Source organism: Curcuma longa, chromosome 1 (genome assembly GCF_044706935.1).
Source record: "Curcuma longa cultivar G26 ecotype Majalengka, Jawa Barat chromosome 1, ITB_CL_G26_1.1, whole genome shotgun sequence".
NCBI lineage: Eukaryota > Viridiplantae > Streptophyta > Magnoliopsida > Zingiberales > Zingiberaceae > Curcuma > Curcuma longa.
In genome coordinates, this window is record NC_133861.1 from 27,050,160 (window position 1) to 27,120,751 (window position 70,592).

The 70,592-nt window shown below is 39.2% G+C and overlaps 7 protein-coding genes, 1 long non-coding RNA gene, 1 other non-coding gene and 2 pseudogenes across 11 annotated transcripts in view; 3 read left to right on the forward strand and 8 right to left on the reverse strand.

Moving 5' to 3' along the window:
* The window catches only part of LOC141831996 (uncharacterized), a 3,299-nt gene extending 619 nt beyond the window's left edge, over positions 1–2,680 (reverse strand). The window contains exons 1-2 of the mRNA XM_074719453.1: positions 2,004–2,680; positions 819–1,107 (exon numbers count right to left, since the gene is read on the reverse strand). Coding sequence (XP_074575554.1) covers positions 819–1,107; positions 2,004–2,597 — 883 coding nt within the window. The 5' untranslated portion in view covers positions 2,598–2,680. The remainder of the gene's footprint in view (positions 1–818; positions 1,108–2,003) is intronic.
* A 9,244-nt stretch (positions 2,681–11,924) lies between these two features.
* TRNAH-GUG (transfer RNA histidin (anticodon GUG)) lies at positions 11,925–11,996 on the reverse strand. The gene has a single exon. It is a non-coding gene; the product is annotated as a tRNA-His (tRNA).
* A 1,061-nt stretch (positions 11,997–13,057) lies between these two features.
* LOC141846065 (pentatricopeptide repeat-containing protein At2g13600-like) lies at positions 13,058–15,693 on the forward strand. The gene has a single exon (XM_074734054.1). The coding sequence runs from the start codon at positions 13,058–13,060 to the stop codon at positions 15,587–15,589; it is 2,532 nt and encodes an 843-aa protein (XP_074590155.1). The 3' UTR covers positions 15,590–15,693.
* Positions 15,687–18,674, forward strand: LOC141846075 (5'-adenylylsulfate reductase-like 5; annotated as a pseudogene).
* Positions 18,675–19,877: 1,203 nt separating this feature from the next.
* LOC141821145 (putative serine/threonine-protein kinase WNK9) lies at positions 19,878–23,472 on the reverse strand. Its single transcript, XM_074708528.1, has 7 exons — positions 23,166–23,472; positions 23,060–23,097; positions 22,728–22,955; positions 22,367–22,587; positions 22,110–22,267; positions 21,598–22,030; positions 19,878–21,511 (listed from the first exon to the last, which is right to left on the reverse strand). The coding sequence occupies exons 1-7, from the start codon at positions 23,235–23,237 to the stop codon at positions 20,541–20,543; spliced, it is 2,121 nt and encodes a 706-aa protein (XP_074564629.1). The 5' UTR covers positions 23,238–23,472; the 3' UTR covers positions 19,878–20,540.
* Positions 23,473–28,160: 4,688 nt separating this feature from the next.
* On the reverse strand, positions 28,161–31,902 carry LOC141833025 (uncharacterized). 3 transcript variants are annotated; one of them, XM_074720409.1, is made up of 7 exons: positions 31,673–31,902; positions 31,495–31,601; positions 30,167–30,232; positions 29,104–29,186; positions 28,742–28,788; positions 28,506–28,623; positions 28,163–28,430 (listed from the first exon to the last, which is right to left on the reverse strand). In XM_074720409.1, the coding sequence occupies exons 1-7, from the start codon at positions 31,876–31,878 to the stop codon at positions 28,341–28,343; spliced, it is 717 nt and encodes a 238-aa protein (XP_074576510.1). In that variant the 5' UTR covers positions 31,879–31,902; the 3' UTR covers positions 28,163–28,340. The 3 variants fall into 3 exon arrangements, with proteins under 3 accessions (XP_074576527.1, XP_074576510.1, XP_074576519.1); XM_074720418.1 differs by having other exon boundaries at positions 28,168–28,430; positions 28,506–28,584; XM_074720426.1 differs by lacking the exon at positions 30,167–30,232 and having other exon boundaries at positions 28,161–28,430.
* Positions 31,903–32,161: 259 nt separating this feature from the next.
* On the reverse strand, positions 32,162–34,024 carry LOC141833015 (sugar transport protein 8-like). The gene is made up of 4 exons (XM_074720397.1): positions 33,889–34,024; positions 33,415–33,734; positions 32,715–33,341; positions 32,162–32,605 (listed from the first exon to the last, which is right to left on the reverse strand). The coding sequence occupies exons 1-4, from the start codon at positions 34,022–34,024 to the stop codon at positions 32,162–32,164; spliced, it is 1,527 nt and encodes a 508-aa protein (XP_074576498.1).
* A 4,014-nt stretch (positions 34,025–38,038) lies between these two features.
* LOC141833968 (putative beta-1,4-xylosyltransferase IRX14) lies at positions 38,039–39,773 on the forward strand (annotated as a pseudogene).
* A 727-nt stretch (positions 39,774–40,500) lies between these two features.
* Positions 40,501–43,012, reverse strand: LOC141839216 (uncharacterized). The gene is made up of 7 exons (XR_012602879.1): positions 42,946–43,012; positions 42,707–42,822; positions 42,326–42,389; positions 42,173–42,254; positions 41,521–41,617; positions 40,720–40,828; positions 40,501–40,603 (listed from the first exon to the last, which is right to left on the reverse strand). It is a non-coding gene; the product is annotated as an uncharacterized LOC141839216 (long non-coding RNA).
* A 10,125-nt stretch (positions 43,013–53,137) lies between these two features.
* Positions 53,138–53,716, reverse strand: LOC141827156 (uncharacterized). Its single transcript, XM_074714410.1, has one exon. It carries the CDS (start codon positions 53,714–53,716, stop codon positions 53,138–53,140), a length of 579 nt encoding a protein of 192 aa, XP_074570511.1.
* An 8,551-nt stretch (positions 53,717–62,267) lies between these two features.
* LOC141827167 (L-type lectin-domain containing receptor kinase IX.1-like) lies at positions 62,268–69,339 on the reverse strand. The gene is made up of 3 exons (XM_074714419.1): positions 69,195–69,339; positions 66,519–68,530; positions 62,268–63,444 (listed from the first exon to the last, which is right to left on the reverse strand). Exons 2-3 carry the CDS (start codon positions 68,493–68,495, stop codon positions 62,359–62,361), a joined length of 3,063 nt encoding a protein of 1,020 aa, XP_074570520.1. The 5' UTR covers positions 68,496–68,530; positions 69,195–69,339; the 3' UTR covers positions 62,268–62,358.
* Positions 69,340–70,592: the final 1,253 nt, after the last annotated feature.

The following is a 70,592-nucleotide window of genomic DNA, read 5'->3' on the forward strand; positions in this document are numbered from 1 at the left end:
TGTTCCCTTTGAGTTGCTTATGGTTAAATAGGAGCATGTTGCTTAAGATATATAGCATAATGTCTAATTTATACAGAATTATTTACATGAGAAAAGTTCAACTAAGCATAAAGAGTGTTTGGGCTGTATTTGATAATTTAGCTAATGCATAATGACACCAAATCATTAACTACTCATAAAAAGGATTGATTACTGCTTATTGCTGATATGCTAGCATATCAGTATTAATCATTTTATGAATCTTTTGCTAATGAATAAAACTAGAATTCAGTGAGAGTGGGATTGTAATCAATCCATGTTTAGATATCGAGAAATTTACAGGAGGGAGTTCAGCAAGAATACTAGTGAGTGTGGGAATGAAGTTTCAGCTTATTATATTGAATGATGCATAAGTGGTCTTTTCGCTTATTGTTTTTCCATAGTTTACTTGTACTATTATGAAGTCTAATTGGTCACTCAATATATGGCTGCAATAAGATCCATGGACTGGAAAAAAAGGTGAGATGATCCTTCAACAACAAGCAATGATCAATGACCAAAGATAGATGAAGTTACATAGAAACATCCAAAAATAAATAAAAATTAAACAACAATGGATGACAAAGTTATAACAAAGGTTTGTTTCCTTGAAAATTCATCCAAATAGTATGAAAAGAATTTTAAATTGAATAGTAGATCGACAGCATAGCGGAAAATAGGCATGTCTAATGTGTTAGGTAGTGGTTAAAAATGTAGCAGTTCGGCACAGCAGATGAACTAACAAGGCAAAGTGAAAACTACAAGGAAAGAAACATAAGCTGTGATTCAACCAAACTCACCTTTTGAATTGGCATCAACAATCACAAGTCGTATTTTCACATTATTGGGCGGCAAGTGCAGAAAAAGAGGTATGAGGTGCTGGTTCAGCGGGTTCCGGGTGCACACAATAATGTCATCAAGCTTCGTTTCCTCCCTTAACCTCTCCGTCAACTCGAGTACACTCGTCCCATTGAAAGTCAAATGAGGCCACTCCACACTGTCATCCACATTTCCAGCATCATCTGCAATGGCATAGAACACACTCCTACCTTCAACTTTGTGCACTGGCGCAGAAAAAGAATCCAATGACTGCAAGAACAACAAGAATCAAACTTTCTTTTAATACATTTGCAGTTAGAAAAGGATGGCTTTCCTAGTAACTACATGTAATATGAAATTTGGAGACTAAAAAAAGACTAGAAACACTCTGAAATTAACAAAAGGGAAACAGCAATCATCAAAGACAGTCAAAACCTAAAAGAGGAAATTTTGTCACTATGATAGAAAATTCAAATCACATTGTGGTTAAATATGCAAAATATAGTCCTTGATATTGGTAAATTAGTCGTTAGTAGCATCAGTGGTTGAATGTGCCAAAACATGTATGCTGAAAAACATAACAGTGATCCATGTGCAGCAGTTTTAGCCAAAGGAAGTTTGACTCGCGTCTCTTGAGGCTAGAGAAACCATAATGAGAAACAACTTATTCACATTCAGAGATTTCTGTCATGTGGCATCCTCCAATTGGCATGACCCATTAAGGGAGACCAAGTATACAAAGGAGTTGAGAGATAGACTGACTAGCTACAATAACAATCAAGAGCTCTGTGTGGACAGTAAAAGCCCCACCTTGGACAATTTTGATCACACCGAAGCTTAATGAGACACCGAAGCCCCATCTACGCCCAATCATCACTTATATCCCACCTATTCCATGTCCGATGAGTTGTATTTACTTGACTTGTCCATCCAAGCTTCATTCGAATTGCTATCAGTTTGGGAGAATTAGATTCCAGCTCTACTCACCTCTGACAGAACTCGAAGTTAATGCCTTCGAACTAAAGTCTACTCTAGGTCTGAGAGTCTAACAGATTACTTATCTGTTGTGTTTTCCCATATCATTCCCAAAACTTGGAGAACAAGTGAAAAAGAAGAATTTTCATCAATTAAACTAGTCAAAAGAGGGTTGAAGCAAGCGAAAGGACCTCCAATCTGGGCAATTTCTCCGACGAGGGCGGCACAGCTATCTGATGAGGGGTGGCAGGCGGATTGGGTTGGACGTCCAATTTGGACAATTTCTCCGACGGGGGCGGCGCAGCCTTGTGACCAGGAACGGAAGGCGGATTGTGCAGGACCTCGACGACGTCCAAATCCCAGAAGACCCACTCCTGGGTCACAGTCCGGTGAGGGACGTCGTGGGTGACGGAGTTGCGCCATGGGGGGAGACCGCCGTTGCCACGAAGGTAGTTACCGTAGCGGGTCACGAGCTTGACCCGGGCGCCGTCCCGGACGGGCTCCCACTCGAGGGAGGAATCGAGGCGGGCGGGGAGGGTCTGCGTGACCTTCTTCCCGGTGACGCCGAGGAGGAAGGGCTCGTTGGAGGCGGTGAGGTAGCGGCCGTAGCAGCTGCGGAAGCGGAGGACGTTAGGGGCATTATCGACGCGTTCCACTGTCCACCTGGCGTTTCGGGAGGTTCCGTCGCGATCCTGGACGACGCGCTCCTCGTCTTCTTCTGCTACCAGGTACTTGTCGTGGTGGCTCCGCAGCCGCACTGCCTTCGCCCGGGCGAAGAACTCCATCGCCGATCGAAACCCTAAAAGTGGAGGCCGATTAGTTCCTCGATATGGAGATCGAAAGAGTGGATCTATAGATCGAGCGATGGCTATGGGAGGAAAGGAGTCGACGACGACGATGACGACGACGAAACAGAAGAAGCGCGTTATCAACAATGATTGGCTGCCTGCTTAAAGACACGCTACAGCTAAATGACCAACTGCGTAAGACACGCTTCAGCTTAATGTCCAATGGAATAATAAGAGAATAAAAAAAGAATTTAGACGGTACCTTTAATATATATTAATAACATAGAGTTGATATGCTGCGGAATTAATTTTACGCGATTGCGGATGATGAAGTGGCAACGCTGACGTGGCTGAGATCCCTCTCGTCGCCCCCGTTGCTATACTGCTATCCTTCGTCTTCAGGACGCTCACGCTCGTCCCGCTTCTCAAGTACGTCTTTATCGTGCTCCGCGTCGATGACAAAGGCGAAGGTGGCACCTTTGCGCTCTACTCCCTCCTCTGCCGCCACGCCTCCGTCGGATTCCCGCCTAACGGGCAACTCGACGACGAGGAGCTCTCCACGTACAAGAATATCGACGGTGGAGTCACCGCCGCGAGGCCGGGTAGCGCAGTGGCGGCCTCTAAGGTAAAGAAGCTTCTTGAAAAGCATCAGGTGCTACAGCGCTTGCTATTGATCCTTGCTCTGATTGGGACCTGCATGGTAATTGGGGGGGACGGGACGGGCAGCGACGCTGAGGCGATCGGGACACGCGGCGACGCTGAGGGGATGGGACGCACGGCGACAAACTCTCGGGATCAATCGGAGCCATGACCCGGGCTGATCTCCAGAGAGGCGACGGCGCTAGGCGGCGACGACGAAAGGGAGAGGCAACGGGGGCGACGAGAGGGATCTCAGCCACATCAGCGTTGCCACGTCATCATCCCGTAGCAATCGCGTAAAATTAATCCCGCAGCATATCAACTCTAATTAATAACAATCTAAACAAATTTGTAAACTTATTTATTTTACTAATTTTGATGCTAAATTATTATTGGGTGTATCGTTTGAATCCTGTTTGAGGGTGCACATTAGATTTCTCGTGCGAGAGTAACGACAATGAAGGAAATGACCGTTGACAAATGGGACGCTTCCCCGACGAAGAAGTGGGATCAGCTCCAAGTATATGAAGTAGGAAAAGAGAGATGGACGGTCGACATCAGTTGATGGACTTGACGGTGCTTTACGATTCGAGCTGTGGTTGAACAGGATCCTGATCTTATCCATTTCCTCTGACTTTGTGTTGTTGTTTAATTAAGAGCTGTAGTTTTAAAATTTTATTTTTTTCTCCTCTCTTGACAAGTAAATAATTTTTTAATTCCTTAGTTTAATTGATTATCAAACATACTTCTCCTTCAAGTCAAAAGATTGACTTGATCAACTTGATAGAATATTTCAACAACCCTAATTAATGAATCTTCCACTTAAATACATAATCTTCTTTATATAATTATTAGATAATTACATAATTAAAATTATAAGATATAAAATATAACTTTCAAGTTATTTATTTAAAGAAAATAAAATATAACAACTTGTTTAATATTTACTATATTATCTTAAAATAAATTAAATTAAATTAAATTAATAATATTAATATTAATAATATTAATGATGATAATAAATTTATAATATATAAAAACAAATATAATTTATTTATAATTTTTTTTAATTTAAAATAAATTTATATATTTTTAATAAAATAATTCATTAAATAATTCTTTTAATAAAATAATTTATTAAATTGATAAATATAATTCATTAATTTAATTTTTTAAAATTTAAAATAAATTTATATATATTTTAATAAAATAATTTGTTAAAATAATTATTTTAATAAAATAACTCATTAAATTAATAAATATAATTCATTAATTTAATTTTTTAGAATTTACAATAAATTTTTATATATTTTAATAAAATAATTTATTAAAATAATAAATATAATTTGTTAATTTTATTTTAATAAAATAATTTTTAAAAGAATTATTTTAATAAAATAATTTGTTAAATTAATAAATATGATTCATGAATTTTATTTTTAAAAATTTAAAATAAATTATATATATATTAATAAAATAATTCATTAATTTTTATTTTTTTAAATTTAAAACAAATAATTTGTTAAATTTATTTTTTTAAAATTTAAAATAAATTATCTTTTTTAAATTTATAAATATTTAAATTAAAATTTATTGAATTAATTAACTCTGTTTCAATTAAGTTTGACGGTACATTTCAATTATTTCAGTTTTAAACTCGAAGGGTAATCATGAAAAAAATTTTCATTAACCTTCAAAATCGTAAAAAATCTTATGTTATCAAAGTAATCATATTCCCAAATATACTCATTTAATTTGCTGATGTGGTAGTAATACTACATTTGAAAATCAATCATAACTTAAACCAAATTATCTTGAGTCGATAATCAAGGATATCAATGATAAATCTCAACCAAACATCCCTTGAGATCTTAAGTGAATAATAAATAAAAGTTTACTATTGTGACACCACAAGAAGAGGGATAGTTAATAGGGATTCAAAATAGTTCGTGCGTGTTCGTTTAGTTTGAGCCAAATCAAATTGAAAAGCCAACCAAGGTTTAAAATTTTGATTTTGGTTTGAAAATTTCAAACTAAAAATATTCCCTGAGATCTGATTTAAAATTTTGTTTCTTTCCATGCAAAATATTTTGTTTCTCTCATAGATCGACACAAATATATCTCTGATGCTTACACACCCCAACGATTCATCTGTACGCGTCATGTTGGTGCAAAGGTCGCCATTGACATTTCTCGTTGAAAAGGATGTCAACAAATATTTTTAACTTAGATTTAATTATATAATTTATTTTAATCAACTCTTAAATATAATTAAGATGATTAAAATAAACTTAATTAAAATATAATAAAATAATCTCATATTTTTAAAATAATTATTTTATTTTTAGTTAATTTATTTTATATTTAAAAATATTGAAATTATATTTGATATGGTATTGAAACTGGATCATCCCAATACAAATTAATCAAAATACAGAATTATCGTAAATGACTTAGACTTTCTAACACCTACCATTATATGTATCTTCACATTCACAAAGATATGATATTATTCACTTTGGATCTAATCTCTTGTAATTTTATTTTTGAATTCAATCCAAAAAATCGCATATCAATAGAGATATTTTACCTTTTATAAATTCATGATCTTTTTTATGTATTTCTAATGTAGAATTTTGATTGTATCCTAACAATCCACTCCTCAAACAAAAAACTACTGAGAGCTCCCTATCATTATTCTCATGGTCCGGGTCTAGAACCTCCCCTACCTCATTCATTTTTTCTGAGGGTCCCCCTCAAACAAAGGATCATTGGAGTCCCCTATCATTATTCTCATAGTTCAGTTCGGACATCCCCTACCTTTTTCTTGAGAGCCCCTACATGATTTTACATAGACCATGACTCAATTTCTGATACTAATTGTTAGAATAAATGGAATTAATATATCTCTACAAATTGTATGATATTGTCCATTTTGGATTGAGTCCAAAATAAAATTATAAGAGTTTATGTTCAAAATAAATAATATCATACTATTATATAGTATGAAGATATATTAATTTCATCGGTTCAAATAGAAAAACTTTATTCCTAACGAGTTAAAAGGATGGATGAAGACAAATGACAATCTCCATTAAAAGTTTATAAATGTAAAAATAAAAAGATTCCAAACCCAACTTTTAATTTGGCATACTTTGAAAAATGATTAGCCTATTTAGGAAATGATATAAAGTTCGACAATTTCAAAAGTTTGAAAGTCAAAAGTCAACTATGAATTTCCAACAATTCTAATGTTTGAAAATTTGAAGCGTCAATTAAGGGTCTTCATATTAGTCTTTTATGTTTCCTTCTCAACAAAAGGTGAAATTCATCATCCCAGCGACCCCACACGATCGGTCTCATGACCATTTATGAGGAAGTAAATAAAAAAGTTACAGTTAATCACGACGAGGATGACATTGTCTCGGCTTCACCGATATTCGACATTTGTCCACTTCAGTAAATTTATCCCATTATAACCAACTCAACTATATCCCAGAGACAGTCTTTTATATTTTGTATATCAGCATTGATTATGCGTACTTTAAGATTTCTATGAGAACATATGTTCAAAAATACCTTGAGAAATCAATTTTAAAGATGGTGAAATTTTATTATTTCCACATATGGAATATTCATACTCATTGCAATATCATTTTTCTCTAGTCCCTCTTCACTAATATATATGCATTACTTTCTTTTTCTAGTACATATGATACGTGACAAAAGCTAATAACATTCACCTCAAGCATCCTTCAATGTTGATTCTATAACGATTTAAAAAGAGATAAATCATAATAACTGAGCGACTTCTTCAAATGAGAGAGATCTTATTCTTCGAGGAATTATTCTTCCATAGATATAATAGAACCATAAAATAGGTAGAAATGTCTTCTTACAATATTACATCCTAACAAAGAAATCCCAAAATTAGAATCAAATTGAAATCTTTAACCATGTAGAATCAAACATTCGACGGTGAGATAGTTAGGTTCATCAATAATGAATTTGTGACATCTCGGGTCTGAAACTCAACTACGATGAATTTATGAGGATTTTACAAATGGATAGCCGTATACTGTTAGGCTCGAAAATTTCGGCATAAAAAAATCTATACCGTTACCATACCGAAAATTTCGGTATACCGGAATTTCGTATATCAGAATTTCGGATATACCGAAAATTCGGTATACCGAATTTTCAGTATAGTATAAAATGCATACCGATCATATCGAAAAATGTTGGTATACTGAAAATTTCGGTATACCAAAACTCACTTTGACAAAAATAATAAATAATAAAAGATAATCAATTCAAAATTCAAAAGCCACATAATAACATAATATCCCTTTCATAATAACAAAGCATTAATTAAACACAATCAACATTAACGGCAACTAAAATATTGATTACAAAAATTAACAACAACTAAAATATTAATTACAAAAATTAACAACAACTAAAATATTATTACAAAAGAAAGTTCATTGATAACAACTAACATCAACTAAAATATTAATATACAAAAGAAGTACTTTTTCTTTCCAAAAAAAATCCTTATCCAAAAATTAGCCATCCCATATTTCTTTTTCTGTTCCCTGCATTCTGAAGTAATTACCAACATTAGATTAATGAACTAATAAAAACATGATATATGTGTGTATTAAGGGAGAAAGAGAGGTTCACCTTGGTCACTTATACTTTATTATCCTTTCCTTGGGTGATCATCTTTAACATTGAAAAACTCCATGGCTTGCTTTGAAATATTTTTTAGAACCACTACTTGCAAAAGAGATCAAGCTTATCCCTTCCTGCAAGGGTAGAAAATTAAAAAGTTACTTTCTCGTACAGTTCACACTTCACAGCAACTACCCAAAATAAGAACTTGGCTTATTCTTGAGAAAGAATTGAAATCTAAATATCATAATAAGAAAGAAAAAAAAGAGCAAAGCATTATCTAGTGTGAATTTAGTAATCTGATAATTGACAACAACAAATAATAAGCAAAGTATTATGTCAAAACTTGAAGTTAAAACATGGTTCTTGCAAAAAAAAAAATATTTTCGTGAATACATATAATAGCTGAAGAAAACACTAGCACTACAAATGTTTAACTAAATACCGTGGATGGGATCAGAGCTATTTTTGGAGAGGACCACTACATCTGCCGATTCAAGGAACAAGGGGCAATAGAAGCTGAATTCATGTTATCAATTATCAGATTACTAAAGTGGAGGCGGAAGTAGAACAAGTAGTTTTGGCACCGTCTTGAGTGACATTTGCGGCTGTAAAAAGAAGCATATAATTCATGTTAGAATAATAATGAGATATTATTTAAATTTAAATTTAATTAAATAAAAAACTCTTACTCTTTTCAATTTCTTCAATTTCCTTGTATAATTCAAGGTCATCATCCGTTGGATCTTTCCAAAAATTGAGTTCCTCCGCTCTTAGCCAATCACTAGTGCACACCAATGCCTCTACCATTTTAGGGCTCAAACTGCTTCTAAAAGGATCCACAACTCTTTTGCCTAAGCTAAAAGCAGACTCACTAGCAACGGTTGAGCATGGAATTGCAAAAATATCCTTGGCAATAATTGAAAGGATTGGGTATCTAGTTTCACTTCCTCTCCACCACTCCAAAAGATTGAAAGATTGATTAGATCGTTTTTCAATCTCATCAGCTAGGTACTTATCCACTTCATTGGATATCTCTTGAAATTGTTCTTCTTCGTTTTGTGCTTCCACATCATCAAACAATTCATCACAAAGACCACCACCACCACTAGTACCATGATCTCCACCATCACCCTCTATTTGCATACTTTGGCTCTCAACATTCAATATATCATTTATTCCCTTGTACTCCGTCCACAAAGTTACTAAGTTTTGTTTTGTCTTATCAACGAACTCTTGGATCCTTGTAGGAGTACCTCCAAATTTTTTAGCACAAACTTTGATCATCTGAAGTTTGTTCCTCGGGTCTAAAATATTTCCAATAAATATCAAAGGGTTTATATTATGCCAATTCCCCCAATACTTGTCAAACTTTAATTTCATTGCACATGCTACCTTTTGAAGAGTTGGATCTGAATCATCATTTCTTTTTTTCTCAATCTCAATTTGTAGTGCAATCATTGATTGATACATCAATTGGGATGTAGGACTTTTTGATGCGCTTAGCTCCAAAGTGGCATCATAAAACTTTTTTAGAAAGTGTACAAAAGCCTTTGCATTCTCCCAGTCACCAGCAATTGGAGGCCCCATCCTTTCTTTACCCTTTTCATCTTTTTCACGAAAATAATTCATAAAAGGCAACCATTCTTCGGCCATCCGTTCGAACACCCTTCTATACTTTAATGCAACTTCGAGCATTTTATAAGTTGCATTCCACCTTGTTTTGACATCCATAGGTACTGTTGATGTACTAGAAAACTTGGCTAGCATAGCAAACTCTCTAAATTTATTCAACCTTGATGGAGAAGAATGAATAAAAACAACTGCATTCCTGATAGCTTTAATTGAAACATTAAGCTCCTTCAAACCATCCTTGACAATTAAGTTAAGTATGTGACACGCACACCTCAAATGCAAGTATTTCCCTTCAAATAACAATGATTTTTCACTTTTCATTCTTCTTTTCAAGTAATTAATTGTCGTATCATTAGAGGAAGCATTGTCGACTACAATTGAAAAGACTTTTTCTATCCCCCATTCTCTGAGACAAACCTCAACCATCTTGCCAATTTCTTCCCCTACATGACTAGTGATTTTTGTGAAGTTAATTATTCTTTTATGTAACTTCCAATCACTATCCAAAAAGTGAGCTGTCACTACCATATAATTTATGTTTTGAATGGATGTCCAAGTATCAGTTGTGATACTTACCCTTTGGTCGCCAATCACACTTTGTATCTTAGCTTTCTCAACTAAGAATAGATCATAAACCATACTTGCAACTTTCTTTCGATCAGGGATTTTGAATCTCGGTTGTAATTCATGTAATAATTCTACAAACCCCTTCCCTTCGACAGCCCTAAAAGATACTTCATCGACAATCACATACCTTGCCAATTTCAATTCACATCTTTTCTGATTAAAAGTATGAGGAATTAGAGCACTTCCTTGTCCCATAGTCTCATTTGTTAATGTAGGTTGACTTTTATCATTCTCACTCGCTTCATAGAGAGGGCTTGACTTACACCTCTTTACTAAATGGTTTTTTAACCCACTAGTACTTCCGTAAACTGATGGGATCTCAATTTTACAATATTTGCATATCCCTATTTGTTGTTCACTCCCATCACACAACTTCCTTTTTCCCTTTTCACAATGATTCCAAAATATACTCCTGGATTGTTTAGGACCTATAGGAGGCTTTGATTTTGAAGATTTTCTTAATCCTTTTTGACCCGTAGACTTCTGTATTTCAGATTCTATTGCATTTGATGTTTGGGATGAACATGGCAATGTATTAGACTCCATCTGGGAAAAAGGTATTAATTCATATGATTCGTTATACGTGGAAACAAAAAATATGATCTGAAACATAACGATTAAATACAAATATACAATGCTAAAACTAAAAAAAAGAGCTAAAAGCCTGAAACCATAAAATAGATAGAAAATGTTGGAAATTAAAGTTGGATTAGAGAAATCAAACCTTTGGCTTTCTTGTCGAAATCTGAGAACAAACTTGGTGGAGACTAGAGACCAACGAAAGAATAGATCCCAACTTGGTGGTGCATACAACCTCTGGTTAGGGGCTTAGGGCAAAGACTTCGTGAAGAGAAATAAGAATGAAGAGGAAGATGGTTTCGGATTAGGGTTTAAAAAGAACTAGGTCACTCATGTTGTATCCTATTTCCAACACATGTCTCCTGTGAAGAGTTCGAAAAGAGGAAAGGAAAAGCGATGGAGGGGAGTCGGCTTGCGAAAGAACGGAGTCGCCTTGCCGCTTGCGAAAGAACGAAGCCCTGCCTAGTGATGAACTGATGATCGCCTGTCGGCTTGCGAAAAAACGGAGTCGAGCAGTCGCTTGCCGCTTGCGAAAGAATGGAGCTCTGCAGTCTGCCCTAGGCCCCTAGTGATGAACTGATCGCATAAATCCTGAATAAATAATAAATAATTTATAAGAGGATATATAATAGGTATTTCGGTATATACCGAAATACTGAAAAATAATAATTTCGTACCGATACCGATATCGAAAAATTCGGTACGGTATTATACCGTACGGTAAATATCGGTATGGTATGTACGGTATATTTTCGGTATTTTTTCCCACCCCTAATCATCTTCACTTCTATACTCTGATGGTCAATAAAATTTTCGATATGGACGGTAAATATCGGTATGGTATGTGCGGTATACCGAAAATTCGGTATTTTTTTCCTTTTCATTAACCCCTTTTATGTTCTTTCATAAATCTGAAATTTTCATTCAACAATGAAGTGTATTTTCATTCAACCGGTATATTGTTTTATTAACTAAAGCACCTATATAATTTTTTAATTAAAAAATATTGTAAAATTATTAAAATTTTCATATAAATATATATTTTTTTCTAAAAATGATATTCTATCTAAATATCCAAAAAAAATTCATATTATTTTACAAAATGGACGGTGAATAATAGAAAATAAATAAATTCATATATTAGATAAAAAAACAAAAGAAAAACAATGTGGCTGCTGGGATTCGAGCCCAGGTCTCCACGGCCACAACGTGGAATTCTCACCACTAAACTACAGCCACTGTGATGCGTTTAAAGGTATTTCATTTTAAAAGAGCCTAACTATTACGGGCAAAAATTATTTAAAGATTAAATTAACATTAACCACATATATATTCAATAACATTTGACCTTTGGCAACAACTTTTTATACGGCGAATAATAGAAAATAAATGAATAAATTCATATATATATTATATAAAATAAACAAAAGAAAAATATTGTGGCTGCTGGGATTCGAGGGGGTCTCCACGGCCACAACGTGGAATTTCGGCACAAACTACAGCCACTGTGATGTCTATAAAGGTATTTCATTTTAAAAGAGCCTAAATATTGAGGGCACAAACTATTTAAAGATTAAATTAACATTAACATTAACATATATATATGCAATAACATTTGAACCTTTGGCATCGCCTTTTTATACATTAGCGGTTTTAATTACCCTTTATAAATTAAATTGATATAATTTTAATGTAATTTTTTATTTTGGTCAATATGATTCTCTATGGCCAATTTGATTTTTAATAATTTGATATAGAAAATTGTATATTGTATCTCGAATTGGTCTTAATAAATCATAATTTCATGGTCCAAAATGAAATTTTCATGTTCTACCCCTGCCGTCCCTTGCCCTATAAATTCTCGTTTTGTGCAGAGGGAGGTCGCGAAGGGTGGCGAAAACCGACGTCGACGCCGCCGCCGCCGCCCAACGTGGTCGCCGAGGAACCCAACCATGCTCCTATTCCACACGTGATTAGCGCCACCTATCTTCTCCGTTCATCTCGCAACACGTCCCGTTTCTGGTCTCCGTGGCAGCAGCAGGTGTTATGCAGCTGCAAATGCCTAGATTTGGGTAGCAACTATCATTGATGCTTCTTTGCACCAGGTTTGCCTCGGAATTGATCCTTTCTGATTATCTCCACTAATTGCTAGCCATGAATTGTTCTTCTATGCAGCTTTCTTTTGTGTTCCAGTGATCTGTGGATTTGTTGCTAATCTATCGATTGTGCCTCTGCAGATCGAAACACGAATAATTCCTGGCCTACCTTACGATTTCGTGTACTGATTAGGATTGCTAATCATGCTGGTCTTCTTGAGGCGGGGGGCCTCATTCCAAAACCGCTCCTTTTCTTTTTCTTTCGTTAGATTCCTGTTAAATTCGCCTCATTTAGTGAGCTCATACCCAGTGAGCGATCTCTCTCTTTACACTTCCAAGATACAAGAATTCTGTCGCCTTGGTCGCGTTAGCGAAGCTCGCAGCTTGTTTGACGCAATGCCCCACAGAGACTCCATCACCTGGAACTCCATGATATTTGGTTATTCTATCAATGGCATGATGGACGATGCACAGATGCTCTTTGATGCTTTTGTTGGAAGGAACACTCGGACGTGGACCATCTTGGTCTCTGGTTATGCTAAGAACGGCCGCCTCAAAGAAGCACAGCTCCTGTTCGATTCAATGCCTGAACGCAACATCATTTCATGGAATGCCATCATTAGCGGATATGTGCAAAATGGGGATATAAACACAGCTCAGCGTATCTTTGATGAGATGCCTGTGCGAGATATTACATCGTGGAATGCTATCATCACTGGGTATTGCCATGCTCATCGTATGGGTGAAGCGAGGAAATTGTTTGAGCAGATGCGCATGAGGAATTTGGTGTCATGGTCAGTGATGATATCTGGGTATGTTCAGGTTAATGAATACAGAGAGGCCTGGATGAGTTTTGTTAGGATGCAGCAGGAGGGAGTGAGACCAGATCAAGCTAGTTTCTCAGTCTCTATATCTGCAATTATTGGTCTTGTCAACCTCAAATTGCTCGAGAGCCTGCGAACATTGGCAATCAAGACAAATTATGAAGAGGATGTAATTGTGGGCACATCCATCCTGAACGCTTATACAAAAGATATTGGAGGCTTGGACAAAGCAGTGAAGTTCTTTGGATTAATGAAAGAGAGGAATGAGTACTCCTGGTCTACTATGATCGCCGCTTTTGCTCATAATGGGCGGTTGGATGATGCCATCTCCATTTATGAGAGAGATCCTGTAAAGTCTGTAGCTTCACAAACTGCTATGTTGACTGCCTATGCTCAGAATGGACGGCCAAGTGAAGCAAGAATCCTTTTCGAAAAGATTCCTAATGCTAATGTGGTTTCTTGGAATGCCATGATTGCTGGGTATGCACAGAATAACTTGTTAGATGAAGCCAAAAAGTTATTCCACAGGATGCCCATAAGAAACTCCGTTTCGTGGTCTTCCATGATTGCTGGTTGTGCACAGAATGGAGAGAATGAGGAGGCTTTGCATCTTCTCTCCGAGCTACACAGGCTTGGAACCTGTCCCAGCCTTTCATGCTTAACAAGTGGTTTTTTTGCTTGTGGTAATATTGGAGCTTTTGAATTTGGCCGACAACTGCATTCTCTTAGTTTAAAAGCAGGCTCTCAGTTCAATTCTCATGTGAACAATGGTCTAATTACCATGTATTCCAAGTGCAAGAACATAGAAGCTGTCTCACGGGTGTTCACCTGGATGAGAGCAAGAGATACTGTCTCCTGGAATTCTTTGATAAGTGCCCTTTCTCAGAACAACATGTTGGAGGATGCACAGATGGCTTTTGATAAGATGCCCAACCGAGATATCGTATCCTGGACTGCCATTATATCTGCATATGTACAGGATGAGAATTGGAATGAAGCTTTGAGACTCTTTGTCAGAATGTTGAGCGAAGGAATACTTCCCAACGCACTAACAATCACTAGTGTTCTAAGTGCTTGTGGGAATTTAGCCGCCAGCAACCTAGGCCGACAAATCCATGGCTTCACCTTTAAATTGGGATATGATCCGGAACTTTTTATTGGCAATGCTTTAATAACAATGTACTTCAAGTGTGGCTCTGCAGATTCATTTAGGGTCTTTGACGAGATGGTTGATTGTGACATTGTTACATGGAATTCAGTGCTCGCTGGATGTGCACAACATGGTCTTGGAAGGGAAGCAATTGAAATTTTCGAACAAATGAAGTCTGAATGTTTCCTTCCAAATGCTGTCACATTCTTGGTGCTCTTGTGTGCTTGTAGCCATGGTGGTTTAGTTGATGAAGGATGGCGTTACTTCAAGATGATGAGCAATGTATACGGAATTAGGCCATCAAAAGAGCATTACGCTAGCATGGTGGATCTTCTAGGGAGGGCTGGTTACTTAGTTGAGGCTGAGGAGTTCATAGAGAATATGCCAATCGAACCAGACTCGGTGGTCTGGGGCGCACTTCTAGGCGCATGTAGAATCCATCAGAATGCGGAACTTGGCCGGAGAGTTGCTGAGAAACTGTTTGATATGGATCCACAAGATTCAGGTAACTATGTTTTACTTTCAAATTTATATGCATCACTCATGATGTGGGATGAAGTTGAAGAAGTCAGAAAGCTGATGATTGATCGAGGGGTGGTAACAAGGCCGGGTTACAGTTGGACTCAATTGAAGAGAAAGATTCAATTCCTTTATAGCAGGAATAATCAGCCAGAACACATAGGGGCCATATATGATACCATGAGAGAGTTTTACGACAGTATGAACAATCCAAGTTATACCTCCGATATGAGAATCCTTTAATAAGATACAGAAAGAATGACAGTACTCAAGAGCTTAGAATGCTGATGGTTCAGATATTGAAACAGCAATTTCAACTGAAAACTGTGGCTTGTGCATCACCTTTACTCGGGGGTGGCCAATGATTTGGCAAGTGATCTTCTACTCTATGGGACAAGTACGCATGACCAGTTATTTAATTCAGCTGTTTATAACTCACTTCTCAACAATTGGTATCTGTTTCTGAGATTACTGAGAGTAAAAGTTCACTCAGGTGAGTGATTGAATCGACTGCAACATAGCATTCCAATTTACAGTCCCATTACAGCATCACAGTTTGTGTGTATCAATCAAAGATGCAATTCTATCTTATTGAGATGATGCTAACTCTTGGAGATTGAAGATGGTCTTTGACTTGGGAATTTGCTATGATTTCTCATCTGCCTTCCTTCCTGGCTCGGGTTTTGGGATGGTGAACACTAGAAAAAGGTTGACTTTTTAAAATAAGTGGTTTGTTAGTTAATCATGGATTTGCATATCAGATCAAGATGTTTCTGGATTTGGTTTCGCCTTTCTCAGCCACCTAGGATCTCAATGTTCTCGGATTGTGTTTGCCCGCAGAAGTACTGTTTCTTGTCCCTCCTTTCTCTCCTCTTGAGTATTATTCTCCAAAGGCGGGAACTTTCTTGTCTTTTTTGGCGACGGGATTATTTAGGGTTTGATTTTTTTCGATTGCGAGGCCTTAAGAAGAATTATTCTTAAAATTTATTTTTTTTATGTCCTGTGTGGTTTTGGCAATTTGAACTAGGGTAGTTGGGATTCAATGGCTTTTTTTTCTTTGATTATAGACACCATAGTTTTTCCTGTTATGCTTTGGCTACAAGTGATGAATGGAAACATACAATAATACAAAGGGAAAATTCTTAATGGTCTTTAATTAATTTTAGACAGCAGTGTTAATAAGCTTGCCTTTGTCTTGCTTGAGTATAACAACTGGTGTTCATTGAAGTTCGACTCAAGACTGAGTGTTTAGGAATGATAGAGTATACGAGGTAGTTAATTGGCTAATTTTAATTGTTTGTTAGAGTCCTTTTGAAGTAACAGAACATGAACACATGAATAATCTAACTGTAGAATTTTATCTTTTGTTTGCCTTGTACTGTGCACCATAACTTCCACCTTTCAGGACAAAACAATGAAACATTTCTGAAATTTTCCAGTGATCGATGCCTGGACCGACTTCCAGTGTTCATCTTCTGATGCTAGAAAACCAGCTACTAATTTAAGATATCTCCTAGTTATTCTGGTTTCTTAATGTATCAACTGGGTCCTTAACTTCCTTGGAGGATTTATTCTCTCAAAGAGGACCTAGCAAATTAACTCTTAAGGATCTTAAAATTTTGAAAATGAATTTCCTTGTTTACATTATCTATGTAGGCTGAACTGATGGAAGATATTTGCATCTTATAATCACCTTTAATTTTCAAATATATTACACATGCAGGTCTTGAGAAAAAATTAAGACAACAAAGTACCTCCATTCTCATCAGAATCTATCAGATGATACAAATAGAGTTTGACTAAAGGCAATTAATTCCTTTTATGATATAAACGTAGCTAATGGAGGTTAGATGGAAAAGATAACATAAGATCGATAAATCTCAAACAAGCTCTTAATCTCAGCACCTAGAACTGGAAATTTAATTGATGATAATAGCATTAGTGATTCTTTAATCAATATGAACAATTGTTTATGATTGTGATTTCTAGTCTGCATCTTTCAGCTTCCTCATGAATTAAGAGTTTTGTCTGATATTATGATTTTTTTTCCTTGTGGGATCAATTGTGAATGAGGAGTTTTATATGATTTATCTTAAATCATTTTTGAAGGTGAGCAGAGAGATGCTTGAGAAAGAGAACGAGCCTGGTGAGAAAAGTGATTACTATTATGTTCTCTTCTACATCATGGTGTCCACTCGACCTACTATTGATGCCATTAGCTCAATGTTCCCTCAAATAAAGCACTTCTTATCTGAAGAATCATCCTTCATGCCAAGGTAACGCAGAAGCAATCCATTTCAGTCAATCTGCTCCAAATCTAAACAAGTTGCCGGCACAGTGTATATCTAAGTACCTTTTGGATGATAACTTTTGTGCTGTTAATCAGTGTCCTGTCAGGAAATGGTATTCACAGCTTTTCCACTATATTGCTGATCAATGGAACAACAAGGCTTCCATATCATGGGCCAAAGGATCTGAATTTGCTTGTGTATTTCTAACATAGAAGCACTGGTACAATGCTCTAACTGCTTTTCTTTTCCTAGTTAAGCATCTCATGTGGAAACCAATTTCTACCATATTTTGTCTGTTTAACCCTCTTTTTTTTTTTTTGAAAAAATTAAATTAGGTGGACTCTTGCAAACATAGAACTGACTAACCTCTGATTATATGGTAGATTTGGCTTTTATGATGAAAGATCAAGTGCCTTTATTTCATCTTCATATACTGTGGTTATTCTATGTCTTATCATTTTCTACATCTTGTGCAATACTATTCTTATACATCAAACCTTTTCTCTATATTTATATAGGTTTGGATCCAATCATACTTCTGGAAATAGATCAGTCCAGTTCAGAAGATATCAGGGCCCCCCATCTGTAGGAGAGTTGATAACCAAGGAGCCTTATTTGGTGTTTGAAGTACTTTTCATCTTCTTGAGAATGATCATATGCTTTGTCCCTGCGATATACTCGTTCGGTTTTTTGGGTCCCGCATACCTGTCACCTGAACTTGTGGTTCCTGCATGAATTGAACCAGCTATTGAGCAGGCTTTGAATTTAGTTGAACTCGAAAAGTTGTGGAGTAACCTCAAGCTTTGGAACCGAACGAGGAACCTTCGGAAAGGAGTGAATTACTCATGGATTCGGGTGGCTTCTCTTGCCTCTATATCACTTGGTGAGTCGTCATCAGCTTCCTCAAAAAACTCTTTCCAACTTGCATTATTGTGATGATATCTTTTCAATACTTTGTGATCGGAACAAGATGTGTTTGGTGGAATGCATGTTTATGATCACAGAGTGATGCTAGACTCTCATGAAATGTTTTTGATGTTAAATCTTTTTGTTTAGTATTTACTGCCTTTGCATTTCCTCTTGATAAATAACAAATTTATAAACTAAATAGATTTCGTCTTGAAATGGATCAACTGTGCTCAAAATGGATACAAATTAGATGGCATACTTAATAAATGGTCATGTTACACAATGTACTTAGAAAAATATTAAAAACATTCCTATTTTGATCTTGAGGTATCTTAAAACAATCTATTAGTACTATGTAATTAATTATCCATTGCATTAGTTGCATTTTAATTTAGTAGTGATGATGATTAAATTCTGGTTAACACTAATAAGTTCACATCATTTGTTTTAATAGTTGTTTGGTTCCATGTTAAACAGGAATGCAATTCTAAGAATGTTATAATATGAAGGTAGATTGTTCTAGTGGTCACTTTGGAAGGCAAACTTATTATGAGAAAAGGAGAACAATACAAAGGAAAAGAAAGTCCAACTTACTATGAAGCTAAAGCCCTTGTCTACTCCAAATCACACATTTAGTTTGCTTATTTTAGTCTCTTCCTTTGATAACTAGATGATGTTAACACATTACACTTTCATAAATTCAATACAAGATGACGAGGAGCATGCCAACCCTATACCTAACTAATCCAGCATCATATCTAGTAGTAGTCCATGGTCTTATCTTGCTTGCACTTTACATAGGCAACATAGTTGGCATGACATATACGGTCTCAACCTAATTCTTCTTGTCCCTAAACATCAATACCTAATTTATCATCTATATTCAACCTAAGTAGAAGAACACAATGAATATAGAAAAGAATGTCTGATATCTTTTTCATTCACTTGTGTGATCATCATACATCACTTTAACAGCACACTAAAGCATGCAAACTATCTCACTATCTACTTGTTTGATTTTTTTTAAAATCCAATCTTGATGTATGCTATGATTTTTTTGCAAAATATTAGGTAGACAACCTTCATCCCTAATGAGATTCGAATTATGATCCAGATGTATGCTATGATTGAATTTATAATAGATTAGAAATGATATGTTAATTTTGATTTAGACCAATAAATAAGGCTTTACAAGATGTGATTAGTTTTTCAGTAGATACTCTAGGTACAACTCTGTACTACCATTAAAAAAAAAACCCACAAGTTTGAATGATAGTAATGCTGCCACTTCCATGGAATAAATCATAAAGAGAGGTGGTGAGCCAACAACATCAAATCAAAGGCACTTGTTAATGAACAGTTTAGTATCTGAATAATAGCTTGCTTTATATCAAGAAGCTTTTGAATTATAACACAACATTCAATTGGCCTTCCTTACCTTCTCCTCTGCTGCTATCTGCCACTCCAATTTAAGTTAATGCTTATCATCACCACATCATAAAGCCACTTTTACAAAAAAGTTGTTGTCACTTTCAATTGTGAGCCTCTTTATCTGTCACTTTCCTTCCACTTCCTCATCTTTAATTCAGCATGCATCACTTTGCTTGCTATTTTCTTCAACATCTTGTTTCTGCAAGTAGCTGTCTTTTTAGGAGCTGCAAAACTCAAAATGAAAGCTCCACAGATACTGGCAGAGAGTCTGTGTGATGCTGACTCAAAAACATATATTGAGAACTTGCTAGGAGCATATTGAATTCATTCTGAATTTGGAAATGCAAACATTAATCGATGTTGAATGCTTCTCATAACTAGCTTTTGTACCATACCTGACTAAAGATTACAATCTTCGCCAGTCCTAATAGGATAAGCGAATCAAATTACTTAAGATTCGTTGAAGAATACACAGAACGATACATTTCCATTCATCTCATGGTCCCTGTACAGTAAGGCAGATGAGCAAGCAGTGGAAAGTTGCGCTATACAATTTGCAGATGTTAAGCCATGGGGAGAGACTTTGTCCTGGTGTGAGCACTAGCGGTTCCAGAGTAGAAGTTATTTGCAGTGAACATCTTCTCAGGACTATCAGGAGAGTTGATAACACAATTTTGATCTCTGTGGGATTGCAAACTGCAATGTCTTGAATCGGCAGGAGTCATCTTAAGACTGCAGGGTTCGTTTGTATCGCTCTGAGGTATGTGGAACCAGTATCGCTTCCCCAAATGAAAGGACTTCATTCGCATTATTTCTTCTGAGGAACCTACAAAGCCATTTTGTTTGCTTCTCTCCTTGTTAGTAGAGTCAGGGGATGGTCGTGGTCCTCTTTTGGATGCTCGTTGTGGCTCTATCGCGTAGTTTGCCTCGAGCCATTTCAGGTCTTGACTGATGTCATTCAAAGAAGCATGTAGTTCATTGGGTGCAGTAAACTGGTAATCAAACTCAGGTGAATCAAGAAACTGCTGCAAAGTCTTCTTGGATTCACTTCTTGAGCAATCATCCATGTGTATGACCTTTTCGCCATTCCCTGAGGAGTCTAATTGTTCGCATTCTTCATCAGAGTGATTAAACCTCAATGAAAGAGAGCAATCCTCAAGTCCAACAGATTGGCTTGTGGATAACATAGGCACTTCCTTGGTGGTGACACAAGGCCCGGTTTCCTCAACTTGGTAGGTTATCTCCTCGAACCGGCCATGCATTTCAGCACACTCGAAGTGGCAACAGTTGACAGATTTCATCGAACCACACGAAGAAACATTAGAAGCACATTTGCGGCAAAATCTTGGATTTTCTTCTATGCCAGGACCCGGCTTCCATTCTGGCACCAGAGAAGCTACCTCTCCATCGATCATGTCGGCTATTTTAGTTACATCATAATCCATTATATCTAATTCTGCAACCATCTCCGTGGCAACACTCAATGCAGTATCGGCCTCAATGTCAAAGAGAAAATATATATTTCGAACACAACCTGCATAAAGATTCGAATTTAGCTTCCATATTTCGTGTAACAATGAAACAAGGAAACAAAAATTCCAAGATGTAAATTGTCATTACCCTCTTTATCTGAAATCCTTAATCTCAGAAATATGTTCCCATCTTCTTTTCTCTTTCCCTTGATAGTAATATCTATGTTTGCAGGTTGATCATCTTTGCGATTGTCGAAGAGGCTTATGCCATCCTCTACCATATTGGCGATATCGTAATCCCAACCATTTTCCAATTCTATTTGGTGTTGCACATTGTTTGAAAAGTAATTACCATTCAAAGAACCATCACTTTGAATAAGTTCAAGGGAAGGTTCTCTAAGTATCTGATCCATAAAGCCAATGTCTTGCTCCTCATAGCTCGAACCATGATCAATTTGTAAAAAGGGATCGTCAAGAAGCTCCCTAGCCGAAAGCCTCTTTGATGCAGTAGCGAGACATTTTTCAACGAATTCCCTGACCTCAGGATCTTTAACTCGGTATAATGCTTCCGGCTTTGTTCCCTGGAAGTAAAATGAAGATAGATCACCTTCACTACTCGGTTGCGATAACAATTTTCTAAAGGTGGAAGAAGGTTCTTACAGAGACAACTTTCTTGTAAATTTGCACAGGGTGGGTGCATTCGCTGTAAGGGTACTCAAAGGTGACCATCTCCAACACACACATCCCGAACGAATAGATGTCGACTAGTTCATTGTATTCTTCCTCGTAGACCTCCGGCGCCATGAACTCCGGTGTGCCTGCAAGGGATTTCAAAAACCATCCAAAAACTGGTTACATATTACTACCACAAGGAGTTTGATTGGCAAAGATCCACACATGATCAGTATCAATCATACCTACACAATGGATAGCATGTGATTTCCGAAGAATGGCAGCAAGGCCAAGATCCCCAATCTTGACCTCACCTTGATTGCCATTGATGAAGATATTGTCACACTTGAGGTCCCTATGGATGATCGGGGGGTCATGGCTATGGAGATAGAGAAGACCACGAATAATCTGCCTGCACCAATGCTTCACTGCCCTGATGTGAACCCTTCTATGATTTTGCCTATACCTATCCACAGATCATAAACCAATATCGAAACACAAACAGATTGTTTTCAAGAACAAAAGAACTTGCTAAAATAAAATTAGAGAGAAGAAGAAGAAGAGAAGAAGAAGAAGAAGAAGAAACAAGCAAGAAGATCCACTTACTGCCTGAGGGTGCCGGAGGTGAACAACTCAGTGACAAAATTGATGTTCCTCTCAGCGGTGTCCACCCACGAGGTGTAAAACTTCATAATGTTCTTGTGCTTCAAGGTCTTGAGGAGGTGGATCTCACAGTAGAGCCTCTCCAGATTCTCGGGGCTCTGCAGGAAATCATACAGCTTCACTTGGTTCCAAGCAACCTCAATCCCTTCGTACTCATCGAAAGCCCTATAACTGGCGACAAGAAGAAAAAAAAAGAGGGCAAAAGGTCAGACAAAGCAAAAGCCTGCAAATCAAGCGACAAGAAACTCAGATTTAGGTAAAGAAATGCTTCGTACACTGTCTTGGAAGCGCCCTTGCCCAGGATCTCGTTGTACTGCGCAAAAAAGGATGAAATCTTTAGCAGCTATAGATAAAAACGATGAAGAAAGGAAGCAGTATTACCCTTCCATATCTGCCCGTGGGATCGACCTCGACGAAGTGGAGGTGACTCGGGTCTTCCGCTTCACTGCCCATCGTGGTTCCGCAGGCTGTGCGAGAAGAACATGAAGGATCCTGATCCGTGAGAGGGAGGAAGTGGAGGAGAGATGGGAGCGAGGAATCAAGGTGGAAGATAAGTCGACGGAATGGGCATGGGGAGTTCCACCAAACAAGAAGGAGAAGAACAAGAAGAAGAAGAAGAAGTTTGCAAGAAATCAAAGGAACAAGGAGGAGGCTGGCTCATAAGTTTTCTCAACTGAACCAAAGAGAAGAGGAGCCATCCCACAGGACAAAAGCAGTACAGATCAACCCTCCTCCTTTAATTCCATTTTTTTATTTAAATTTATTATTTATTTTTAATATTTTCTTTAATTTTAAATTTGATTATATATATATATATACACAGAGAGAAAAAAATGCTATGCTGCGTGACGAGAAATCCACGATCCACTGCCACTGTTGCTGCGCTGTCCGGGCACCGCCGACCTCTCCCTCGGGCGCCATCGACGCGCAACTCGCCGGCGCTCTGTCCGGCGTCGGATTCTGATCGGATAGTGGTTGAAATTTAACGAATTTCAGTCAGAAACAGCGAACCATGCGTGCGGCCACTACCGGTCGTGATTGACACGGATTTCGACCACTATCCGATCGGAATTTGTCGTCGGACGGAGCGCCGGCGAGTTGCGCGTCGATCGCGACCGAGTAGGTGGTCAATGAGAGCGGCGGCAGCGACGATGAGTCAGGGCGTCACGCACGGGTCGCGCACGGGGGTGTCGCACAGGATAGCAATTTCGTGTGTGTGTGATATATATATATATATATAATTTTGTTATCCTGCGCGTCCTATGTGTGCGATAGACTTGTGCGACTGAGTGGCACTGCAGATGTGTTAGGCATCGAAAAAGCGCCCACTTGACACCTATCCTCAGTCGCGCACCTCTATCGTGCACACAAGGACGTGTATGATATCGTTTATCCTATATAAAATCTCATTATCTTATATGCCTCGTATCTGTGATAAACGTGCACGACTAAGAGGTGTTGTACATGTGACAGGCATAAAAAAAAGATGCACACATGACAATTGTCCTTAGTCGCACATATAGGAGTGTGTAGTATATCATTATCCTATATATATACATGATCGATATCTTACACACCTATTTATGCACGTGCGTGCACAACAGAGGTGTATGAGTGTTTAGATCACTTTCGAGCACTCAAACAAGAAATAATATCATTTTTTATTTTATTTATTTTACGATTAAGTCATTTAAGATTTTATTTTTAGAATTTAGGGATTGAGTTATAGTATTAAGTAAAAAAATTTCAAAACGTAAAAAATTTATTGTTCACATAGTGTGCGGGTAAAAAGTATGGGATAACAACGTGGTACATTTCGTGAGCATCTAAATATTTTTTATTTTAAGAATTCTTGTGCTTAATATTATAACTCACTTAAATAGCTTAATCATAAATAAAATAATAATAATAAAATGACATTATTTACAGGATATCAAATTTGTACGTAGACACACACACCATGTTCTTTCTCCAACTACAAAAGAAAAGTTTAAGAAAATAATTTTTTAAGGAAAATAAGAAGGTTTTAAAAGATACGGTAGAGACGGTACCAGTTTGTTCGCTTCAATTTTTTTATTTATAAATATTATTATTTTAAGATATTATTTAATAAATCTTAATTTTTAATAAAAAATTTAATAGGGTGCAATAAAAGAAGCAAAATTAGGATAATTTTTTTTTCAAACTACAAAAAATAAAAAATAAAGAAATGGTTGAAAATAAAGCCCCACCTACTCACATGGAATCTATTCAAATAATATTTTTTTAAACAATAATAATAATTCGACTATTGCAAAATCTTTTCACGTGAATGAAACCTTTTATGTCCAATCACTTTTGTTTAATATTTTTTGGAAAAAAATGTGTTTTTTTCTATCTCCAAACTTTAAGTGTATTTTTTCCCCAAATGTCTATAAACTTTTCAAATTCTCATTATAGTCCCCCCCCCCCCCCCCCCCTCCCCCACCTTTTGTTTTCATTGCACCAAGATTTTTTTTTTGTGCTTCAATTTTTTATTTATAAATATTAGTATTTAATAAGTCTTAATTTTTAATAAAATAAATTTATTGTATTTAATAGGGTGCAAAGTAGCATGCAAAATTATTTTTTAAAAATAAAAGTTTAGAATAAAATATAATTTTTAAAATTTGGAAATTTTCTTTTAAAAGAAGATAAACTAGAAAGACAAATCTAAAATAATTGAGAAGGATACCAACTCAAAATATATGAAAAAAATAGAAATAATAATTATGGAAAAATAAATTAATATTGATCATTGATGTGTATATCCATGAATGTTAGTGGCTCCGGAAACACAACACATGATGCTCTCCAACACCATTTGCTACTCCACATGCAAAGATAATGATATCTAATGCACAAAAATCCAAATAGATGATAATATTTTTTTAAATTAGTTTGAATATAGGAAAAAAAATAGGATTGATTTCTAAAATACCTTAACATTTATTATTTTTAAAATTAATTTTTAATTATTTAAATTATTTGATGTGCATTTTTTAATTATTATTTAAATTATTCATTTGATTTATTATTATTATTTTTTCAAAATGGACATGGCACATTGCTTGTCGGTGGTGTGAATTAGAACTTAAATATTTAACATGTCTTGCACAAATTATATGAATAACTAATATATAATACATATTATATTTTATAGATAGTCGTTCGATACCGTGATGTACTTCCCTTTCGCAAAACCTTGAGATGAGCAATGGAGGGTCCTCGTTCCTATCGGCCTCCTCCTCTCATCTTCCTCGATCCCACAAAGCTATTACTTGTTTTCCTATTCCTTCTTCAAGCCTCCCAATGTGATTTATATTGTTCCAACTTTTATAGAGTATAGCTTCTTTTCTAAACAATATCTTAATTTATAATTATATTTATAAATGAATAAAAAAATTACAAAAACACCCTTTGATTAGAGCTCTTCAAGTAATTAATTATAATAATTTTAGTCAAAACAACTTAATTAAATGGTGACAATTTTAATCATAATTATTCTGTGCTAGCATTTTTAGATGAATATTGATTATTAAAATAATTTTAAAACATTTTTAAACAGTTTTAAACTATAATTACTTAATAATATGTTGGATAAATTTTGCCTCAAACTATTACAATATTGGCTTTAGCTTTTGATGACGATGATAATAAAATAAAATAAAATAATAATAATAATTTAAAAATGGGGAATTGGGAAGGGGGAGGTGGTGGGCCCGACGACGGCGTGGGGGGCACCGACCATATCTTGAAGGTGGTGACCTGGATGTTTGATTGGGATTCGGATTAGGATTCCTCTGGGTGCCGCGTCATGGACTGGACTAGACTGAACGGGGAGATTAAACAAAGGACCACTTGCTAGTACTACCACCAGTACTGCACCTTTATTATTCCCTTTCCACTATTGACTGTTCTCTTGCCACTATTATTGACTGTTCCAAGTTAGGGTTACGGTTAAAGTTGTTATTCTCTTTCTACTTTTCACTGTTCTAAGTTAGAATTAGGATTACAGTTAGCATGATCATCTTTTTACAACACAATTATATACAAATAATAATTTCGCTTGTCCAATCGAACCGAGTCGAGTCAAACAATAAAAAGTTCGAGCTTGAGCTCGGTTCATTTTTCCTACACGCAAGTTCAGCTCAAGTTCAATTCGAACTTTAATTCTTAAGCTGGAGCTCGGCTCATAATAAATTTAAATAATTCACGAACGGCTCAAGCTTGATTCAAAAATGAATCGTTTAAAAGTTAAACAAGTTTGGTTCGAACTCGGTTTGAAAATATATAGCTCATTTAAAAATTAAACGAGCTTAGTTAGAACTTGGTTTGTTAATATATAATATTTATAATTTATGTTATATATATATATATATATATATATATATATATATATATATATATATATATATATATTACATGAATTATAAATATTATATATATATATATATAATATTTTTGAACTCAAAATCAAGTTCGAGTTCGACTCATTAACTTAATCGAACGAACTCAAACAAATTTATTTTCGAACCGAGAATCAAATAGCTTGCGAACAATTTGGCTCATTTACATCCCTACTCGTCCCAAACGGTTTAGTATCATCAGTCCCACAACGAAACACAAACAAGTAAATCAAGTATCGAAATATGTGCTCAAATGAGAGGGCAATTCCGCAACTATCTATCCTCAGATGAGAGGGCAATTCCGCGACTATCTGACCCATGCTCAATCTGACAAATCTATCATTTGAGAACCAACTCGACTACGCCATGAAAGCATCTTTTTGCAACACAAATTATAATAGCTACTCGTTAACTGTTATAAATTATAACAGCTACTCATTAAACTTAAAAAATTAATAATTTATTTTAATCCAGATTTATATACATAAAATATTATTATATCAAAATATTCTTTATTAACTTAGGTAAAATTACTTAAATTTCATCAAAAATCACTTTTAAATGGTTATAGTAACTACTTAACTAGTTGCTAAATAGTTGTAGCTAAACTTTAAAATCTTAAATTCTAAATATTATTATGTTAAAATACTCTTTATCAACTTGGTCAAAACTATTTAAACTTCATCCAAATTATTTTAAATTGATAAAAATCATTTTAAAATAGTTATATCAACTACAATACTATAATAGTATTGTAATAATTATTACACATTGTAGTAGCTAATCATAGTTGTTACAATAGCGATGGACGTTGTAGCCATAGCTGCTACAACAATACTAAAATTAAGGATATTCTCGAGATAAAACATATGACAGGACACCCATTGGATTATTTTTACAAAAGGGATGTCTATTTGACTATTCTTTGTATATATATTCATAGCACAAAATCAATATTACTAGATTTCTTTTTAATAAAAAAATGCTTCAAAGAAAATTCAGATATAGCTCTAATACCTTATTTAACTAAAGAGGTTAATTTACTTCTGGTAACACATATTATGCAAGGGAGAGAAAAAAAAAGATTGTGAAAATTGTAATTTAGAGTGGAGGCTTACTCTGATGAGGATCATCCATCAGCCTCTGCAGAGCCTAGTTTAAAGATTTGGCCGACAGCTTCAAGGGCAGGGACATTCCAACATTCAGCATGTCTTATGATCTGTTAGAACAACATCAGTTCAAGCATGAATGTCAGATGATCTGTATCTTGTAGGAGTTAGATGTGCTATCTTACTTTGAAATCTTTGCTTAGATCATAAGTGGTTGTTCCTTTGATGGCAATGAGAGGCTTCCAAGGTAACTTCAAGTAGGTTCTGACAGTAAGTATGCATGTTAATGTAGTCATCTTCAATCTTGATGCAGTTTGATGAAGTGTAAGGTAATTAAAGTAATGAACTCTCGTCACTAGTATAATATCGCAACAAATAATGAATGCTAAACAGAGAATGACGATGAGTCTTTATCGAATACCTTAGGTACCATGTTGCTATGATGAAGTCCATTTCAACCTTGCAACCCTACACAGAGGGGTAAAAACAAGTTTATCCTCTTCCATTAAAACATGAGGGGTAAAAAAAAACTATACTGAAGAACTAAAAGCTTGTTTATTGAGGCTGAAGGTAAGCATGGTAAGAAGAAGTGAAAGGAAAAAGTTGGATTAGTTTCCTTAGGTAGAGAGAAAGGAAAATTGATACATTGTGCCAAATAACATATCAACAAATAAGCTTTAATCTCTCTCAGATTGAATATGCATTTCAATTTCCTTTACATTGTTTTGTCAATAATCACAATAAACCTAGTGAAGAATAATACGAATTTTGAAATATGAATACCTTCTCAATCTTCTCTAGTTTAAGAGATGGACAGTCAAAAAAGGGAACAAGCAAGTCCAGGTTCTGTGAATACCGATCTCTACCTAGCCAGAAGAGATTGAGATATTAGGTTTCTTTCACTAGATAAGTTAGTTCAGTTAAGAACAAAAGGTAGTTTTCGTAAAACAAACATAACAAATTTTATTCTTGTAACAAACAGTAGCCGAGTAGTACAAAGTGATCCATCGATTACATTCTTTTGTAGCACAAAAAAACCAAGATTTGTTGACCTTAAAAGGTGCCTGTAAAACTTGATCATTGAGTCTGATGCACTTGTACACAGTTCAAAAATTCAGTAGGGTAACATTATTTGGCCATGTAACAAAGTAAATTGCAAGTAACTAAACTTGGTGCTTCTTGGCTTCTTGAGATCAATGTCAAACTCATAAGAATCATGGAATCCAGATCCAAATCATGTACTCAGCAGCCATACATGTCAATGAAGTTGATATTAATTACCTATAACAATACTCCCATATTGTTTAAAACTTTATTGACAGGATATATTTTAAAGTTATATAGTTATGATTATACAAAATTCTATTTCAGCATTTAAAATTAGGCATAAACAAACAAGATTAACTGATGAAAACTAAATAAGAATAACAGATTCAGTGATTTCATTCCTAATCTTGAACTGTTGTTTAACATAACAGATTGCTGTGATTTCATTCCAAATCTTGAACAGTTGCTTAATGTAAATCAAACAGGCAGAGTCAGATTGATTTCTAAGTTTTTTAATGTTTGTTGCACACAATCATACAAACTTGGGGTCTTTATCATCGACAATTTTCCTATCTTTCTTTTATCCTCCTTTTAAGATATATTCTTATGGTAAAAATCGTGTTGGTGAAAATTGACCAACTTTTCAATTAAAATTTCTATCTTGAGTACATTACTACTATTTTCAATGATTACATGAGATATGATGATAATTATGTCTAAAAAAACCATAGAAGTATAGTTAAATTGGAGAATCGAGGAGACATGGGTAAGAAAAAAATATGATAAGTAAATCTCATACCTCGAAAGCTGATTGTAGGATCTTCGAATAAGCAATCATCAACATATATGTCTGTGGTGAAATCCCCTATTCTAGAAAGATAGCATTAGCTATTTAATAGGAACTTAACATCATGTCATTTATAGGTGCCCTACAGCTCTACTCATCCTTGAACATACATTATGACATATTTATTTGTGAATCACTGAAGGAGTTACCACAATAACAAACAATAATGAACAGTCCACAGCATGATAAGCCCAAATAATTATGCTTTCTATCTTAAGGAGGTACATGTTCAGTCACATGATGCATTTCACATGAAAAAGATAAGTTAACCAATAGTTGAGAACTGATGATAGATGGAAGGGATGATTACAAAATTCAGAAACTATTATGGTTTTAAGCAAGCTGCTATTTGTTGATGTGATTTCTTGAGGACAGTGAAAGAATCTATCGAGCTGTTTGAAAGATTCCATATGGGAACTAGTGATGCATATGGTCTACAGAACATGTTTGCCTGATGCAATCATGGAAGAAGTTCTGTTTTATGTGCTTGTAAGAAACACAAGTATTATATGGCACCATCTTCAGAAAGACAAAAAAATCAACCCAAATTCACCATACAGACTTATAAACTAAGGAGATCAAGGTTTGTTTCCTTCTTGCAATACGTATTTAACATGCTGAACTTGAAAGAACCACACATCAGTTTCACAAAAAAGCTTGTATGGCAGCCAAACAACCTACCTATTAATTTCCAGACTAGATTGGTACCACTTTCACTGGCACGCTTCTACCACCCAAAAATGTAGTCAATTTGGTAGGGATGCCCTGGGCCCTTGTTGCAGCCTTTTGTTCACAGATTTGACTACATCCCATTACCTAGAACTCATCTCACTACAGTACCATTTGCCCTATGATTGTCATATGACTAGAAGCTTGGGAGGGTAATTTTCCTTTATTTCAAGCCATTTGCAGTAAATCACTCATACCATTCAACAAGGGGAGAAAATCCAAACAGTATATATCCAAAGTATGAAATCACTCCCTCCTATATAGGAGGAGCAAAGGCAGTTGGTGTAAATCACCATGCACAATTCAACAAGGAAACTAAATGAAAAGCCAAACTTATATATCTACTCTAAATTACATAACAAAAGACATGAACAATACTATGATAGAAATTCCTAATATTGTTTGTATATTCTTTTCTTTGGTTGGGTTCACTCATATGAACGCTTATATGATGTGAAGTTAATCAAATTGATCAAGTATGAATCTGCATAGCTTAAATTGTAGTAGTGAAGCAATTAAGTTCAACAAATAGGATTAACTAACCCTACTACCTGTGAGGAAATAAGCACGATCGTAGTCCTCTCGAAGAATCCGAACCACATCATCCACACTGTGAGCCAAAGAAGGCGCATTTCCTGCATTTCTATCCTCCTCGTCTCTGCAATAACACATCGATCATTAGCGATAGAAGCAACGGAGGGGGGAGCGAGGGCGATGGCAGCGGTTGACCTCTGTTTTCTGGGAGAAACGAGCTTGAGGAGCTCCGTGACGCCACCGACGACCAACTTCAGAAGCGTAGGGGCTTTCCCTCCATCTCGAGGCGGCGCGGCACAGCGGAAGGTGAGAGGCTTCTGCAGGAGGAAGTGCGCCTTGTGATGCTTGAAGAGGATGGATGAGAGCGGTGAGGCGACGGAAGTAGAGATTGCCGCCGCCATTGTCGCCGCTGTTGTTTGGTCGAGAAGCAAACAGCGGGATTGGGATCGGGATCGAAAAAGACACATTTACGAAGAAGACCCTAATTTTTCATAAGTGAACTTTATAACGGTGCCTTATGTAAAATTAGAGTCTGGTTTTGGGCTTTACTGCAAAAAAGAAACGGTTCATTAATGTAAATTTCCAAATACAAAAAGTACTCCTCTCGAAACAAAACTTCTAAAATACACCTCTATGTATCATAAATTAAACAAATTGCGAAATAAATGAAAGGAAAGGATTGATTCAAGAAGAAGCGCGTCGTTCCAGGTCTTCGTTTTGGTCCATGTATCTCTTCCAATACCAATGCTTCTTCCACACGCTCTCCGCCATCTCGTCGATCGGCACGCCCTTGGTCTCCGGCAGCAGGAACACGGTGAACAGCCCCATGACCACGATCCACGCCGCGAAAAAGAAGAAGATTGCCGCCCTCATGTGGCACAGCATCGACAGGAAGGCCTGCGCGATGAGGAAGGTGAAGAGCATGTTGGAGCTCACCGCGAAGGAGAACCCCGCCGTCCTCGTCTCCACTGGAAACGTCTCGCTGGGAATCAACCAGCCCAGAGGCCCCCATGACCACGCGAAGCTCATCACGTAGACGCACACCAGGATCACCACTGCGATCGCGATCCCTCGGTCGAGACTGTTGTTCGATTTCAGATACACTTGGAGCAGGATCCCAATTATTGTCTGAAAATTTCAGAAGAGGAAGAAGAATTAGTTCAAAGATCGAAATGAAGCTCTTGTGTTTGAAAATTGGAACTTGCTCAAAGTGTGTTCGATGGAATGAGCGAGTGACCTGGGTGATGAGCATCTGGACGCAGGCCTCGAGTAGCAGCATCTTTCTTCCGACCCGATCGACCAAGGCGATGGAGACGAGGGTGGAAAAGACGTTGACGATCCCGGTGATGACGGCGGACAGCAAGGAGGCGTCGTTGTGGAACCCCATGGTCTGGAAGAGCACAGGCGCGTAGAACATGATGGCATTGATGCCGGTGAACTGCTGGAAGACCTGGAGGAGGATCGCGATGACGAGCGGCGGGCGGCTAGACCTCCGCATCAGTTCTCGGTAGGGGTGCTTCACCAGCTTGGCGCTCTCGCAGGCGTGGACGATCTCGGCGAACTCCGCGTCGACGTTGTCGACGCCGCGGATCTTCTTGAGCGTGGCGAGGCCGCGGTCGGTCCTGCTGCGCTCGACGAGGCTGGTGGGGGTCTCGGTGATGATGAGGGAGCCGAAACAGAGGATGGCGGCGGGGATTCCGGCGAGGCCGAGGGAGAGGCGCCAGCCCCACGGGTGGATGTCGGAGGTGAAGTAGTTGACGAGGTTGGCGATGAAGATTCCGATGGTGACGTTGAGTTGGAAGAGGATGTTGAGCGCTCCGCGGGCTTTCACCGGAGCTATCTCCGACAAGAACAGAGGAACCGCCTACGAGACAAAGAATTTAGATTTAACGCATAAAAATCTCTTTTTTATCAAACAAAAAGATGAGAAAACTTACTTGATTGCCGAATCCGACGCCCATGCCGAGGAGGATGCGGCCGATGATAAGCATGACTAGATTCCTGGCGGCTGCGTCGAGGACGACACCGACGAGGAAGAAGGCGGAGGCGGCCTGCATGGTGCGCTTGCGGCCGAATCGGGTGCAAGAGTAAGATGCGAAGAAGCTGGCGACGAGGGCGGCGAGGTAGAGGGAGGAGGTGAAGAGCTGCAGAATCTGATTGTCGTACTTGCAGTAGTTGTTCTCCTTCGCTCTCTGCTTCTTCACGTACACCTCCGGAAAGAACTCCTCCAGGAAGTCGTCCATGGCGGAGACGCCGCCTGCCGAATTTAGTCCGGCGATAAGAAAATGTTCATTTCACTCCCCAAAATATTGTTTATTTACTATAAGATCCTTAACATTGCTATTTTTAAAGGATATTTTAAAAACAAAAAAAATGAAATGAAATTAAGACATCAAAATATAAGCTCAAACCCGATATTCCGATATCATATCCAAACATCAATCCACCGGTCGCTGCGATAATCCCACAAATCACAACATAGAAAGTAATCTTTCCTGCAAACTCTTTCTTTGAATCATCCGAATTAGAAATTATACCGCCCGCCATCTCAATATTTACTTAACAAGAAGATCTCAAGATCGAGAAAGAGAAGAAGAAGAAGAAAAGCCTTTTAGAAAATGCAAGACTGATGAAGTAGAAAGGTGTATATATAGTATATAAAATAGAGGATAAGGGATGAAATATTTATAGAAAGAAGGAGATAAATGCATATTGCTATACTTATCATGCTTTAATTGTAATAAATGCATAAGAAATACATGGAATTGTATTAAGCACAAATTCAAATCTTTCTTTCGAATTGATCTATTCAAGATAAAGATAAAATTTGTGATTAAGATATATAATGATTGAGATTAAGTTTTGAGAAGGCATTTAATTAACGTTCTATGTATGTTTGTTCACTTTAATTAGATTGAGATCGAGTTAATTAGCCGATTCAAACTTACTTAATATTTTCAAACACAAATATCACTTTTAATATTTATCCTTTTTGATTAAATGGCTATTTAGATAAGTTGAGATGTGTGTGGAATTAGTATTTTCAAATACAAAGATCGAATTAAGCATATAATTAGGAGATAAATAGTGTTGGAAAATATTTCATAATTCGTCCAAGATTGTTGTGAGAGTTAAAGGGAAATAGTAAATTATAAATTATAAAAAATTAATTCAGATTTATCTGTTGAGATGATTTAAGATAATAATCTAAATTATCAGCCCGTCTGATTAGGATGAGTTGTTGATCAGCTTGACTTAAGACATATGCATAGGGCTCTAATTTTATTGGGCTCATTATTTTTAATATTTAATATTTATTTTTATTTAATTTTTTTTAAAGAAAATGTTCAATTTGGGGTGGTAATTTTTAATATTTTAAATTTATTTTTATTCAATTTTTTAAGGAAATATTCAATTTTAATATTAAATTATTTTTTCATTTGTCATTGATTTTTATAATTATTATTTTTAATTATATACTATAAGATCTAACTCCCTTAATTATCATGATCCTCTCAAAAGATGCTCTTCTCCTTTGATCGTTAGTAAACCCTTTTCCTTTCTCATCAGCGATTCTATATTGATCGTACATTTTCCTCCCTCCTCAATGATACTCTCAGAGGGCGCGCTCTTCTTCTTCTTCGTTGGTAATCTTTTTTCCTCGCTCTTTCTTCTTCCTCCTCAATAAGAACATGAATTAGTAATTTTTTTTTTATCATACAACACAAAGTAGAACTGCTAGTCTTTTTAAATATCAATTTTTTTCCTTTTTCAATTTTTGTGAAGTCTTTAATTGCACTGTTGGTTTTGATTATGTTGTTTTTGAATGCTTGTTAAAATTGTAACTTAGTCTTGTATTGATAATTCTTTGACTGATTAGTATTTATTTCATTATACTTTTGTTATAAATGACCATGGATCTATCTGTGAACCTTTATTTGTTATAAATGATCTATCTGTGAAAGAGAGCATTCATAAATCATAATTCTTTCATATGTTGTGTTTTATAAGGATTTCAGATTTCATATGTTGTGTTTTACAAAGGATTTCGGTGTTATTATATGCTTGTAGTAATTATCCTTTCGTGTAGTAATTTTTAGTTATTTTATTTTAATAAATTCAATCTATTTGGCAGTTCATATGCTTAATGTGTAGCTAGTTTGGTGCACATTTCAATTATGATAATAAAGGTCCATAGTTAGGTGATCATCTCTATTAGCCATAATAATAATGAATTTCTTTATTGAAAAGGGATAATTTGGAATTTTACTGTTTAATTTTTCTGTGCTTAATTTACCCAAAAATATCTTAATATTTTTTTTGTTTAATGTTGATATGATGGGAAACATTTGATTTTAATTTTAAATAATTTTATTTTGATAAAATAGTAGGGATTCATATTTTCTTTTTTTTATTTTAATATAAATATGTCGGTTAAAAAATATGATTCTGGATATGTTTATATAAAAAAATAAAATAGAAAATGTATTCAATCGTACACTTGATAGATTTATTACTAATATTAAAAAAAAATTAATATAATTAAAATTTTAACTTAAAAATCAATTGAATTTTCTAATACTTTAGGGAAAAATCTATTAAGAATTAGAATAATGATCACAAATTTAATTTATCAAATATTAATATTAAGAAAAAATTAATAATAATTTAGAAGAAGATGGATCAAAAGAATAAATTTTTTAAATTATCAAAACTTCAATATAAAATTTTAATTAATAATTTTACAACTTAAAAAGTCAACAAACTAATTTTATATAAAAAATATTTTAAAAAATAAAATTTTAAAAAATAAATTTTAAATACGTTATTGTCGATCCTAAATCTGAATGAAAAAAAGGTGAGCGTAAATTTTAAATTTTTAAAAAATATATTAAAGACCTAAAAAAAATTTTTAGAGCCTCAAAAAAACCTTGAGACGACCTTGGTTGCTAAGACTTTATTGGCTTATTATCGAGTCTAAATGGGTCGTTGCTTAAGCACCGAGTCGGGAGATCAAATCACTCGACTGCCAAGTACTCAAGCTGCTGATTGCCAAGTACTGACTTGTCCGAGTCAGGACACCTAGTGCTCTTGAGTGGGACATTGAGCTAGTGCTCCCTCTTAGTGGAGTTGGGATGTCGAGTGTCGAGTTGAGATGTCGAGTGTTGAGTTGAGACGTTGAGTGCCAAGTCGGGATGCCGAGTGCTCTTGAGTGAGAAGGCGAGATGCTCTTTCTGAGTGTCAGGAAACGTCAGGAAATGGATTATAAACCTGAAATGTGATTACCTTGACAGCTTAAGATTTTTACTATTTCGAAGGTTAACGAATTTTTTTTCATGATTATCTTTCGATTTTAAAATTAAATTAATTGAAATGTATAATGAAAAACTTTAATTTAAATATTTATAAATTAAAAAATAATTTAAGAAATTATTTTATTAAAATATATATGATTTTTTTTTAAATTTTTAAAAATTATAAATAAATTCTATTTATTATATATATATTATTAATTTATTATCATCATTAATATTATTAATTTAATATAATTTATTCTAAAAATAAATTAAATCAATGATAATAAAATAAATATTAAACTGATTATATTTTATTTCCTTTAAATAAATAAGTTAAATTAAATAATATTAAATTATATTTTATATCTTATAATTTTAATTATATGATTATTTAATAATTACATAACTAAAATTATGTATAATAATAACTTAAACCTATCATGGTATTTGACATTCAATATTATGGATCAGAACACATGTATAAAATGAAAAGTATGATAGTCATTTTTTATCACTCACTTTTCTTTTTCTTATTTTACACATGCGTATAGTGTTGGAAATTAATTTTCTTAAAAAAGTGAATAGAAAATGAATAGCTCTTATCAACTAAGATATTAATTTTAGGGCAAAAGTCATTGTCTTATTCTCGATAAAATGACACAAAGATCTTTCAATATTATTTTTATTATTATTTCATCTATATTTTTTATCTAAATTTAAATTGATTAAATATATTATAATAATTATGAAATCATAATTATTACAACTATGATTTTATTGCTACTATAATATAAATATTAGATAAATAATACCGTATTATAACATCTACAAACTGTAACTACTACAATATAAATGGTTACATTCATATTATAATTTCATAGTTATTATTACATAAATATAATCATTCATATTATAATAGTTACCGAATATAAATTCAAGATTTAAACAGAAATATACAAAGAGAGATAATAATGAAAATAATATAACAAAGGATAATTAAGTAATTATATATATATATATATATATATAAGATTTTTTTTGATAAAAAAATAAAATAAAATATCATCTTCATAATTTCAAAACATAAGATGGAATTTTTTTACCTTAATTTTATTAAGAAAAGTACACAATTATTCATTGATATTATTGACAATTAATCCGCTCAAGTAAATGCAACTGCACCCACCAGTTCTCCCTGTCTCCTCCTGCCCATAAAGAACCTTCTTCCTTTTTCCTGCTCTTTCACCATCCAAATTCCCTTCCCCTTCTCCTCCTCCTTCTCCAGCGCCATCACATCTCAATTACACCTCCCTTCTCTTCAAGCCAAAGCATCCTCCTTCCTTCCTTCCTTCCTTCCTTCCCCGCTATCCTTACACACTACTCCACACCCACCACCAACCTCCTCCTCCTCCTCTTCTTCCTCGTCTCTTTCTTCTCTCTCTCTCTTTACTCCGATCATTTATACATGTGACATCACATCTCACCAATCATCACCTTCTCTTCTTCTTCGATTTGATAATCGAGAAGCAGAGTCAAGAAGGAAGGAAGGAAGGAAGGAGGAGGAGGAGGAGGAGATATGAAGTTATCTTTGCTCCATAACCAGGCCAACCGACGCCGGCATCAGGAATATTCCGGCGGGGTAGCTTCCCCGGCAGAAAGCCTCCTTCGCTCACCCTCCCCTGTCATCTGGATCCTGCTCCACGGCGTCTGCTGCGTCATCAGCCTCGTCCTCGGCTTCCGATTCTCTCGTCTCGCCTTCTTCCTCCTCTTATACTCGCCTTCCTCCACCACCACCACCACTACTGCTTCTATTTTCAACTCCGTTTCGGCCACCGCCATGACGACGACGACGACGACGACAACCACCACCACCACTCGCACCGAGATGGTTGCCCTCTCGCTCGCTTCTCCCCCGCCGCCGCCGCCGCTGACGCAGGCGACTAGGAGCCGTGTGGGGGTGGGGCGCCACGGGATCCGCGTCCGGCAGTGGGCGCATCCGGACGCGGAGGAGACGATGAGGGCGCACTGGATCATCGAGCGCGTGCAGCGAGAGCAGCGTGCGGAGTACGGCGGCGGCGCGGGCAGTACCCTGCGGCCGATCATCGTCGTCACGCCCACCTACGTTCGCACCTGCCAAATGCTCCACCTCACCGGCCTCCTCCACTCCCTCCTTCTCGTTCCCGTTCCCCCTCACCTGGGTCGTCGTCGAGGCTGCTGCTCCCGCCACCGCTCGCCCCTCCAACGACACCGCCGAGTTCCTCGCTCGCTCTGGCCTCCCCTTCCTCCGCATCCCCTTTCCGGATTCCATGCCCGAAGACTCGCGCTTCCGGCGCCTCGCCGAGTCCCGCATGCGCCTGCACGCCCTGAGGTTCGACTGTTCCTTCTTCTTCCGATCAAAATCAAATTTCGGTTGGTAAAAACTGGATCTTTGTTCGAATTTTTCATGGAACAGAGTGGTGAGGGACCGGAGAATGGACGGGATCGTGGTGTTTGCCGACGACAGTAACGTGCACAGCCCGGAGCTTTTCGACGAGGCGCAGAAGGTGAAGTGGATGAGCGCCGTCTCCATGGGAATCCTCATCCACACCGGCCAATCGCCGGCCGACGAGGCCTACAATAACAACGACTCCCCGGTTCCAATCCAAGGCCCGGCTTGCAACTCCTCCGGACACTTGGTCGGATGGCACACCTACAACCCCCTTCCCAACACCGGCGCCGCCTTCATCGGCGCCGGCAAGACCGTCTCCCCGGCGAAGATGGAGTGGGCCGGGTTCGTCCTGAACTCGAGGTTGCTGTGGAAGGACGTGGCCGGCGGCGGGAAGCCCGGTTGGGTGCGGGATCTCGACGACGTGGGCAAGGACGGTGAAGACGTGGACAGCCCACTGGCCCTCCTGGACGACGCCTCCTTCGTCGAGCCGCTGGGCAATTGCGGCAAGAAGGTGCTGCTCTGGTGGCTCCGCGCCGAGGCCCGCCATGACAGCAATTTCCCAACAGGGTAAAGTTCACAAACCCTTTCTTCTAATTCTCAACTCCACTCAAACATTTTTGGCATTAATTTTTAAAAATATATCAAAAAGACATTTTATATTTTTTTTACAAAAAACTCTTTTTCATATTATTAGCTGTAAATGAATCCAACGATTGAGTAAGAAATTATTTCAATTAGATGAATAAATTTAAATAATTTATTAAATTAAATAAATGAGTTCAAACACATATATTCTGCTGGTTAATATACATGAATAATATTATTTAATTATATTTATTAATAAAATATCAATTTAATCAAATTGTAAATTATAATTCGAAAAAATCGAACTCTTTCTGAAAACTTAAAATTTTTTAAAGCAGTTCTATAAAATTATAGAAATTTAATAGTTATTAACTAGTGACTTATAATTTAATTGTTAATTATATATAGTTATAGTGAATAATAGGTGCTAAGATAAGAAAAGGATAAAGAAAAGATACAATCTAAATTAAAATGAGACATTCCTCTGGTTTGATTCGGAAAGGGAAGAGATAGGACGAAAAAAAAGAATGAATATCGACCGTTCCACTATTTAAATTCGCACTGTAAAAATTAAAGGTAGGGGAAAAGGTATATATGTTGGATATACCTATCCATATTGAATTCCGGATACATCAATGATAGAATCAATTTCTTATTGAAACAAAGTTCATCCAATAAATATAAACCTTAGTTTTATCAAACTAGAAAAAATGCTGGAAATCAAGTAGAAATGCTGGGAATCAGTTAGATATTTGGTCATCTCGCAGCTGCTCCAAGAAACAACAGCAAGGCATTTCCCCATTCCATGTTGACAACCTAATCAATCAACAAAAAAGGAAATGTAAGCAGACTAGAAAAGATATACACTAAATTGTGCAAAAATCAAGCAAGCCAAATAAAGCATGTGCCTCGATATAAATAAAAGAAGTTACCATGTCTCCAAAGTTTCCAAAAAGGCCTTGACACTTAATAATCGTATCCATTTGTGTCAGTTCCAATTATCACTGCAGCTGCAGTGTCTTTATCGGAGTGTCTTTATCACTACAAATGAAGAATCCTCCAAAAATATTTTTTTCAGCCCATAACAGAGTGCATTCAAATATGAGATTTAGAAAATCAACAGCAGCAGTAATAAGGTTTTATTTACAGATGACATTCAAATAATACATAAGAATGTTATGTTTATTGAATCAAAGCAAGTTCAACAACAAATGTTAACATATATACAAATGCATCCTATATGTAGAGAAGCTACTTGAAAGCTCAGAATACTTGAAAGCTCAGAAAGTTTCATTGTTAAATATTCTGATGGATATTTCATTCAAATAAACATTCAGATTGCTACACTCCACAAGCACATGAGGTTTATAAACGTGGAGTTCAATATAAAGTAGGTATCAGTAACATCTAAGAACCTAAAACTTGACAAATACTGGTCCAATGAAAGAAGTATATACCAAATTAAAAATATATCTCGAGTCAAGTGTTACATTGCTGTAACACCATGCAGAGGATAAATGAAAGAGCAATCTGTGGTTTTCAGGACAGTTTCAATTTTAATTGTGCCATACAACAAAATGATGAAATTTAGTAAAATTATAAGTGAGAAAATTTTATGCCAGGAGCTCTTTAAGGTCTGGGTCAGAATATAAAAACTCATATAACTAACAAATTCATGAAGGGAAGTAAGTGTTTTAGCATAGCAGACGTGATCGCAAAGAGGAATCGGATGCCTTGATGTTTTGAGATGGAGCCATCAACAGGATCTTGTATTCAAACTCATCAGCTTGAGCAGCATCTGAAACATCTGATCTTATCTCCTTTATTACCCTAAACAAAACAAGAAATACATGCTTAACAAAATTAAGCGCACTTGATTGCTACCTTTAGAACCGTCCAAAATAAACTATTCATAACCAGTACTACTATACTAAACCACATTCCAGTTACGTCTGAAAATGGCTTTTGAAAAACAGAGAAGAACAAATAAGATAGCAGCAAATTTAAAATAGAGTATGAGGGTTGATTCCTAAATATCCTTCTGACTCTGAAACTTCCAATTAAAATTTCAGAAAGGAAGAAAGAATATATAACTTAGACAATACCAAGATCTAGGCATAGGTCCATGGAAAAATAAAATGTCATTAGGTTTGCATTCAAGAAAACAATTATAGTGAATAGCGTGATATCTGAATGCCGCAGAGAAAATAACAAGTAGCAATAATCCAAGTTTAACAATTATAGCCTACATTATGTTATAATTGTCCGTTATAACAATATGTTATGTTTGAAAGTTAGCTAGCAGTTTTTATTACAAGATTAATGGAAAGACAGCCTACATTTTACAACCAAAATGCATAGAGGGAATAAAATAATTTAACAAACCTGTCCCAAAGCTCTCTTCACCACAAATTGAACACATTCCAGCATCCATCAAGTTGCCAAAAAATTTCCATCCAGTAGGTACCTGAAATATGCCAGCTTATGTTTTAACTCTTTTAGTGAAATTAAAAACATTGATTTCTGTGAAATACCCACCTCAAAAAATCTGAGTTTCAAATTCTTTGCCACTACATCAAGGGCAACAGATGTTGGCATACTCCTGAAGACCAGATCAGCAAAGTTAGCAATGAAAACTATGGACTCTTGAAAAAAGTTGCTAAATACGTGAATTTGTGTGTATCATATATGTGATCAATGCATCACAGGATATTGTGCCCAAAGAGAATTTTGGTGTTGCATTTTAATTCAGTAATATAAACTGAATGGAAATCTTCACTATAAAAACTCCAGAAACAGTAAATTTCAATATTTTACTCACAACTGCCTCAGCTTGCAGTAATCATACTTTAAGCATAAAAAAAAAAGCAAGAGACAGATACTGCAGCTGAATATTGCACATGAAAAGAACTTCATTACCAGCTGGCCACCCCTTTCAAACCAGAGGCGAAGTATGGTATAGCATCGAAATCAGAGAACCTTATAAATTAGAGAACAGCGTTGTTCACCTTCTCCTTCTGCTTTCCCTTGCTCCACTTTTGCAAGCCCAACACCAATTCAGTTGAACAACATTACAATACAAATTAAGAAGAAAACAAAAAAAGGCACAAATAAATACAACAAAGACCTTAGCTTTAACCTAGGAATCATGCACCTACCTTCTTCTTCTGCTTTCCTCTGCGAAATTTGGCCGGCTTCAAGGATGGAGGCAGGGCTTTTTCTTTCTATATTCAATGATGTGTAATTGTCGGTCTTGAAGAGAAATCGTGGACGAAGGCGACGGGGCTTCGAGGACGGAGGCAGAGACGCTTGGTGGGTGATGCCGCCCGATGGTTGAGAAATCGCGGACGGAGGCGGGGCTTAGAGGACGGAGGTAGAGACGCTTGGTGGGTGACGTCACCCGAAGGTTGAGAAATCGCGGACGGAGGCGGGGCTTCGAGGACGGAGGCAGAGGACGGAGGCAGAGGCGCTTAGGGTTTGGAAAATGAAAATCGCGGACGGAGGCGGGGCTTAGAGGACGGAGGTAGAGACGCTTGGTGGGTGACGCCGCCCGAAGGTTGAGAAATCACGGACGGAGGCGGGGCTTCGAGGACGGAGGTAGAGGACGGAGGCAGAGGCGCTTAGGGTTTGGAAAATGAAAATCGCGGTAGCTTTGGAAAGAAAAGCTTTTGCCACGGGATGACCTAATCGCTTAAGTTACCGTGAGAAGAGAAATCGCCGCGCTACTTGAACTAAAACCATCACAAACAAAAATTCCATCAAAAATTTTAAAACCGTCGCGAATCAAATTTCAAACCGCCGCCAATTATCAAACTGCCACAAATTAAATTTAACCGCCGCTAAATAATTTATTTTTCGGCGGTTAATATAAACCGCCGAAAAACACAGAAAATAGCGGCGGTTTTTCAAACCGCCGCTAAACAACAATTTTCTAGTAGTGAATGTTCCAAGCAAAAACAATTATAACTCCAACTACAAGTTTGTGAAATACAATAAATTAAATTCAGTTATATTTATCTGAATAGAAAGCTACACGTGTGACAATCCACATTATCAAACGCATCGTCACCACAAGTAGTTGTCGATTTCTTTTTTTGTTTTATCCAATTCAAAGTGTAACTTGCAATTTTGGATCTTCAACTCCTTCATGGTATCCTCTACACTTTTGGCATTAGCCTCTAACTCTTTCATTACATTCTCTGCAGTTCTAGCATCATCCTCCAATTTGGTTATTCTTCTTAGCAATCCTGGTATTACTTGTGTTGATCTACTACACATCTCATCATCAACCCATGTCCAGAAACCACACCCCCCTTCATTCTGCAATTCCAAGTTATTTATGAGATTAAATGTCTATGTTTTGCACACAAAAAATTGACAAATAATGCTAACTTTTTCCTACCTCAAATAGTGAGCATATAGCAAATCTCCTGCCTAGGTTATCAACAGTCCATGAGGTGATGATTTTCGTCATTCGTCCACATCTGCATTTCGGTGTATTAGTGGTGTAGTACTTAGGCATTTTTAACCTGTAAGGACAAACATACCTTATAAATTACAAACTCCAAACATCACTAAAAAACTCAAACTTCAACAATATATGAATCAATTTGCATCATCACAATATTAACATACAATAATGAGCCGACATCCTATGACAGATATCATGGTATACACAAAATAAAAGAATTTAAAGTTTATACTAAAAACAAGCAATATAACAACCTAACACTGACTCAAAGTTATGTAATAGCATGGGCATGTCTAATTTCTATTTCAAAATGTAAAAAAATTATTAATTCATTTCCTTAAAGATGACATACACCTATTAATAAGCATTAATAAAATTAATTAACTCAGTCCAGACATCACAAATCAAAAGACCCCGATCTGCATGTTAGGATCGGTTGGTTCGCTAGAGGGGGGTGAATAGTATTTTTCGATTCTTCTTGATTGTTTCTCTGCAAGAGTGTTAGCGGAAGCAAAATATAATAGAGAAAATAATAGATCAACGCTAACCCGGTTTGTTTACTTGGTATCCACCTCCGCAGAGGTGACTAATCCAAGGATCCACACGCACGCACACACCCGCTGCACTATGAATCTTCTCATTCTTGAAAACCTCGAAGGCGGAGAAACCTTTACAACTCTTTCGATCTCCTCAAGAATGATATGAAATAATGTTTAAGAGGAGAGGAAGAAAGCATAGAATCAGAGAACAACAAGTTCTCAAAAGAAGCACTAAAGAATAAAAGAATGGCAGAATTCTTGAGTTGATCTCGTGCAGGCTTCTTTTATAAATATTCATCATCAGTCGACTGCTGGCAGGGCCAGTCGACTGATGGCTTCAATCGGCAACAAAATCCCGCATTAAAGCGCATTAAATGCTTGCCAATCTTCGCCAACGTTCAAATAGCAGTCGACTGTTCCAAGACCAGTCGACTGGCATCAGTCGACTCACCATACACCAGTCGACTGCCCAGTCGACTCCTGTCTTCCTCTGGCTCGACTGATTTTTCTGTGTGCGTCTGATTTATGAGCAGTCGACTGCTGGCAGGGCCAGTCGACTGATGAAGCTGAAAAATCCCATTTCAGCTTCTCTTGACCTAGACCTCGGCCTTCAAACACCTCCCATAGCCTCGTGCCTCCCTTGGATGCTCCATCATCCTCGCACTAGCCTGAGATGCTTCCATCAGCTTCGTCATGTCAAGTTCTTGCCAAGACTACCACTCACTTGGACTTTTCCTTGTCAAGACTTCCCACTTGGACTTTTCCTTGCCAAGACTTCCCACTTGGACTTTTCCTTGCCAAGACTACCCACTTGGACTTTTCCTTTTGCCAAGACCAACCTTGGACTTTCCTTTGCCAAGACTTCCCACTTGGACTTTTCTTTTGCCAAGACCAACCTTGGACTTTCCTTTGCCAAGACTTTCCACTTGGACTTTCTTTTGCCAAGACCACGCTTGGACTTTCCTGCAAACTTGCATCACACATGTTAGATCACAAGTATTGCCTAACTTTAAACATGGTTTAGCCAAACATTGAAACTCAATGCACTTGGAGCAAAGATTGCACCAACACTGCACTCCTAAACCACAAACATAGAAAAACCATCACTATCGACTTCCAGATGACAATCAGATTCATCTTCACAAGGTAAACCACAAACATAAACATGGTAGAAACCACAAATCCATCAAAAACCAACCGCTATCGATTGAGATGAATGATATGAAAGAATCGAGGCACAATCATGTTCATTACCAAATATCACTTCTTACCTGTTCTTTCAGATGCGGCGGCGGTGGTCACAGAGGGAAGATGCGGCGGAGAGACTGAGGAAGGAAGATGCGACGCAGAGGAGGCCAGTAGAAGGAAGATGCGGCGGCGGCCACAGAGAAGGAAGAAGGAAGATGCGTCGGAGAGGCTGAGGAAGGAAGATGCGGCGCAGAGGAAGGAAGATGGGGCGGCGGTCGCAGAGGAGAAGGACTTGGCCGCCGGAAGCAGAGGAGGGGGAGGAAGAAGGAAAAGGCGCAAAAGAGGAGGAAGAAGGAAGATGCGGCGGCGGTCACAGAGAAGGAAGAAGGAAGATGCGGTGGAGAGGCTGAGGAAGGAAGATGGGGCGGTGGTCGTAGAGGAGAAGGACTTGGCCGGCAGAAGCAGAGGAGGAGGAGGAAGAAGGAAAAGGCGCAGAAGAGGAGGAAGAACTTGGCCGGCGGAAGCAAAGGAGGAGGAGGAAGAAGGAAAAGGCTTCGGGCATGGGAAAAGTTCGGCAAGCGAGAGAGGAAGGCTTTAGGTTTTTCTTTGTCCTAATCGACAATGGGCCCTCGTGGCATGACATACGTGGACTGCCACGTATGTCATGCTATATATATATATATATATATATATATATATATACAGAGATGTTCTGCTGGGCGTCGCGTGGGCAACAGCTGATGTGGAAGCCACGTGGCACCCTGTGCACGCGGTGGCGAAGAAAAACAAACCGAGCCTCGTGGAAACCCTAACCCTCCTCCGCGATTCCTCTCCTGCCGATCCCCTGCTCCTCGATTCCTCTCCTCCGCCTCTCTTCGCCGCCGCAAACCCTAACCCTCCTCCGCGATTCCTCTCCTGCCAATCCCCCTGCTCCTCGATTCCTCTCCTCCGCCTCTCTTCGCCACCGCAACCTCACGCGGGTCTAGTCTCTTCTCCCCTCGCCACCGCAGCCTCGCTGGGGTGCTTCTCGCCACGCCTTTGGTCTCTTCTCCCTGCTCGCCTCAAGACCCTGATCTCTTCTCGCGGACAGGTGAAGACACTCCTCGCCGGCGGTTGCGGTGGCGAAGAGAGGCGGAGGACCAGATTTAAGTTAAGGTTCAACCCACATAGTTAGATTCGGATCATGGCTCATCCGGCGATTAGTCCGGTGAAGAGCGGCCTTGCTCTGATACCACTTGTTGGATCTTTTGGACACCGGCTAGAGAGGGGGGGTGTGAATAGCCGTCCACACTTTTCGCTTTTCTTCCTTCGTCTTCGTTGTCGCAGCGGAATGAACAATCAGAGTACACGAAGACTGGGATCAGCACGCTAACACAGTGATTTACGAGGTTCGGAGATGATGCTCCTACTCCTCGGCGTGTCCGTAAGGTGGACGATCCCTCGATCTTTCGGCAGATCAGACCCCGATAAATATCGGCTATAATCTTCTCCTTCTCGGTGGAGGAACCTCTCCACAGAATGTCTCAAAGATACGAGGATAAGCACAAGACAAGGAGAATACAGTGAATCAAAGACCGGACAATAGAGACAACAAGAACCGCTTGCTGCTCAGCCTGTTCCTCCAAACACAGGACGTTGCTCTAGACAGAGCCAACAAGAACAGCTAGCAGCACAAGCCTGTTCTTCCAAACACAGGACGTTGCTCTTGTTTCCTCTTCTTCGATTCACGCTCAGGCTCTCGTAAGATGGGCAATGGCGCTTCTGAGCTCTCAAGGATGATCAATAGTAAGTGCGTGAGACCCTTAAGCTACGTTCCTCAGCGCTGCTTCTCGCTTCTCTTATAGCCTCTGCTTGGTTCTTGTGCCCAACGGATCCCTGCACTGTTCTGACACCAGCTGCCGTCCGTTGTCACAGAACTCCCCTGCAGAAGAGACAGCTCAGACGCCCGCATTGGAACTCTCACCATCCCTTTGAATTTCCCTCCATAACCTGTCCTGTATATCTGCACACTCAAAAGCAGCATTAAAAACATTCCAGCACAAGGACATAGTATAAGGATGAATAAAACATTAAAGTCCAGGTCACGAGCAAAGCTACCAAAGCTTTCTTGAATCAAACAGGAGATCGGGCCACCAAGGCCCTCCTCCTGGAATCAAGAGACCGAGCCACCAAGGCCCTCCTCTTGAGGAATCAGGAGACCGAGCCACCAAGGCTAAACTTAAATCTGGTTGTCAAACAACAAAAAGGGGGAGATTGCTGATGCAGTCTGACCCGGTCAGATTTGAGTCTGGTCAGACTTGAGTCTGTTTTGTTGTTTGACAAGTAATGTCAGGTTAAATACAAAAGATTTATGTTTAGTCTTACCCGGGCTAGTTGAGCTAGACGAGTTAAAGTTTACCCGGAATAGCCGAAACCCCTTGATTAATGAAGTCTTTACCGACATGCATTAATTAAATACTTTAATTAATTAAAGGTTGTATTAATTAATTAAAGCATGCATTAATTAAATACATTAATTAATTAAAGGATTAATTAAAACATGCATTAATTAAAAACGTTAATTAACGTGCATGCATGGAAACGTTAATTAACGTTAATTAAAAACGTTAATAAAAAACGTTAATTAACGTGCATTAATTAAAGGTTGCATGGCTTACCAAAAATAAAAAAAAGGAACGTCTTGGTCGATCACCTGATCGACCAAGCTTGCTTTGGTCGATCAGTTGATCGACCAGCCGGCTTTGGTCGATCAGCTGATCGACCTGCTTGCTTAGGTCGATCAGCTGATCGACCTGCGTGCTTTGATCGACCACGGGTCGATCATGTCCTGTGTTATCGTATTTTCTTAGTTGGGAGACACTACTCTTAGCCGAGAAGATATTGCCCGGGAAAATAGTGTCATGGCCGGGAAAGTATCAAGTTCACTCGGGAAAGAGATTATCTTGGATGGAAGAAGTGAAGCCGGGAAGGAGAATACCTTAACCGAGCAAAGGGAAGATGGGAAAAGAGAAGCCGGGAGGAGTAAAGCCGGGAAGTACCTTGCCCGGGATAAGAAAGTTTTAATTTGACCGAAAGAACATGTTTACCTTGGCCTGTCCAGGAGAAGGTTTCACTGACAAGTTCTTACCCGGGAAATGTAAGATCTTGCCCGGGAAAGGAGATTACGTCTTCGAAAGAAATGAGGCCGGGAGGGAAAAGGTCTCATTGGCCGAGATAGGGTTAAGCTGAGAGAAGTGAAGCCGGGAGAAGGTTTCACTGGCCGGGAGAATGTGCGAAGCTTACCTTGGCCGGCAGAGAGAAGCGTGCCCGGGAATTGATCTTATGGATAAGGGCTTGTCCGAGAAATAGGCTATCCGGTATGGATAGGTGAGACCGGAAAGAAGATAACAATGGCCGAGAGAAAGGAAGCAAGAAGTGATCGGGAGAAGTGGAGAAAGGGAAGAAAGCTGGAACCAACTGCTGATCGACCAGCTGGTCGATCAGCCAAGTCTGATCGACCAACTGGTCGATCAGACTGCTCTGATCGACCACTGGTCGACCAGCCTGATCGACCAACTGGTCGATCAGGCTTAAGTGATCGACCAGCTGGTCGATCACCAGATAGAAAGTTCTGGAGCGAGTTCGTATTGCCCGGGAACTTGACCGGGAGAAATAAGTTTTTGCACGGGAGTGAGATCTTGTCCGGAAAAGAGATTAATCTCGTCGAGAGATGTTTGACCGGGTAAAGAGATGTTTGGCCGGGAGAAACAAATCCGAGAGAAGTTTGCCCGGGAAAATGCTTGGATGTCCGGAGGAGAGTGTCTTAACCGGAGAAATGAGATCTTGCCCGGGAGATGTAAGATCTTGCCCGGGAAAGTGATTATCTGATCGGGAGAGGTGAAGCCGGGAAGGTATTGCCTTTGGCCGAGAGACAAGAAGCCTTTGTGGCTCAGGACTGTGATTGCCGAGAGCTTGGTGCTCGTGGGCGAATGGAGAGAGCTTTGGTAGCTCATCTCCAGATTGGTCCAGAAGGAGCCTTTGTGGATTAGAACCGAAGTAGCCGAGAACTTGGTGTTCGTGGGAGAATGGAGAGAGCTTTTGTAGCTCGTCTCTGAGATGGTCCAGGAGGAGCCTTGGTGGCTCAGGACCGGATTGGCCGGGAGCTTGGTGCGAATGGCCGGATGGTCCGGGAGAGCTTTGGTAGCTCGGCTCGGGACCGTGAGCTTTGGTCGCTCGATCTCAGGAGGAGGGCCTTGGTGGCTCGGTCTCCTGATTCCTCTCGAAGAGGAGGGCCTTGGTGGCTCGGTCTCTTGATTCCAGGAGGAGGGCCTTGGTGGCCCGATCTCCTGTTTGATTCAAGAAAGCTTTGGTAGCTTTGCTCGTGACCTGGACTTTAATGTTTTATTCATCCTTATACTATGTCCTTGTGCTGGAATGTTTTTAGTGCTGCTTTTGAGTGTGCAGATATACAGGACAGGTTATGGAGGGAAATTCAAATGGATGGTGAGAGTTCCAATGCGGGCGTCTGAGCTGTCTCTTCTGCAGGGGGAGTTCTGTGACAACGGACGGCAGCTGGTGTCAGAACAGTGCAGGGATCCGTTGGGCACAAGAACCAAGCAGAGGCTATAAGAGAAGCGAGAAGCAGCGCTGAGGAACGTAGCTTAAGGGTCTCACGCACTTACTATTGATCATCCTTGAGAGCTCAGAAGCGCCATTGCCCATCTTACGAGAGCCTGAGCGTGAATCGAAGAAGAGGAAACAAGAGCAACGTCCTGTGTTTGGAAGAACAGGCTTGTGCTGCTAGCTGTTCTTGTTGGCTCTGTCTAGAGCAACGTCCTGTGTTTGGAGGAACAGGCTGAGCAGCAAGCGGTTACTCTGATTGTTATCATTCCGCTGCGACAACGAAGACGAAGGAAGAAAAGCGAAAAGTGTAGACGGCTATTCACACCCCCCCTCTCTAGCCGGTGTCCAAAAGATCCAACATTACTTGTCATTCCGCTGCGACAAGTGAAGCCATGTCGCCTCAAGACCCTGATCTCTTCTCCCCCAGATTTCAAGTTTAGCCGGGTAGGTCAAACTTAACTTTCTCTCCCCCTTTGTCAAACATTAAAAAGATTTTGTGGGGATCAGAATTTGGATTACAAGATACTCCCCCTTTTTATCTTAATAATAGAGACTGAGTAAAAGTATTCAAGTAACAATACTCCCCTTAATTCATGATCATTCTCTTATCCCCTTAAAGATTCAATTTTAGCCCGGGTAGCAGGTTTAACCAACTCTCCCCCTTAGTCGGACTCAATCTCTCTCCATTGATTGCTCCCCCTAGATCTCTTGGGTCAGATAAGAGTTATCAGATGGCACAATAAATCGATATTGTATCTAGGTGCCATGTCTGTAACTATAGGCTACCATCACCAAGTAAGTTGGGAAAGAGTTGCCGAGAGAAGAAACAACTCGGCTGATTGGAGAGTGATGGCTGTGTGACTCGGCTGAGGAAGATTTCTTGTCAACATCAAGCAAGCCGAGATAAAAGATGAATAGGCCGAGACAGAATATAGGTCGGCTGAGGGAAAATACTGACTCGGTTCTTAATATGCAATTGTTTTCCCGGGTCATTTTCTTGGGAAATATACACTCAACCATCTATGTTGATGTGTGCTCCCCCTAGATCTCTCCCCTAAGATTCCCGGGTCAGACAGATCGTATTAATGGTCGGCTGAAAGGTTTGGCTGGGAGGAGTGTGAAGAATTCAACCATACTCCCCCTTAAGTTGAGGTTCCCTCCCGGTTAACTCTCCCACATAAATGTTTGATTCCCTATATCTATTTCTCCCCCTAATTAAGATCAGAATGTGGGTCAAGAAGTTGGTGTTGGATGCGACAGAAAACTCCTTATCCGACTGATTGACTTTGTTATCAGAATAGGTCAAATGATATATAGATCAAGTCGGGTAAGAATTCTCAAATGGCACATTGAGTAGGTCGGTATAGTTTCTAGGTGCCATATGCTACAACCACTTAGCCGAGCAGAAGTTACCGAGTCGAAAAATAGCCCGACTGAGAGGAGAATGACTCGTCTAAGAATTACAAATGGCACGACAATCAATATGGTTTCTAGGTGCCATTAAGTAAGCCGAGAAGGAGTTGCCGAGAAGAAAAACAACTCCTGAGAAAAGAATATGTCTGTAGAAAGGTGAGCGAAAGATATGTCAGGGCTCAGGGTTTTTAGAAGATGAGTCGGTGATAGATCACCAACCATACTTGTAGACTAAACCCCGTTATGAAAATCCTTAATGATCAGGGAAATATTTTCTATGATCTTATCATTTAATACTCATTCCCGATCATATACTCGGAGCATCCACTATCAACCATTCAAGTTGATGGGAGCTCCCCCTTGGCCGATGCCGACTAGACACGGAAGATAGATGCCTTAGGCACCCACACTTTGGGTCCTACTGCATCAACAATGTAAGATTTCGGCACCCATGCCTTAGTCATACCCTTTCTAACTATCCGAGTTTTAGCAGTATGTGATTTATCACTAGTCCGTGCTAATAGGGATTGAAAACTAGCTCCCTTGAGTTGAGATTGATATCCCAACCCAGCCTTGTTGTATACTCCCCTTTGGGAGTTCAGGATCATGTCCAAGGTCTTGGAGCTTGTTGAAAATTTCTCAAGCAACTGCTTGAGATCTCCTACTTGGTTCTTTAATGATTCATTTTCATTTTCAAGAACCTCTAATCGAGGGTTATCAGTCTCATTTTTCCTAACAGATCTTAAATTTTCTACTTCATGCTTCAAAGATTTAACATTATTTTTTGACTTTTTAAGCATGGTAGAAAGATATGAAATTGCTTTATAACATTTCTCTAATTTAACTAATGTTACCTCTTCATCATCCGAAGATGATGAAGTCGAGCTTGATTCCTCGCTGGAGCTCTCGGAGTCTGAATGTACTTGCGCCACGTAAGCGAAGTCGTGTGTGCTTTCCTCCGATGAGCTTGATGAGGACTCATCCCTCGCGGCTTTCAGTGCCCTCTTCTTCTTATTCTTCTCCTTCCTCTTCCTTCCTCCTTTGCTCCTTTCACCTGCACACAGAGCTATACCTTTCTCTTTTTGCTTTTTATTAGCAAGCTCGTGCAGTTCCATTTCACAGAAAAATTCATCTAATTTAAATAGATAAATCCTTGGAAACCTTATACGCATCCACCATGGATGACCATAAGGCGTTCCTCGGAAAAGATTTAAGCGCATACCTGACGAGATCACGGTTTTCGATATGCTCATCAATGGAGTGGAGGCCGTTGATGATTTCTTTGAATCTTCCGTGAAGCTCGCTCACGGTCTCCCCTTCCTTCATTGTGAGATTCTGCAGCTGGTTCAGGAACAAATCCCTCTTTGCCACACGAGAGTCCTGGTTACCCTCGTGCAGCTCGATCAGCTTGTCCCACAGATCCTTCGCGCTTGTGAATGGACCAACTTTGGTGAGTTGGTCTCTGTTAAGCCCGCACTGAAGGGTGACCACTGCTTTAGCATCAGCTTGACTCTTTCGTATTTGTTCTGCTGTCCACCTCGAAGAGTCAAGCTCCTTGCCTTCTTTATCCTTCGGAGGAGTGAATCCCTCCTTTACTGAAAACCACATGGAGATGTCGGTCTTCAAATAATACTCCATGCGGCTCCTCCAATACTGAAAATCTGATCCGTCGAAGAACGGGGGTCTTGTTGTGCTGAATCCCTCCTTCATAGCCATTTGATGTTGCTCGTTGGGTGTTAATCCGGATGACAGAGCAGCCTTGCTCTGATACCACTTGTTGGATCTCTTGGACACCGGCTAGAGAGGGGGGGTGTGAATAGCCGTCCACACTTTTCGCTTTTCTTCCTTCGTCTTCGTTAACGCAGCGGAATGAACAATCAGAAACACGAAGACTGAAGATCAGCACGCTAACACAGGTGATTTACGAGGTTCGGAGATGATGCTCCTACTCCTCGGCGTGTCCGTAAGGTGGACGATCCCTCGATCTTTCGGCAGATCAGACCCCGATAAATATCGGCTATAATCTTCTCCTTCTCGGTGGAGGAACCTCTCCACAGAATGTCTCAAAGATACAAGGATAAGCACAAGACAAGGAGAATACAGTGAATCAAAGATCGGACAACAGAGACAACAAGAACCGCTTGCTGCTCAGCCTGTTCCTCCAAACACAGGACGTTGCTCTAGACAGAGCCAACAAGAACAGCTAGCAGCACAAGCCTGTTCCTCCAAACACAGGACGTTGCTCTTGTTTCCTCTTCTTCGATTCACGATCAGGCTCTCGTAAGATTGGCAATGTCGCTTCTGAGCTCTCAAGGATGATCAATAGTAAAGGCGTGAGAAGTGAGTCAAAGCTCTCCTCAGCGCTGCTTCTCGCTTCTCTTATAGCCTCTGCTTGGTTCTTGTGCCCAACGGATCCCTGCACTGTTCTGACACCAGCTGCCGTCCGTTGTCACAGAACTCCCCCTGCAGAAGAGACAGCTCAAAAGCCCGCCTTGGAACTCTCACCATCCATTTGAATTTCCCTCCATAACCTGTCCTGTATATCTGCACACTCAAAAGCAGCATTAAAAACATTCCAGCACAAGGACATAGTATAAGGATGGATAAAACATTAAAGTCCAGGTCACGAGCAAAGCTACCAAAGCTTTCTCGGACCAAACAGGAGACCGGGCCACCAAGGCCCTCCTCCTGGAATCAAGAGACCGAGCCACCAAGGCCCTCCTCTTGAGGAATCAGGAGACCGAGCCACCAAGGCCCTCCTCCTGAGATCGAGCTACCAAAGCTCACGGTCCCGAGCCGAGCTACCAAAGCTCTCCCGGACCATCCGGCCATTCGCACCAAGCTCCCGGCCACTCAGGTTCTGAGCCACCAAGGCTCCCTGAAATCGAGCTACCAAAGCTCACGGTCCCGAGCCGAGCTACCAAAGCTCTCCCGGACCATCCGGCCATTCGCACCAAGCTCCCGGCCACTCAGGTTCTGAGCCACCAAGGCTCCCTGAAATCGAGCTACCAAAGCTCACGGTCCCGAGCCGAGCTACCAAAGCTCTCCCGGACCATCCGGCCATTCGCACCAAGCTCCCGGCCAATCCGGTCCTGAGCCACCAAGGCTCCTCCTGGACCATCTCGGAGACGAGCTACAAAAGCTCTCTCCATTCTCCCACGAGCACCAAGTTCTCGGCCTTCGGTCCTGAGCCACCAAGACTCCTCCTGGACCACTCCGGAGACGAGCTACCAAAGCTCTCTCCATTCGCCCACGAGCACCAAGCTCCCGGCTATCACAGTCCTGAGCCACCAAGGCTTCTTATCTCTCGGCCAAGGGCAATACCTTCCCGGCTTCACCTCTCCCGATCAGATAATCACTTTCCCGGGCAAGATCTTACATCTCCCGGGCAAGATCTCACTTCTCCGGTTAAGACACTCTCCTCCGGACGAAGTCAGACTATCCAAGCATTCTCCCGGACAAACTTCTCTCGGCTTTGTTTCTCCCGGCCAAACATCTCTTTACCCGGCCAAACGTCTCTCGACGAAGTTAATCTCCTTGCCGGGCAAGATCTTACTTCTCCCGTGCAAAAACTTATTTCTCCCGGTCAAGTTCCCGGGCAATACGAACTCGCTACAACAAAGACGGATCTGGTGATCGACCAGCTGGTCGATCACGATAAGGCTGATCGACCAGCTGGTCGATCAGGCTGGTCGACCAGCTGGTCGATCAGAGCAGTCTGATCGACCAGCTGGTCGATCAGACTTGGCTGATCGACCAGCTGGTCGATCAGCAGTTGGTTCCAGCCATTGTTTTCTTCCCTTTCTCCACTTCTCCCGATCACTTTGCTTCTTTCTCGGCCATTGTTCTTTCCTCACCTATCCATACTTTTAGACCTCTCTCGGACAACCTTATTTCCCGGGCAGTCCAGCTTCTCTCTCCCGGCCAAGGTAAGCTTCGCACATTCTCCCGGCCAGTGAAACCTTCTCCCGGCTTCACTTCTCTTCTCTCGGCCAAAACCTTCTCTCGACGAAGTTAATCTCCTTGCCGGGCACGATCTTACTTCTCCCGGGCAAAAACTTATTTCTCCCGGTCAAGTTCCCGTGTCAAGTTTGTTGCTGGCCGGCATCTTCCCGGCCAACATTACTGCTTCTCTCTTCCGGGCTTTCTCGGCTTCTCCCCTCATTTCTCTCTTCTTCACTTTGCCCGGCCAAGCTATTCTTCTTCCCGGTTATATTTTTCCGATCAAGACAACCTTCTTCCCGGGTAAACTTGATACTTTCCCGGCCATGATACTATTTTCCCGGGCAATATCTTCTCGGCTAAGAGCAGTGTCTCCCGGCTAAGAAAACACGATAACACAGGACCTGATCGACCCCGTGGTCGATCAAAGCATCGCGTGGTCGATCAGCTGATCGGGCTGATCGACCAGCAGGTCGATCACTGATCGACCAAAGCCGGCTGGTCGATCAACTGATCGACCAAAGCAAGCTTGGTCGATCAGGTGGTTCAAGACGTTCCTTTTTTTTTATTTTTGGTAAGCCATGCAACCTTTAATTAATGCACGTTAATTAACGTTTTTGCATTAACGTTTTTAATTAACGCCATTCAACGTTTCCATGCATGCACGTTAATTAACGTTTTTAATTAATGCATGTTTTAATTAATCCTTTAATTAATTAATGTATTTAATTAATGCATGCTTTAATTAATTAATACAACCTTTAATTAATTAAAGTATTTAATTAATGCATGTTGGTAAAGACTTCATTAATCAAGGGGTTTCGGCTATTCCGGGTAAACTTTAACTCGTCTAGCCCAACTAGCCCGGGTAAGACTAAACTTAAATCTTTTGTATTTAACCTGACATTACTTGTCAAACAACAAAACAGACTCAAGTCTGACCAGACTCAAATCTGACCGGGTCAGACTGCATCAACAGTCTGATCTATTCTTTCTATCACAAGTGATGACAAGTCAGCTAGTCATGTAAGAACAAATTATGCTCGTGTTTAGAATTTTCCTTGCTGTTTTTTAAAACTTTTTCCCATTGTCCTGTAAGTTCACACACACACACACAAATTTACAGTTGGTAGAAAATGAATAAATTTGTTTTTTAAGTGATCTAATTGCCTCTTTGTTCTCTGTTACATAATCAACTTCCTGCTTTTGGTTACTTGCTGCACTATTCTGCTCTGCAATTCAGTTTTTCATAGTTTCTCTTGTTTTCCCAAGTTGTAAGTTGCAATTTGCATGGACATTTGTACTTGCAGGGATTTCAACGGTTGAAGAAGCTCTGCCCAACAGCAAGACAACTCCCTGCAGTACCATCCGGATCTAATCGATCTATAACAGTAGATGATTCTACATCAGCCGGTCATGTAACAAAACACAAGCGTTCTTCAAGCCAGGCTTCTCGTGGATTGGTGCTATCAGAATCCTCCAAATTCATGAGTGATTACTGTTTCCCATGCCTTCTGAAGTATCGCAGCGAAGAAAGCCGTAGCTAAACCAATGCAGTAATTTCAAATTCTAATCAAAGCTTCTGCTCCAGCAAAGAGTCAGCCACCATATGAATCTACTAACACCCTGGAGCATATCATTCACATGATTGATTTTTTTTTTGTGCAGACGTCCAAAGGAAGGATATGGCACGATTGATTTTGATTATTCTCAACCACAAAATTGTATTCTGTGTTGGGTTGGGTCAAAAACTATCATCTGCTAATATTCCCATTTACTTTTATTCTTTTATGTGACTTAGCAGTCCCCATGACACATCTGTACCAGTGTAATTTTGTTAATAGAGTCGCTGAAGATTGTTGATAAATCAAGGATTTTGATAGCATGATTGATTTTCGTTTCCAAAAAGCTAATGAATCAGCGTTTAAAGACTCCGATGGATACCCCAATAAAACTATTGTAGTGTATTGATATTGAAGTCCAAATTTAGCTGATGCTCTGAAGAACATGATCCATTTTGATGCATATGCGTGTTGTGAATAATACGTGTAGAGAAAATCTGTAATGAATATGAGACACAGATATATAGATAACCATTTAGATGAGTATGAATCAGATAAGAATAGTATTAAACAAGGAAATTGCATATATGTGCTGTTCGTGGAGAACCATTGATGTATCTATGAAATAGAACCTAATACCTATCACTGCCCATCGGCTTGAGAAGTCCTACCAGTGGCACCTGAAAGTAACCATTCCAACTTGGAATTATTGAACATGCTCATTGTAGCAAGAAAAAGTAGTGTCACTCTAATTAAGAAGAAAACACGCGGAAGTTGTCATTGTTCTTAGCATACCACAACAACCATTCCAACTTGGAATTATTGAACATGCTCATTGTAGCAAGAAAAAGTATTGTCACTCTAATTAAGAAGAAAACACGCGGAAGTTGCCATTGTTCTTAGCAGACCACAACATAAAATTCCATAATGTAACATGTTACAGTAATGATGCACGACAACTACCAATACATGGTTCAAACAAGTGTTCGAGAGCTTGCGAAAAGAAAAGGCTGGAATTTTATCACATCATGATCCATCTTGAGACTGAGGTTGCAACTTACGCGACCAGGATCTGTCTTTAGCCATAGGTGGTAGCTGCAGATTAGACACAGAAAAGCAAGTTGAATTAGATCGAGTATTGTAAAATGGAAGTGGCAGTTTAGCTATTCTTTCATTAGTTTTGATAAAAGATTTTTGACGACATTCCCGGACATACCATTTACCATGACAACTGGAGAAGGAGAGATCAAATAAAGTAAGAGGCAAACAATATGTTTTCAGAATTTAATTTTATTTTAGGTCTAAATTGCCTAAAATAAAACAATATGTTTTACAGAATTTAATTTTATTTGATAGACAGATTATATACCTAATTTCAAGCCCAAGAGATGCTTGAGATTCAAGCAAGGCTCAAGCTTGGCATGCCCCAAACTGATCAATCCAAACCACTCTGATGATCATATATATATAATCTATGTATGAATGTGCACATATGACTGTCAGGAACTAAGAATGGTTTATTTTGGCTATTAACAAAATTGTTACGATTGGATAATATGAAAATGAAGCAATTTGGATAAAAATAAATGAGAAAGTGGGCAAACCAAAATACAAAAGCAATTACATAGTTAAACATCAATTAGCTACGTCAACATATCTAACAAGGATAATTGCAGATAGAATAACCAAATTAATAAAACATGATACACCAACTTAAATAACCTATATCTACTATACGAACATGCAGAGGGAAGAATTAGATTGGTAAAGAAATGTACTTTACCTTTTTTGCTCTTGTTTAAAGGTTAACACGAAGCTAAAATGCAAACAAAAAAGTTCATTAAGCACATTGAAGAAAAAAAACAAAGTTTATCACACCAATAACTCAAATAGAATAATTCAAATATAATTTCAAGTTCAACACACCATTTACAATAACTTAGATAAATCACACTTACAATAATTTAGATATAATCAATATTTACAAGATAACATTCCCCAACAACTTGAAATAACATATCTAAACATCACTACTCATTTGTAGAGAATCTAATTAGTTGCAACAAATGATACAACTAGCATAGAGTCAACAACAGATAATAATTAGTATCAAAACCCAAGCAATGTATAAGATGCAAAATACTGTATTAAACCCAAGCAATGTATAAGATGCATCCAATAAAGTCCTGAAACAAACAATAGCAAGAACCTTTCTATTTGTTTATCCTATTTTATCTTTCCAGAGGGAGGGTCCAACCAGTTAGTTATAAATATATCTCAGACAAAAACATCCAGATCCTTTTGTGTTCTTCATAGAAAAATATCCCAGATCTTCCTACAATTTACTTCATAGCAATAATCCAACTATCCAAGATCATCAAATATCACAAAGATGAACCATATCCAGCAATGCATCATTTCAGGAGAAGAGGTGAGCAGGGAGAAGAGACCAAAGGCACGAGAGCAGGGGCGCGGCGGCGCGGCAGTGTCTTGAGGCGAGCAGGGAGAAGAGACCAAAGGCACGAGAGCGAGGTTGCGGTGGCGAGGGGAGAAGAGAGCAGGGGGAGAAGAGAGGCGGCTAGCCGGTAATCGCGAGCAAGGGGAGAAGAGAGTAGGGGGAGAAGAGAGGTCGCGAGCGAGCCGGGAATCGCGAGCGAGCGAGGGGAGAAGAGAGCAGGGGGAGAAGAGAGGTCTGCTTTTCCTGGCCACGAGAGGTCGCGAGGGGAGAAAGAATCGAAGAGAGCGGCGGCGAGCAGGGTTGCGAGCGGCTGAGAGCGAGGGGAGGAAGAATCGGGGGTTAGGGCTCGCTCTGTCTGCTTTTCTTGGCCACGCGCTCGCGACGAAGCCACGTGGCTTCCACGTCAGCTGTCGCCCACGCGACGCCCAGCAGAAGACGCCCAGCAGAACATCTCCGTATATAACAGTATGATATTATCCACTTTGAATCTAAGTTCTCAAGTGTCATGTCAATAAAGATATCTTCTATGGAGCTTTGCAATTATTTCTTTATTTTTTTTGAGAGCCTCTACATGACTTTATATAGATCATAACTCCGATACCACTTGTATGTGTGATGGAAGTTACATATCTTCATAATGGTATGATATTATCCACTTTGAGTCTAAGCCTTTATAGTTTTATTTTTTGGTTCTATTCAAAAAATCTTATACCCTTATGGAGATATCTTTTATCTTATAATCTTATAATTTTTTCTATATATTTTTAATGTGAAACTTTGATTATATCCCAGTATAATATTGTTGTAATAGTTTAAGCGCCGCCGGAGCATACTTGAGTTGGTTATGACTAAGCAGAGTTGCTAAAGTGGACAAGAGTTGAATCTCGGCAAAGCCGAGGCAATGTCCTCCTTCGTCATAGCCAACTGCAACTTTTCAATTTACCTGTTCACAGATGATCAATTGCTCTAATTGAAGCAGTTTTAATCAAAGATGTTTTAAGCTATTTCGATCAATTGCTTAGTTGCAATAATTTTGATCAAAATTATTCTATATTATAATAGTTTAATTATTTTTTAATCATATTAATTTTGATCAAAATAGATCTAATAGTATTTAATCAAGTTTAATTGATATTTGAGTAATTTTATTTAATATTAAAATAGTTTTTGACTATAATTATTTAGTAATTTTGATCAAAATTATTAAAATAATATTGAAATAACAATATTTTTATGATATAAATATTCTTATGATATTTTTTTTAAAATAGAATGTTTTATCAAATAAATTTTAATTTAGGCTTGATTTTGATTATTTATGAATAAACTATATAATAATTCATTATGAATATTCAATGGTTACAATACAAAACAGATGTGTTATATTTAAAAATGATTATTTAATAATAAAATTAAAAAAAAAAAACACTAATATGTAGACGAAAGTTTCATTGCTTTGTAAAAATGGAATCTAACTAACTCCATAACCATATACGAAAAGATAAATTAAGAAATTACAATTGACCACGATGAAGAAAAATATTATCTCAGTGAAAATTTATTCCAAGGGTAGAAAGTTTCAACTATGTTCCAAAGACAAAAGTTTCATTTCAGTTACGCTCGTGAGGGCTTCAATTTAATTTACAAAAACTATATAGAAAAAACTGATACGATTTAATTCAATTTTGGCTTGAATCTAATCGACTATTTTATTAATAATTTTAAACCTAGAATTAATTAACACATCAGAAAATTAATTAACACATCAGAAAATTAATACACACAATCACTCCAGCGACTCCACACAATCGGTTTCACGACTATTTGTGAAGAGGTAAATCGAGAAATTATAATTGACCACGATGGAGGAGGGTATTATCTCGGCTTCATAACTTTTGTCATCTTCTGTAAATTTGTTCGGTCATAACCAACTCAGATATGTCCCAAGAGCAGAAAGTTTCATTTCTTCTGCAAAAGGTGGAATCTGCCACTTTAGCGGTCTCTCACGATTGACCCCACGATTATCTTTGAGGAGGTAAATCGAGAAACTACGATACAGAAGGGTGTTGCCTGACTTCGCCGGGATTCGAACCTAGAAAGTTTCATTTCAATTACGCCCATGAGGGCTTCAATTTAATTTACAAAAACTATGTAGAAAAAACTGATACGATTTAATTCAATTTGGCCTGAATCTAATCGACTATTTTATTAATAATTTCAAACCTAGAATTAATTAACACATCAGAAAATTAATTAACACGTCAGAAAATTAATACAATATTAATTTGTGAAAAATTCTGTTGGTAACAAGTAGTTTTTACAATAATTATAATAGTTATCAAATGGTGGCATATTTTCTTTTGGCCCCCTAAACTTTGTGTAATAACTCCTCCTTTCTAAGTTTCAGAAATGCTTTCCAAAAGCGAGTCGGGCGACAAGGTAAACTCGAACGAGTGCGTGAACTGGCCGGACGGCGCGGAATTCGCCACCGACGAATTCTCCCCGGCGGCGAACGTTTCGAACTCCGGCGCGAAGTACATCGGCACGGGCCGCTTGGGAGGAAGCACCGGCAAGGGAGCCTCGAAGCTGAGCGCGCTAATCACCTGCTTGATGGATGGCCGCAGAGACGAGTCAGGGTGCGCGCACCACAGTCCCACCACCATCAGGCTCTCGATCTGCCTCTCCTCGAAGTCCCCCTCAAGCCTCTCATCCACCGCTTCCAAGATCTTCCCCCTTCCGTAGAGATTCCAAACCCATTCCGCCAATCTCGTCTTGCTCTGCTGCTCGTTCGGCTCGATCGTCCGTCTCCCGCACGCGATCTCGAGCGCCACAATGCCGAAGCTGTAGACGTCCGATTCCTTACTCGCCTTGCCGGTGTAGAAGCACTCCGGCGCCATGTATCCCCTGGTGCCGGCTAGATCCGTGGTCTGCAGGTCGCTGTCGTGGTCGACGAGCCTCGCGAGACCGAAATCGCCGAGCTTGGCGTTGAAAGCTGAGTCCAGCATCACGTTGCTCGGTTTGATGTCGCGGTGCACCACGCATTGCTGCCCCTCCTCGTGCAGATAGAAGAGCGCCGAGGCCAAGCCCATCGCGATCCTGTGCCGCGCCGGCCAGTGTAAAAACTTCGCCTTGCTGTATAGGTAAGAATCGAGACTCCCATTGGGCATCAACTCGTAGACGAGCAAGAACTCGCCTTTGGTGTGGCACCACCCGATGAGCTGCACCAGGTTCCGGTGTCTCAGCCTGCTGATGATCTTGACCTCTGAGATATACTCCTTCCTCCCCTGTTTCGAGCCCTTGGAAATCCTCTTGATCGCCACATCGAGGTTGAAGTCTCCCAAGCATCCTTTGTAAACCAATCCGAAGCCACCCTCTCCGAGCTTCTTCTCTTCTGAGAAATCCTTTGTTGCAAGTGACAGTTCCTGGAAACAGAACCTCTTCGGTCCTCCTTCGCTCTCAACGTCATTAAACTCCACATTTTCCTACAAAAAATATTTATTATGTCAAAGGAGAACTAGATTGTCAAAAGAAGAGTGTCAAAACAAACCAGATTGCATTTCCACATTCATGTTCAAAAGGCTATTCGCTTTAACATTTTCAAACAATGAATTGGATGCTTAAACTTATGAATTGAATTGAAATGACAAGTTGAAGGGCCCTTTAAAAGGGTTTCATCCAAGAATCAAATCTTAGTGTTATCGATCTTATTGACTCATAAGGAAGATGATGCATGATAATCATAGTTTGTCAATCATGCATAAAGAAATATGTCTGTTAATAATAGTCTTTTCAAACCTAAACTTGATGGTGTCTTAAAACTGATGGTAGGATTTGGTAAAGGCATGATTAGATGCAGGTCAAGATAAATTGTGAAATATCAAATATGCATCTAGAAATATTACATTAAAATTTAAACCTTGTGGTAGCTAGGATGAAAATACCTGAAACACCTCTTGAATAAAGGCTTTTATTGCATTCTCACCAGCTTCATCTACATTCTGACCCCAAAAGAATAGATAGTTATGACTGCATGTTAATGATTTTGCTGCCTGTACCAAAATAACCATCATCTCTAAAAGAATGCTATGAGCAGGAAAAAATAATCTGGAAGCACATACCTTCAATGCTAGCCATGCTCCTAGCTCCTTTAAGCAATATACAAACCTTGCATGCAACTTTGAAATCTTTTTAGTCAAGCTTGTCTTTGTTAATGAATCTTGCTTATCAATAGCTCATTGGAATACACAAGTGACTGAGCCCATGGCAAATATTCTAGGAAGCTCACAGGATGAACTTTCTAAATGACGATGGTAGAACTCCTCTCCTACAAACAAAACAGTTAATTCTGAATAGAAATTAAGATTTTGGGAGGTGGATTATTTGTTGATCAAATTCATAATAGAACCTGGTGATCCTTCATAGCACAGTAACTATCCAGGATTTGGAGAAGTATGATCCAACGCCACTAGATTTCTGCTGCAAGCTCGCTAATCGATACTCGAAGCTCGCTATCAAATGACGATGGTAGAACTCCTCTCCTACAAACAAAACAGTTAATTCTGAATAGAAATTAAGATTTTGGGAGGTGGATTATTTGCTGATCAAATTCATAGTAGAACCTGGTGATCCTTCATAGCACAGTAACTATCCAGGATTTGGAGAAGTATGATCCAACGGCACTAGATTTCTGCTGCAAGCTCGCTAATCGATACTCGAAGCTCGCTATCCAGGATTTTTGGTCTTCAACAAGTAGTCCACTGTATCTTCCTCATAGTCCAAGAAGCAACAAGTAAACCCTAAACCCTAAACCCTAATGATGTCAGTGAGGAGAAGACCTTCATTAAGCCACCAGTCGACGCAAGATCTCGACCCTCAGTAGTAGACTGAATACGCTTTCCTCCCTCGCGCGATGCAGAGAGGATCACCGGAGGGCCGAGCCGCCTGCGACCGCGAAGGAGATGCGACGCCGAGCGCGGAGGCGGAGTTGGCAAAGGAGGGTCGACGCCGGCTGCGATGGAGAGAGGATGGCGTCGTCGCTCGAGACGGCTGCTAGGGTTTGAGCGACGGACGACGTGCAGGAGGGCCGACGGTGACGGGGATACAAACTCCGCAGGCCACAAAGGAAGCGGAGCAGAATCGGGAAGGCTTTCGAGCGTAGGAGGCCGATTTTGGGATCTCAGAATCGCCGTGGAGAGCAGACGAGGGAGAGGGAAGCGTGGCGATTTTGAGGTTTGGCCGCGCGATTTGGGAGAGGCGGGATTTTGTAGGGTTTCCTTCGTTTCGGCGGCCACGGTGGACGATGCGGTGGACGATGCACAGTGAAACTTCTCGCCACGTCAGATGTCGCGGACGGATCGCGCAAATCACTCGCGCAGGATATCATATATATATATATATATATATATATATATATATATATATATATATATATATATATATATATAGAGAGGAACTGATATCCTGCGCGACGCATCCCTGCGCTCCCCGTGCGCGACAGCCGACCTCCTTCCGTTCATCGCCGCCGTCGCGCCGCCGTCCGATCACCGCCGGCCATCGGATCCCGGACTCGTTGGAAGCGCAACTCACCGGCGCACATTCCGGCATCGGATTCCGGCCGGATTACGGCCGGAATCCGGCCGGAAATCCGGCCGAAACCGGAATTCCGGCCGTGATTCGACCGGAATCGGCCAACAGTAGCTGTTGGTCGATTTCGGGCCGGATTCCGGCCGAATTCGGCCGGAATCCGACCACCGGACCCGGCGCCGGTGAGTTGCGCATCCATCGCCGCCGGTCCGGTGGCCGGACGGAGGAGCGGCAGCGGCGAGAACGCCGTCGACGCAGAGAAGCTACAGTGATTTTTCGCGATGAACGATCTGGATTTTTCGCGATGAACGGTCGGGATCGCGTGCGCACGGGTCGCGTTTTTTCGTTCGCGCAGGATATCAAACTCGTGTATATATATATATATATATATATATATATATAAAAAATTCATTATGAATATTCAATGGTTACAGTATAAAACGGATGTGTTATATTTTAAAAATGATAATTTAATAATAAAATAAAATAACACTAATGTGCAGATGAAAGTTTCATTTCTCAGTGGCTCTACATGGTCGACCTCACGACAATCTATGAAGAGGTAAATCATGAAACTATAATTGACCATGATGGAGGAGGGTATTGTCTCGATTTTATCGAGATTCGAATCTTTATCCTCTTCTGTAAGTCTGTTCCGTCGTAACCAACTCAACTATATCGCAAAAACAAAAAGTTTCATTTCAGTTACGCCCGCGAGGGCTTCAATTTAATTTACAAAAACTTTGTAGAAAAAACTGATACGATTTAATTTAATTTGGCTTGAATCTAATCGACTATTTTATTAATAATTTTAAACCTAGAATTAATTAACACATCAGAAAATTAATACAATATTAATTTGTGAAAAATTCTGTTGGTAACAAGTAGTTTTTACAATAATTATAATATTTATCAAACGGTGGCATATTTTCTTTTGGCCCCCTAAACTTTGTGTAATAACTCCTCCTTTCTAAGTTTCAGAAATGCTTTCCAAAAGCGAGTCGGGCGACAAGGTAAACTCGAACGAGTGCGTGAACTGGCCGGACGGCGCGGAATTCGCCACCGACGAATTCTCCCCGGCGGCGAACGTTTCGAACTCCGGCGCGAAGTACATCGGCACGGGCCGCTTGGGAGGAAGCACCGGCAAGGGAGCCTCGAAGCTCAGCGCGCTAATCACCTGCTTGATGGATGGCCGCAGAGACGAGTCAGGGTGCGCGCACCACAGTCCCACCACCATCAGGCTCTCGATCTGCCTCTCCTCGAAGTCCCCCTCAAGCCTCTCATCCACCGCTTCCAAGATCTTCCCCCTTCCGTAGAGATTCCAGACCCATTCCGCCAATCTCGTCTTGCTCTGCTGCTCGTTCGGCTCGATCGTCCGTCTCCCGCACGCGATCTCGAGCGCCACAATGCCGAAGCTGTAGACGTCCGATTCCTTACTCGCCTTGCCGGTGTAGAAGCACTCCGGCGCCATGTATCCCCTGGTGCCGGCTAGATCCGTGGTCTGCAGGTCGCTGTCGTGGTCGACGAGCCTCGCGAGACCGAAATCGCCGAGCTTGGCGTTGAAAGCTGAGTCCAGCATCACGTTGCTCGGTTTGATGTCGCGGTGCACCACGCATTGCTGCCCCTCCTCGTGCAGATAGAAGAGCGCCGAGGCCAAGCCCATCGCGATCCTGTGCCGCGCCGGCCAGTGTAAAAACTTCGCCTTGCTGTATAGGTAAGAATCGAGACTCCCATTGGGCATCAACTCGTAGACGAGCAAGAACTCGCCTTTGGTGTGGCACCACCCGATGAGCTGCACCAGGTTCCGGTGTCTCAGCCTGCTGATGATCTTGACCTCTGAGATATACTCCTTCCTCCCCTGTTTCGAGCCCTTGGAAATCCTCTTGATCGCCACATCGAGGTTGAAGTCTCTCAAGCATCCTTTGTAAACCAATCCGAAGCCACCCTCTCCGAGCTTCTTCTCTTCTGAGAAATCCTTTGTTGCAAGTGACAGTTCCTGGAAACAGAACCTCTTCGGTCCTCCTTCGCTCTCAAACTCGTGATCTATATCCTCATCGCAATCCATGTGATTCTTCTTCCTCCTGTTCTTACCACAAATGAAACATATCAAGCATAATGCCACCGTCAAGACCACTCCAATGGTACAACTGATGATGATTATAACCATGTTTTTGTTCTTCTTTGTTTGCAGAGTCGAGTTGAAGGACCATGATAGAATGGTATGCGTCTCAGTGAAGTTACCAGTGGCCGCAGAGAAGCCTACTGTTACAAGTCCTGGTAAGGCCTCTCTCAGATCAACAATGTAACTTATGCTGTAATTGGCACTTGGTGATTGATTTGTCTCTGGATAGGTCAAGAAGAGGCTCAAGTTGTGGGTGATGGAATCATAATTCACCCGTGCATTACCAATTCTGTGTTCTCTGATGCTGCTGTTCCAAAGGACGTATGTTGAAGAGTTGATTGAATTTATGTCGATGCCAAGATGTTCGCCTTTTGGATCCCATTCATTGTTGGTGAAGGTGTCAAACTCCACAGCCACCGTGCTAATGTTTTGGTTGAGGATTGTGGTATTGGAGTAAAGGCCAAGGTAGCCACCTTTAGCAAATAAGGGCAACTTGGCAGGGTATGGTGCGAGAAAGAAGGCAAAGCCATCAGCATAGTTTGTCTCATTGGAGTCGATGATGAAGGAGAATTGTGTGGTGAAGTTAGTGAGTTCTTTTGTATTGTCATTCCAGAGAAGAAGGGGGTCATTATAGGTTATTCTACTAGCGCTTGCCAAATTGGCACCTTCCTTGGTGAGCAGTATGGTGGAGCCATTCGTGACTGCATCACCTTCAAATGTGATCTTTGAAGTATCATTGAAGCTAGGGAAGTTGAAGGAGAGCGAGGTTGCCAAGGGTATGATTATGGACAATAAAACAGGTAAGATCCTTGCTTTGTGCAGAATCATTGCTGAAATTTGAGAAAAAGTAGTTGCCAATTATTCTGCAGTACAAGTTAACATAGAGAATCAGCAACATGGCAAAACCGAATTTCTTTTTCATGATTAGCTTAAGGCAGTTTTATGTGCATAAAACATATGACTGTAAATGCCATTAGAAGTACCAAGAACCACAAAGCAGGCTAGAATATGACTGTAAAAAAGGTTTACAAAGCATGGTTCTTGTTTCACCAACGTATGTCACCATTTTGAAGCAATATTACCAATTACTTACACAGACACAAGGTTGTTACTTAGATACTTGATAAACTTTCAAGAACTATGCTCAGATCAAAGAAAACAAAGAAAGAATAGGAAAGAGAATATAAAAAGACGAAAAGACAGAGAAAAAGAAAAAAGGACCACAAAGGTACATGGCCATAGCACAGATGATTTTATCAATCATGTTCCACTAATGCAAAGTGAAGGGGATAAGCATGCTAGAAGAAAAGCTATTGAAATTTTAATGAGAACATTCAGACAAGAATTATCTGATGTAAACAATTGCAAAATGCTAGAATAACTTTTTGAGACTTCTTAAGGCAGATTAGGTTACCAGTGCTTCTTCATGATTTATCTGAACAAAGTAGAGAAACTGCATCTAGAGCAATTGAGAATTTGATCTTTTACAATCAATTTCTTGATCTAGTTATAGCATATAGGACATACCTTTTGTTGTTCTTCCAAGAGAGAGCCTGCTTCCAAGAAATAGAGAGAGACTGAGAGAGAAACTACTTGGATCGCTAACATACATGTAAGATAGCCCCCAATATTCCACAGTTGGATTTTTATTATTTCTGTCATCTTGCTGATTATTTCAAATGTTCAAAGGCCATCGGCTGACTTGTCCTGAGCTGTGAAGGATTATAATGGTGCAGAGCAGTTGAGAAGATTCCTCTGCTTAGGAGGTTAAGTAGCCTTTGCAGTGTTTACCGTCTTAAGTACATGACTTGTTGAATGTACTTAACTAATCGCTGAGTCCTTGTCTTTCCTAAAGAAGAAAAGTCAGCTTTCTTTATCAAATCAAATGTAGAGGATCATCTACGCTGTTTTAGACAGTTACTTAACTAGTTGTCTGTAATTGCAAAGTTTCTTCCCTGGCCTAGAAGTCCTCTTTTAATTAAGCCAAATGAGGAGAAATTACTTTCTTTATCTTTAAACTATCTTCATGACATGTAAACTTGTTCAATTTGCATCTTTGACCTACAAAGAGCCATCCATTCAGTCACAAACAAAACAAATAGAGGTGTGCATGAAGTCAAGCACGATTTGTGCTATAATCTTAACTCGATCAAATGTTTTCATTGACGGACTCAGTTTAGGATACATGTTTGGTTTAGTTTAGAATTTATATAAGAGAAAAGAACATTTTCCATTGCTTTTACATTTTCTGTATGTGAAATCTTCATTCTTGTAATGTTGGACCACTTGACCTTGATTTTTTTGGTGAGTTCATATTAATTTATGGATTTTCTTTTGTTATTTTGAACAACAAGTCCTGTTTCCATACTGCAACGAAGCTGGTCCATTGAAGGGAAAAACGATAAAAGACTTGCTCATAGGCATGCTACTGAAAGAACAAACCTGTATTTTTAGTAGGTGCATGTTTCATGAGCACATGCATCTAATGCATATCTTTCAAAGTAATACTCTTTTATTTATGTCAAACATGTCTTTGTCGAACAGGAATCTTTGCCTTTTTGATTTGAACACAAAGCACCAAAAAGGATGAGAGTGCATGACAATGACTTACATGTCAATGACTTACATGTCAATATCTCAACAACAAGTGGATAACTGATGTCTCTGTTCTCAGCCAGAAAAAGGCAAGTGGATAATATTAAGGCCATACATGTAAGATAATATCAACTGACTACATCAAAGTCAAGTCAATCTACATGTTTTTTGTGAGTCTATAACCATACACATGATGTAATCAGACAAAAGGATTGGCCATGAGAAGAAGAAGAAAAAGAAGAAGAAGAAAAAAGCTGTTTGGTTACAGACACGAATTGGAATTTAGCAGAGCTTTGTGCAAGATTTATAATTCAGACATCTGGAATTGGT

Bases quoted from the DNA above. Each gene is read 5' to 3' on its own strand.
- LOC141821145 (XM_074708528.1), bottom strand. From the start codon at position 23,237: ATGGGCAGTGAAGCGGAAGACCCGAGTCACCTCCACTTCGTCGAGGTC. The intron at 23,098-23,165 runs GTAATACTGCTT...TTTTTTGCGCAG, and splicing joins CCACGGGCAGATATGGAAGG to TACAACGAGATCCTGGGCAA. The intron at 22,588-22,727 runs GTAAGTGGATCT...ATCTGTGGATAG, and splicing joins ACCTCCGGCACCCTCAGGCA to GTATAGGCAAAATCATAGAA.
- LOC141827156 (XM_074714410.1), bottom strand. From the start codon at position 53,716: ATGGCTATGAAGGAGGGATTCAGCACAACAAGACCCCCGTTCTTCGAC.
- LOC141827167 (XM_074714419.1), bottom strand. From the start codon at position 68,495: ATGATTCTGCACAAAGCAAGGATCTTACCTGTTTTATTGTCCATAATC. The intron at 63,445-66,518 runs TAGAAAGGAGGA...TATTTTTTGTAG, and splicing joins TGGAAAGCATTTCTGAAACT to GAAAATGTGGAGTTTAATGA.
- LOC141833015 (XM_074720397.1), bottom strand. From the start codon at position 34,024: ATGGCGGGCGGTATAATTTCTAATTCGGATGATTCAAAGAAAGAGTTT. The intron at 33,342-33,414 runs GTAAGTTTTCTC...TTTGTCTCGTAG, and splicing joins GCGTCGGATTCGGCAATCAA to GCGGTTCCTCTGTTCTTGTC. The intron at 32,606-32,714 runs GTCACTCGCTCA...TGAAATTTTCAG, and splicing joins TCCAGATGCTCATCACCCAG to ACAATAATTGGGATCCTGCT.
- LOC141846065 (XM_074734054.1), top strand. From the start codon at position 13,058: ATGCTGGTCTTCTTGAGGCGGGGGGCCTCATTCCAAAACCGCTCCTTT.
- LOC141833025 (XM_074720409.1), bottom strand. From the start codon at position 31,878: ATGGCGGCGGCAATCTCTACTTCCGTCGCCTCACCGCTCTCATCCATC. The intron at 30,233-31,494 runs GTAGTAGGGTTA...TTTCTAGAATAG, and splicing joins TCGTGCTTATTTCCTCACAG to GGGATTTCACCACAGACATA. The intron at 28,431-28,505 runs GTAAGATAGCAC...TTGTTCTAACAG, and splicing joins ATCTAAGCAAAGATTTCAAA to ATCATAAGACATGCTGAATG.